Raw genomic sequence first — 72089 nt, 5'->3', positions numbered from 1 at the left:
AAGAAAGGCCTGTCTGAGATCTGTCAAATGACTTCCGGTAGCAGAGCTCCCTTTAAACTCGGGCGAGCCCTGCTGCCTCTGATCTTGGCTAGGTCCCGGCCTGTAACTCCACGCTAGACAGCGCGCTAGTGGCACCGCTGGACCAGGCGAGAGGTCTGGAGGGGGGCCTGCTTTGGGGTGTGATGGTAAAGTCAAGTCGAGGGTTTTCCACCGATTTTTCCGGGAGAAAAGCCCCAGATGTGGACCAAACAACTTGCAGTTGACTGTTAGATTGGGGGAAACGTCACCTGAAGGCCACCCCTCCCTAAGTGAAAGCCATCGCAGTGGAGGCCAGGGAGCCGACCTGCCCAGGAAGGCCAGGAAGGTCTTCATCATAAAGGCCCACATTCCCAGCAGCAAACTAAACAAATTTCCACAACAAAGCCAAGCAACATTTTGTCAAAAGTCTAAGAGGCAGTGATCCTTGCAGTCCCGGTGGTCGCTTAGTGGGCTGCAGCTCGTAGGCATTCTCGGCTTTCCGGGATTCCTCGGAGGCGGGCGTTAACGCGGGATTTCTTTCCTTTGAGAATGACATCTTGTGCTTCTGCATGTCCCAGAGCTGCGCGTCAGATCGCGCTCGGGACGCGACTGTCGGAGAACCCACCCACGCGGCTCTGGTTTACGTAGAGTTTACAGCTTGGGCTCACCCGGCTAAAATAAAGAACTAAAGGAGACTGGGGACCAAGGGGGTGAAAAAAAAATAAAGAAAGAGAGAGAGAGAGAGAAAGGAAGGAAGGAAGAAAAAGGAAGGAAGGAAGAAAGAAAATACGAAAGGGCATCTGTTGTTGGACGTCAGTAAGGTCTCTCCTCTACACCGGAAGAGGCGTTTTGTTTTGTTTTTTGAATGTTGTTAATGTCTCTGAATATTTGATGCAAATAAGTATCCGAAAACAAAAAATCAAGCCTAGTAGAAATCGTTCCTCTAGATGAACAATTACTTAGATTTATACATGCAAATATTCTTTTTTCCATGGAAGGGAGATTAACACGGTCGGTCTATAATAAGACACACACACACCAAAAATATATTTCCGTTTAAAAAATGTAGTAATTCTAAATGTAATAATTCTAAAGTTGATCGGTGATGGACCGTGTTTGACTGTTCCAATGGTTCGTGATCCAGGAGTAAACGCAGGATTAAGTTCCAGGAAAAGACGGATTGGAGATTTGATCATTTTCCCCACTTCTGAGGGGAAAATCATCCTTTTCCAAAATAAAGCTACACTACTGATAAAAATAGAAGGCATAGATGACCTCAAGAGACAAATAAGTCAGACAAAAAAGATTACGTGATCTATTGAGGCATACTTAAAGATCAGGCGCCAAAATAATGAAATTCAAGGGCAAATCAAAAGAAAGCAATGAGCATTTATTTGAGGGACAGCCACCATTATAGGCGGAGCTGCCACATCTGTTCCAGACGGCAGACTCCCCTGCAACTTGGTCCTTGCGTTTTAACTTCGGTTTCCGAACCCAACAATGAGTGCTGGGAAGGGCGCGCCTGCAGCCCCCCAGGGCAAAGCGGCTTTCACCTTCACCTGCAGTACTAACTCTGCCCAAAGACTGTGGAAGGAGAGCCCAGGACTCAATGACCCTGCGTCCCAGCCCACAGGGAGAGGATGACAAGAACAGAGTTTTCTCTCTTAGTAATTCCAACCCCGTGCGGCCAAGTGAAAGCAAATATTCTCGACAGCTTCGGAATTAAAATGATTTGCTAATAACCACTGCTCTCACTTTCCGGGGCCCCGACCTGTCTAAACTCGTGGTATTTACATTCCTAGAGGCCCCGAAGAGGAACTAGCCCAGGCGCTGGTGCCTTCAGAACCTACAACCCAGCCTCCCAGCACAGGGCAAAATATTTTCAAGACCTGCCCCCCACCTCTGTGAAAGACTTGGGGGCATTCATCAAGTCTGCAGTGCGTTTATTCATTGCTGTAGTTCAGAGCTTTCTAAACGAATATGAACCTATTATTTACATCCGTTCCTTGCACAGATATTTATTATCTGTAGGAATATTTAAGGGTCTGTATTTGGCCAGCCACCTTTGACAGGCGCCGTCACCTCACACTCCCGGGTAATGGACCACACTGTGGCTGCATTTAATTTATTGGGGTGAGAAGTTACTGCGGGAGGTTTCCAAAGGGGGCCTTTGCCACGAAGAGAGAGGCCGCGGCCCAACCCCGTAGGTGCTTAGAAGATTATATATAAAACACTCAAACACAACCCAGAATATGAGAAACATTTCCTTAAGGTGTGGGTTGTTAACTAAGGTCCAGGATGCTTAGGGGTCTGTGAACTGGAGTTAGAACTCCCTGAAATGAAAAGCTAAATTTGGGTGGCGGTTATGGGGCTCTTTAACGTTTTAAAAATTAAAAAAGCTTGCGACTCCCACCCACAGATAAAGAAAAAAATCATTAAGAGGCCTAAATTGAAATTTACACAAAGAGCTTGATGCTTGCATCGGCCCTGAATAGAGGAAATCTGAGAAGCTGGTGTAATTAGCGGCGAACTAGGCAGGATTTTTCGCTTGCTTGAAGGCAATAGATCAAAACAAGCAACACTGAAATCCTTTAATAGCCATGCCCTTGTGATAAACTCAAGAGAGCTCAGGGAACTGGCAACCGACTACCTGGTGTTAATATTAATGCGTTTTTAAGCCAGAATATTTCAATGACTCCATTTTCCCTCTAAACTTCAAGGCAACCAAGATCTCTTAATATTGTCATTACCACAGCCGACAGAGGGAACCCGATCCGATGTGGTTCTAAAACAAAATGGGATATTAACCGTGTTTGTTTTCACTTTGATCCATAGGAAATAGGTCCTGCGCCCTGTGACCCATTAAACTAATAAGATTATACACATCAGCAGAGCGGAGGTTCTAATTGTTTCCATCTGTCTCAGATCTTTGCATTTTAAAAACTGATGAAAATGGGACTTGAGTTACAAAAAAGAAAATATATTGACAGCGAAAGAGTGACAAAGCTGAGCCGGTCGGACCACACATGAAATCAATTACTGAGAGAGGAAAAAAAATAGGTGTATATGGTGTTGCGCTTTTGAGGAAGAAAAAAATGCGGGAAACAATCCTTTAAGGTGAGGCGTTCACAGGTTTCCTAAAGCTAACACGTACTTGAGAAAGCCAGCCAATCAGAAGCGTTTCCGGAAGACACCGTACACCTCCCCGCCTCTTCATGAATATTTAAACAGCTAGATTTCTAGATTTCTCATTTAAATGTTCAAAGAAATAAGACGCACAGGCTCATTTTTCATTGGGTTGCTCACACCGAGGTGGGGCAAGAAGGAGGAGCTTGATAAGGAGAAGGGTTCGCCGGGAGCTCTCATTTGCTCAGATGTCCCTCTTTACGTCATCGTACAGCTAAGCCAATCCGTGAAGCTCACTTTGACAAACTCCTCCGCCCCTCCTTCCTGCGCGCCTGGCCAGTCTTAGCCAATAGAATGGCAGCATGTAAATGAGAGCCCGCGAGAGTTTCTCGCTCCTCCTACTTCCCCCTCCTCTTCCTGGGGCGTGGAGAACCAGAGTAGGAGGGGCCGATTGAGGGCGGGGTGGAGAGAGGGAGGTGGGGGGGCGGGGAGCGAATAAGGAAGAGGCGGAGAGAGCCGTGACACGTGGGATTGGGTTTACCTCTGAGCTTCCTCCTCCTGGCTCCACCTCCTATCCCGCGAGATGCCGTTTGGTCATTGGCTGGATTAAGAAAGAGGGGCGATTTTTTTCTTTTTGCATAATGAACGGGCGGGAGTCCAGAGCTCGCAACCGGAGAACCGAGCGTCCAGCCCCTCTTCCCGGGGGGTGTGGGAGGGTCGGGGGTGGGTCCTTACCAGCCTCGCCCGGCTTTCGCCGTGGATTTAGTTAAGGAAATAAATGGTTTTCTGAAAACCGTTTTAATTTCGTTTTAATTCACCCCTTAAAAGGAATTATATATTTCCAAGTGTATCTTTTCGTTTATTTTTACAAGTCATCCGGTGTTGTGCCATGAAATAAGAAGAGATTACCAATATGTAAAAAAAAAAAATTAATTTCCTTTGGATCTGCGTAAGGTCAGCCTCTCTCGCTGGCCCTTCGTGGAGCGAAAAAACCCACAAATTTTGTAATAAATTACTTTCATTAGAATTCATTTTTGTTTTTATTATGAATTCCCTGTCTCCCTAATTTTCTGTTAGCGGATATAGGGAAAGCCGAGTTGAAGTGTGTAAAAAGCTGAGAAAGGATGGAAATTTCTTGCAGACTAAGCTTTTGTGAATTGCTTGTGAATGATGCAAGTGTTACAATTGTTTCCAACAGTAATATGCCCCAGGGATACTAGGTTGACATTTTTTTAAATAAGAGAATTATTTTTGTGATTCATTTGGTTTCTTTCTTACGAAAATTTCCCTTCTGTTTTATGTCCAACTGAACATAAAGTTACCTTTCAGGACTTGTGAAATAAGCTGTCAGGTGACAAATAATTGGAAAATGAAAGAACAAACAAGGATTCCAGGAAACTGAGTTTTAAAACACCAGCTGTGCCTTTACATTGGATAATATTTCTTACAGCTTTCACGGTAGTTTATTGGTCCCAAACTAAAATTTGGGAGAGTTTGTTCCTTAATTTAGATTACTCAGTAAAATCTGAATAGTCAACAACGCTCTTTGATGAAATAAAGATGGAGAACGGGTGGGTTCTGAGGGGAGGGCGGGCTTGCAGGGCTTATTTAAACAGAAATTAATCAAAATTCATAGCAAAAACGAATATACAGAATCCTGCCCCCCAGATCCTGTCTTTATCTCCCTCCTGGAAGGCAAATGACACCTTTCCAATTCCTAGTCCCCCCGCGCAGATAAAAAGAGATTTCCAAATAATTTCTACAGTAATAAAAACCTGAACGTTCTCGCAACAGAGAATAATGGTTCCAGGAAAGTTAAGATCAAGGGGAAAGGAAAAGTTTGATAGGTCAATGTGGTCTAACTTCTTTCTTTGAAACACTTTCTCACCTGTAATAGAGGTAGAAATTTTGCTTAATTACTGCCTTCCTGGAGTTATATCAATGTGTTCATTACATTTAACTCAACTCATATTTAATTTTGTAGTCTTAAAAATAAATAGCTTGAAACATTATTTTATGCTTCCTCGATGAAATTATATTCAAAATATTATTCCATTGCTAACAAGTAATTTAACATTAAAAATACATGTCAACGTTTATGATATTCCAAGCAGTTAAAATAATACAACTCTACTTTTAAGTCAAGAAGCATGTCAGTTGATAATTTGTCAAAATTGGTTTTTGAAACTGAACCCTAAGATAGATTAATAAAACATTAGCACTTTTATACACTTGATTCTCAGTAATTATAAGTGGTTAATTTTACAGCCTAATGGCAAAAAAAATTATATGTTCAGATTAATCAGTTTTAGGAGTTAGCTCTAAATGAGTATGTTGGCTCTGTTTTAATAAGCTGTGTGTGATGAATAAAATACCAATTTAAGATACCTAAATGAAAATTTATTTAATCCAAGCTATCACGTGAATTGGGTTTGGGGAGGATATTATTCTTTTCTTAATGAATAAGGCTTTTCTAATTCTGAAGTAATACATAATCCTTAAAAAAATCCCGATAAACATTTAAAAGCATAAAGGGAAAAAACGAAATGTATACATAGTCTCACAATCAAGAATTAACGCTTTCATGTTTCCTTCCTACCTTTTTCTACGTATAAGTGCTAGGATTGTTCTTTTCTTTTGTTAAAAAATTCAAGTTGGACTCTATATTAAGAACTCAATGTTCAAAGTTCAGATATATATTGCTTTTATTTTCTGCTTTAACTGTAATTTAAACTTGTAAGAATTCATAGTTGTATAACATTCATACTTTTTAAAAACTTCATTTTATTATAAAAAGTACACATTCACAAAATAACCATTTGTAACTACCAAAAAGTAAAACTAATATATATATATGGATCTGTTCATAAATAATTCCCATACCACTTGTTTGCATTTTTTAAAAAATACAGTATTATCACTTTTAAACATAATAGGACCTTTGGGTTTAAAACAAAACAATACACCCCAAATTAATTTGCCTTTGTGCATACTCTAAAAAAATTATTTGCTAAAGTTTCATTTTCATATTCTAATCTAGCAAAAGCTGATTTGAGAGTTTTCTCTTCTGCAGCATATGCCAGTAATTCCAATATTGTTCATACAAATAGTTTCTCTGAGTTTTACAAAAATTTTCCTTCCCTATATTTTCTATTTCTCTTAAGGTGTATTTGTTGATTATTCCTGTTTCAAATCCTGCATGAATGCATAATCACAGCAAACCAACACTTTAAAGACATTGGTCTGTTTCCAAATTGCAAAATTTTTCCTTAGCCCAATTATGTTTTACTAACAGCATCTGCTTCCAATCTACTTGCACTTTTAGGAATACTGATTTTTATTAATAGCACCTGAAAATACCAGCAAGCCACAAAGGACATGTGATTAAGAATATCATCAAGCAAGTATTTAACCAAATGCATGATTAGCTATGTTTGTGGTGTCTAAATTAAGCAAAAATACATATCTCACTATTTCGTTTTAGTCATGACACTATTTACATCTTCCCCATCTTGATATTATGGTTCCAGTAACAAAACAAATAGAACTGTTAATCATTAATTCATAAATTCAGAGCAATACAGCCTTTATAATGTATCACATATCCTGTAAATTTCTAAGCCAAATTATTTCTTTGTGATGGCAGATGGTTATGGAAAGAAATCTGTTTTTACATTTTGGTTCCCTTTAGTTTCCTGTAATATCCAACTCTTAACATATTCAAACAAAGATTCAAGTGATAGAAATTAACCTTGTTCCAAATATATAGACCAAACTGCCAAATGTGAGAAAGTCAAGTCTGTGTTCTGTGCTACTTTATTTTATTTAAAATTATGGATTATGTGACATGGTTAATTTCATCAGTCTTTCCAGGGTAGTTTTATAAGAAAAAGGCATGGAAATTGATATGCTCCATAGAAGAGCAATAGTTAGGCCACTCTTTATGGATGCAAGAATCCAAGAATTGAATAAGAATATACAATGGCATTTTAAAATCACTCTGAATAAGAACTGATTGACCAATTACATATTCTCAGCTGGAAGGCGCTTGTTTATATACATTTTAAAAGACTGCATTTGCCTTTGTGGATAAACACCATCCACAAGAAAGGAAATTAAGAACCTGGGTGGGGGGAGTGTTTGTTTTGTTTGTTGCAGGTTTCTTTCATCATGAATATACATTTTAAAAATTTTAACAGCATGAATTCACCATTGGAGATGGATAAATATATTTTCTCAAGTAGACAAGAAGTGTTTTGTGCTAGACTGCCATAATTAAGTAATGAAAACAGACTCTTGAAAACATGAGTTGCTTTACTAATAATTACTGTATTTAAGGATCCCATATTCTATGACTGTTTCCAAATGGTGTGAAGCAATTATGAAATACTTTAACTCTTATTTGCTATAAGCATGCAATATGTAGAGTAAAAACAAAATGGTGTCAGAATTCCAACTTCCCATGCAAAGATAAAATGTACCTGAAAAGATAAAGAAACAGTCTATTTTCAAAATGTAAAATAAACTTTTTTCTTTTAAATTTGGATTCTGTTGAAAATTACCCCAATTTTCTCCCTTCACGTCATAGGTAGAGTTCAAGTGAAATTTCAAAGTAATATTCAGCCCTCCAAAACTAAACAATCTAATTGCTTTAAACCTGACTGTAAAATGAATTTTGTATAGGAAAAAAAAATCCAGATTCCCTCATGGAACAGCTTCTCAGTTACAGTGTTATTTGCACATTCTCATGGTGGTGAACAACAGTATGCCAGGCAACATTATATTTCTTTTTAAAATTGTGAAATAGTACTTTAACTTCTAGAGGTGGTAATGGTACATATTTTGGGGTGGGGGTGGGCGAGGAATTACTCCTGGGAAAATAAATGTATTTCATCACTATATATAGTCTTTTCCCTCTCCATTTAGTTTGTTTTTTTCAGTACAAGCCAGTATTACTCATAAAAATATTTGAAGGAGTATTTGAAGCAAATGGATGATATCTTGATGACCAAATTAAAGTATGAAATAGACAGATAACTTAGTACATCAGGTTGTCCTGATTTTAAAGAGTCCTGATTTTAAAGAGTCATCCATGGTTGAAAATTATCACGTATGGGCTAATGCATATTCAAAACTGTGTATGTATATATATAAATATATATACATATATATTTGTGTGTGTACATATATATTTCAACCAAAATAACATATGTGCATTGTAGAAAGTTTTAAAGGCACAAAGAAAAAAGTTAATTCACCCATACCGCTCAGATTTGACATGTATCCTTGAAATCTTTTTCTGTGTATATACTTGCATTTCAAAAAAGTGAACATTGCACGTGCTGCTTTGGAAACTGTGGAGGTTTTTTAGCTACACTTAATAAATAATGGGAATCTTCCCATGGGCCAGGATTCTTCTACAAATTATTTGGACTGACTGACAGATCTACTTTCAATGATCATAACCGGTTTTATTCGACGCATTTTGCAACACGAGCCATGTAAGTTGTGTTGAATTTTCCGACATTACAAACACTGCCGCAGTACATGCTGTTGTATGTTTGTCAGCGGCTGGGACAATCTCTGTAGGGTACATTCCTATACGAGGCACTGCATATTTTCAAAGTTTTTTTGTTCATTACTTTTTCCTTTTTTCTTTTCTTTTTCTTCCTTCTTTTCCTTCCGCATGTGTGCAAGTTTGTGTGTGTGTGTGTGTTGGAGGGGTTTTTTTGTCTTCAGAAGGATTGCTTGTTTTTTAATCAATAAAGCGACCCATAAACACTCTCTTCTTGTTTTTCAAAATCAAGACATTAAAACATTCAAAAAGCTAAAGTTCCCACAGACCAGCTTCCTCCTTCTCGTTTGGCGTGTAGCTTTTTAATCGTTTCTCTATGTAGTTACAGATAACATATGTGTCCATAGAGAAAACATGCCATTCTGCTACATAGCCTTAAACACTATGATAATAATTCAAACTGCCTTCATTCTCAGTGATGATCGCTTACGAGGAATAGGAGAGAGAGGGAAGGAGAAAGAAATTAAAGGCATGGTAATCAGGCGAAATGAAGTTGTAAGTTGAGCTAAAGAAGCTATTGACTTCCTTACTTTCTTTCCACAACTCGAGGAAGGCTACTTAGATTTAAATTTAAAAAAATAATAATAATCGTGACCCATTCTTGAGCTCAGTCAGCCCGCGCCGTGTTCAATCCACAGAGGTGCGGAGCGAGGCCCCTGGACTGCCAAGAGAATCAAATCCCTAACAGTCCTCCCGTGCCCCTGTGTGCACTGAGGAGCGCCATCAAAAACTACCTTAGAAAGTGTCCAAAAGATTTGTAGAAAATGCACACCGAGCCTGGACCTTTTTTTCCTTTATGAGCCACCTTAGAACTAAGCAGAATAGGATGCCCTCAGTCGCCCCCACAGGCCCCGAAAGTGCGCGTGCCAGCACTGACTGTTGAGTTCTGCCCCCTGTCTTCCCTAGATGCGGGGGTGGCAGAGCGGACGCAGGGGTGGCGATGTCATCCTCGCAGCGGAGCAGAGGTGCTGCGGCCGAGGGACCCGGGGAGGAGGGCTGCCGGAGCGCGGGGAGCGCCCCTGGCAAGTACCTGCCGAGCCGCGGAGCCCCGGCTCTCCCCGCTCTTGCTCCCCCGCCTGCCCGCCCGCACCGCCCCGGCGCGACGCGGGGCTCGCGCTGGACCCCGCAGGATACAGCTGTGACATCGCCGGCCGTCTCATCCTCCCTGCTCCCGACCTTTACACGGAGATGAGCCTCCGGCTTCCTTCCTTCTATTGTGAGATGCACAGTTACCCGTCTCCCCAGCGGGGTCACTCTTTACTAATATGGGGAGGGGGGCACGAGGCGGCCTCGGGAGGGGAACAGATGAAAAGCAACATAAATAAGAATAATCTGTAACACCATTCATTTTTGTTTCTTCTCGAATTTTCTCGCAGGGTAGCGGTCAACAAAACCGAACTCACTTACACACAGAGAAACTTAGAAATTGACCAATTACCCCCTTCTTATTTCTGAGTGTCAAACACGCTAAAGCGCCATGAAAACAAACTTCCTGTCAGTAAAAGCACAGGCTTACAGCTTATGGAAAATACTTTAGAGGCATACTAGACATCGAATAACTGCAACAAAACATTCTGATACTTCAAGCCTGGAAGTATCAGAAACAGATGGGCTCACTTCCTCTCAGTATTTCACACAAACTCCAAAAAATAAAGGAAGAGACTGGAAAAAAAAAAGAAAAAGAAAAAAGAAACCTTTTCCATTTGCTCATCCCATGTTTGAAAATTTTTAGAACACCCAACCTGTTCTAATTATATGGTTTTATCGCTCTGAGAAATTAATTATTATTGCTCCATTAGAGGTGCTGACAAACATTTGATCTTCCAAAAAACGTCTGGCTCTTCTTTATGTACGTCTCTTTTACAAAGGCATGAAGTCTTTTGGGGGAAAAAAAATCCCATAGAACTTCTGGGTTCTGGCATCAGAGTTGATTCCATATTGTCTACATAAGCAAACTAAATCTTTGCACATGCATCCCTCTTGCAGTCTACCTCCACGGCCCAGAAGAGAGGAGATATTTGTAATCTCCCCAATTAATATAAGCAAGAGTATTCCTCCTAATCAGAGGAATCCTTCCTCCCCCCAACAAAGTCACCTGGGTTTTTCTAATTTTTGTCCTAATTTTATGCATGAACTAAATATTATCTAAAGCCCACTTCTTTCTGAGCTGTAGAAAAATCAAGGAGCTATGACAATATCTCCACCTATGTGTAGCTATTTAAATGTTTGTAAATGTGTCAGAGTGTCTGGGTCGCTAATATGGAAGTGCTTGGGTGGTCAAATACCTCCCCCCCCCCACCTTCCATATGCAAATCTGGTGAAATTCCAGACCTGGTAGATTTGTGAGAAATATTTATTCTTACAGATCTTGCTCTATCAGTGCCTGCTGTCCTCTTTAATTGGTCATTCTGCTCCTTTTTCTGGCAAAATCCACCAAGAGTTAGGATCAAAGATGGAGACCCAAAACTTAAACCAGCTCCTTTCCTCCATCTTCTGTTTATTACATCAAGAGTTAAGACCGGGTGAATTCAATTACTCCTTTGAAGAACACATCTTTGTTTTGAAAGGCAGATCCCTAAAAGCAGCATAACTCGAGCATCTGTTCATCTGAACAGCTCAGAAATGTGCCCAGATTGTGCCAACTTCCAATTTTAAACACAATCTGGAGTGAAAGCCCCGGAGCCAGGGTGCCTGATTTGCTGGCTCAGCCATTGGCCACCTTGTGAACCCAGGCCAGTTTTGCAACCTTCCTATGGTTCTTTTTCCCTCATCTGTACAATGAGAATAACTCTAATATCCACGACCTACATAAGATCAGGGTGAAAATTTCGTTAATACGCATAAAGCTCTTAGTGGCAATCAGATTTTTTTCTTAGCTAAGTGTACAAGTGACAAGTAGCCTATTTGACTAAATAACTAGAAATTCCCTTTGCCCAGAAAACAGGATATTTAGGACTTTTTAGGAGTTCTCACAAAGGTGATTTGGTCCATATATTAAGTCGATGTCTCAGGTATCTCTGTGGGGCAATGAGGGCCTGGGGTTTCCTACCCCACCATCTTGCTGATGTCTCTTGCCATAAGCCTCTTAAGTGTTTCCCCCCCTTACCTCTTCTTCTTTTTCATTTTCTTGTTTTTCTTTTTAGTATAACATTAGTGCCGTGCCCATGATAGGTACCCAGTAAACAATTCTGTAATGAATGAATGAGGAAAGAGTGGACTATGACTTCATTTTTTAATAATGGAGGGGTGTGGAGCAGGGAGTGTGAGGTCGTAATGAGGCATAAGTACCTCCCTTACCACCTGCTGGAGGTTTGGATTATCACCAAGGACAGGAACTGAGAATTCTGAATCCAAGGAATGAGGTCCTCATGACAGAGCCGGGGGCAGCAGATAGAAGCAGAGACAGCTGTCCCATAAGAGAAACAGCCCTTGGGAGTCAAGTTGTTCCTAAGTGTTGGCTCCTCCAAAAATTGTGGAATGTCTGCCATGCCTAGTACCCGTGTTTGGCAACAATGGGGATAATAGAGCAGAACTTTCCTTTCAGGGTCCTGGCCCCACCATCTACAATTCTGGGCAAGTCTGGTACCACTTGAACCTCAGTTACTTCCTTCTAAAAGGAGACTAAAACAACATGTTCTGAGTATGCGGCAGGCAAGTGAGTATGTCTTGAAAGTGCTTTGTGATCTGCATAAAACAGGACAAAAAAATAAGTCAAGGGCACTGTCATATCTGAATTAGGAGAGAAATTAAATTAGAGTTAGGCTGGAGGGAGACGTTCCTAAGAATGTTGATGACATAAGACCAGACCACGTTTTAAAAGGAGATTGTGGAATCTCCATTTGGGGAGGGAACTTGCAGGAAAGGAGAGGAAGGAGTATCTTTTGAGAGGGGGAGTGTGTAAAGGGCCCCTGAAGGTAATTTTTAGATCTTGGATTTCATAATTATGTGGCCTCTAAGAGTAGGCACTGTTGTACCTGAGAGCTACTCATGACTGAGTAGGTGTCCCCTTTCCTGTTCTGTGGAGAGGCACAAACAAACATGGCCTACAGGTGTGCTGGGATGTGAGAGCAGAGCGCATCTGGAAGAAATAGAATAGCTGTAGACTGGGCTACGGTCTGGTTCCACAAGATCTTTCTTGTTTGATAGGTAATATCTTTAGAGAGAGTAGTCTATCAGGGTGCCATCTTGTTTTTAATTATTGCCACCAAGTTTTTGCGGGTCCGAAGCGTATATAATTTGGAGGCCCCTCTTTGAGGAAAAGATCGTGAAATTAAAAAAAAAAAAAAAGCCAAATGAAGCACAGGGTCGCGAAAGGGACCAATGCAAATGAGGGGCCCTGAACCCTGAGCTTCACTAGCTTCCTGGTAAACCAGCCTTGCCTACCACACCACAGGGTGAAGAGCTGAGGTTCAGAGAAGTGGAAGAACTTGCCCCCAGTGTGCAGTTGACGAGTGGCAGAGCAGGAAGCAGCTCCCGGTCATCTGGTCTCCATGACACTGCGGCTGTACTTACAAGTAGAGTGGAGCCTCCGTTCTCACCTGTGTACATACGGGATGACTGGGGCCTCCACTTCCTGAGAAGTGTTTGCTCCTGGCTCTGAGACAGTAACTAAATGCTGAACATCCTTGCATGTGAGGGTTCCAGAAAACCTACAGGTTTGCCAGGTCTCAAATGCTTGGAGGTTTGATGATGGAAGCCTTCGGTGAGGGCAACATTTGTGAATGTCAAAAGAAACAGTGTTCAGAGCTATGATAAAATAGGTAGGACTAGTGTCCACAGCGGGAGTCGGCAGCATGGTCGCAAAAGTGACCCGAGAACGGTGAAGATGCCCAAGACCCAGCCAAGCACCATCTTTCTCCAACTGAAGATAAAAACTGAGGCCCCGAGAAGCTCAGTCTTGTCATAGGCAATGACTTTTTACAAATTAATAAAAAGGACATGAAAAGATGTCCTTCACTGTCGCCAGAGCAAAAGAGGGCGTGGGAACTTTCTGATGCAAGCAAGCAAGCGACTGCCCCCTTGTTGAAAGTCACACAGCTTCCAGCAGCAGAGCTGGCACTAAGAAAGTGCTCCTGGGGTTCCAGTTCTTCATCGCCCACATCGTCATTGGGGTTTCCGTCCCACCAAGCATCCCTTATTTACTTCCTCAACAAGGATGGTAATGCTACTTTTGGGAGTTGAACACTTAGCCATGCGTTTTGATTTTTGCCTAATCTCAGTGATAAGCAAAGCAGTCTCCATGTATTTTTCATCCTACAAGATGCTTGGGAAAACCTTCAATTGTGAGTCTTGCAAAGAGAGCGAATTTCCCACAACTTTTCACATTTAGCCATTTAATTTTATTCCCTGATGCTTTCTATAGTTGACCAAAAAGTTAACCCCCGTCAGGGATACGGGTGGAAAAAAAGTTATCATGGCCTTTTTCTTTGGCTTCAGTGAAGCACATATTTTCATGTCCTTTTACTAACTTTTAAAAGACCATCGCCTATGCCAAGACTTAAGATGGTCCATCTCCAGTAAGCTGGCTGCATCATTCCCATGACTCCACCAATACATAAAGGAGATTATCTCTCCCATTCCCTACCTTCCTCCTCATTTTTTTTTTTTTTACCCTGGCTACCTCTCAGGCTAGTGAGAAAATGGTCAAAATGGCTCTCTAAAGCTGTGCTGTCCAATAGAAGTTTTTGGTATGATGGGAATATCCTGGATAGGCACTGCTCAATATGGTAGCCATTAGCCACATGTGGCTGCTTGAGGACTTGAAATGTGGTTATTTGGATGCAGGAGCTAAATTTTAAAATTCATTTTATTTCAATTAAGTTTAAATTCACATAGTCACGTGGGACTGGTGGCTATAATGCTGAATAGTAGATAAAGAACACACCCACCATCAGAGAAAATTTTGTGAAACAGCACTGAACTAAATGGTTTACCCTCAAGCAAGAACCTTGAGACTCTGCCCCATGTCTGACCTTGAACTAGGCTCCATCTTTTGCACTGCGTTCAAAGAGAGGCCTCCAAGAAGGCTTCATCCTGTGGCATCAAAATGAAAAGAGTCAGGGCAAGGTGGAATGACCTCATTGGTCCCTATACAATAAAACCCTAGAATATATAACAGAGAAGGGACCGTAGAGACCTCTACTCCCTGCCCCTCTTTGTAGACGAGAAAATTGAGGAGCAATCAATGAATGACTTGGCAAAAGTTAACACAGCCACTTAGTAACTGAGTCAGTCTCCTGATTCTCAAGCTGGTCCGCTTGCCCGGTCAGGTACAAACGAGTTCTGAGAAGCCAGGGCAAGTCAGTCTTTCTTCGTTCTTTCAAAATATGCATATTGCGTCTTTTCTCTGGGGAAGGATTCTTGTGTGTAGGACCAAAAGGGTGGGAGACATGAGTTGGTGCCCTTGGTGGAGGAGGAGGGGCTGGCTGTTCATCAGCTGATCTCAAAGGGCTGCACAGCGGACCAGACAGAGTGACAGCATCTCAGTTTGCCTGGACAGACCCAGTGTTAGCACTGAATGTCCCACACCCAAGGAGCACCTTAGTCCGGGGCAAATCAGGATAGTTGTTCACCCTAAGCCCAATACAAACATTGCTGGTATTCCAGAATCCAGAGGAAGCAGAGAATCAAGGCAAGTATTACCCTTGGGTGCTTGGCTCATACCTTCGTTTTATGGATTTGGAGAAAAAGAAACTTCCTGGGATAATATCCTGGTATTTTTCCTTTCGTCTACCTTCAATTATTCTCAACCAACAACCCGTAAGCAGCCCTGCTTTTAAATGGACCATGGCTCCTGGCAGAACTTTATGTCTTGAAACATACCTTTAAGAGACCATAACGCAGTTTTAAAACAGAGATATGGACTGATTCATCCACAATGTAGAACTCTGCTCTGATGACTGAGATTGGCTGTTGAATGTGCAAGCGCTGATCCAGGCTCCAGTCGTCTGCACCAAACCCTGCTTTCGTGCAGGTCTGGGGATTCCTAGTGGCATCTCTAAGAACATCCTGCCTCCGCTTCAGTTCATCTCAGACAGAAGCATCATTCAGGCGCTTATTAACCACCTGGACAAGACAGCAATCGTCCAAAGCCCTAGGATGAAGGTGAGAGCAGAGAGTACCAGAAAGAGTCCAAGGCTAAGAGACTAGAATCTGGGTTCTAGTTTTAAATCTGCCCTGAGCTAAGTTGTGTGCCCTTGGGAAAGTCACCTAAAGTCCGTGAGCCTCGGTTTCCTCATCTACAAAAGGGAGATTCCCATGCCCACCCCAACTGCTTTCACAGAGAGAGAGCAGTAAGTGTGAATGGGCTTTGGAAAGTACAAAATACAAGGACAAGACATATAGCTCAGGCCTCTGACTGGTGGAGCTGACTTTGAAAAATATCACTGTTAAGTGGAGACCAAGCACAATTACTGGGCCCCAAGATGAACCTTCACTTACAGCACCTGCCTCCCCGAAGGATATGGAAGGAGACACCTGACGGGAGGAAAGGAAGAACACAAGTAAGCCCTAGGCCAGGGAGTTTATCAAAAGCCTCAGGAAGTAAAAACAAAAAGCCACATTATCTCATTCTGGCAAGGTCTTCCGTAACAAAGACACAACTGCAAAGTGGGTCCTTTAAAAAAAACACCGGAACAAAGGCAAGACCTCAAAAGGCAAAAATATGCGTAAGACTCATCCTCTATTAATATGTATTTATGTACGGTGTCTCTAGCCTTGGAATGTATGTCAAGATATTTCTTTCTTGCTCTTTCTGCTTGCATACGGACCATCACCATCGCAACAAATAGATTGCCCTCATCTGAAGCCCAAATCAAATTCCTTTTCCTAGAATGTTTTTTACTGGATAGTGCCTAAGTTAGCTAGCTTCTACCACAATAATATCACATCAGAAACACCCGCCAAACCTCACTGTCATGCACCGGTAAATATTTATTTTTGCTCATGAGTCTCAGGGCAGTCCTGCTGACCGCGTTTGGGCTCACTTATGCACCTGTGGTCAGCCGTGCGTGGGGCAGACAGATCTGCTAATCTTGGCCGGTCTCTCATACAGGTTTAGGAGTTGGCTAACTGATGCAGATTAGTACCTTCTCTCACCCGTGCAGATAACATTCAGGACACCAAGTTCAATTAGAATTTCAGTTAAATAAAAAAGGAATTTTTTAATATAAGTATGTCCCCAAATTTTTGCTGCAGACCCAGCCATATCTCTCATTCCTCTAGCAGGTGAGCCCTGGCTTGTCCTTGTCAGGTAGGGAAAGAGCAGTGGAAACATGCATAGCTCCATGGGGTCTGGGCTCAGAACAGGCTCATACATCACTGGGTTCTGTTGGCCAAAGAGAGTCACAAGCCCAGCCCAGATTCAAGGACTGTAAAGTCACGTTGAGAAAGACAGATACAAGGAAGGTGAAGAATTGGGGCCATTTTGACAATCAATCCACCACAACCCCCAATGGCAAAATCACTACCAAAGTATGTCGGTACAAAACCCTACAAGAAAAACCCTAGTCATGTGTCATTTTCCATTCCATTAAAATCTAGAAGAAGAGTGGCTTGAAGACGTGTTTAGGGCATTAATTACAAGGGAGAAGGACTGGGTTCTAGTTTGGCTTTGTAAAGCATTTATTCCCTTTGTTTTCTTGGGCTGATCACTTTTTCTCTGGCACTCAGTTTCTTCACCTATAAAATGGTAAGTTTGCTCTCTAAAGGCCATGCAGCTCTAAGATTCGCTATTGTTGAATATTTTAACTCAAGCAACTTGCCTTTTTCCATCATTTCCCTACAGCAAACTCTTTTAGCCTAATCGACTTTATGACTGTATTAGCAATACTATAACTTAAAACCACCCATTATGGTCCTCATTGACTGCTCCTGCATTCAAAGTAAATTCAATCACCAAAACATATCCAATAAAAAAATGGAAATCTCCAGGCCAAGGGGACATCAGCTCCTGGCAAGGAATAAGCCTCTTGAATAAATAAATCTGCTTTGCTCAATATTTCCCCCTCTTGATTTGAAGAGAGACAGTAACCCTTTTTCTGTCATTGAATTAATTTGCTAGAAGTGGCTGTAATTTCTATATAAATCCTGAGATTGTTTCTAATTTACATGTTATATATGAATGTTTATGCATGTGGTGCCGGTCTAATGTTCTCCAGGGATCCTCTTAGAAACTGTATGAATCATGTAAACAAAATTAGACGGAAATAAAAAGAATGTATGATATTTTCTTCACTAGCACTAATTTTTTTCTAAGTTTGGTTTTCTCCGTAATGGTCTTCCTGCTGACTTTAATTATATTTATGGCACAATTATCCTGTGCTGGGCACATCCTCCTTATTCGGCGGCTCATTCGGCGTCTGTCTGGTTTGGGAAATGCCCTGCAGACAGAGGGGTGGTGTGGCTTGTTCAGCATTTGTCCTCTTTGGGGCTGGTGAGGAGGGAGGGGGGATAGAAGGGGTTACCGTGGCATCTCCGTGGCTTTTGCTCCATGCCTCATACCACCTCCTTTCTTTTTTAGGAGGATGAATTCAGGTCATGGACAAAACTGAAACCAGGTCCGGGAAACTTCCTCTCTCTGTGGTTTCCCCTGAGTGCTATTTGAAGACCATTACTGCTGTTAATTAATGATTTGCCAGCTGTCTACACTAATTTTATGGCATTTATGTATGCACATGCATTGTATTTTAGTCCATTTTCACAGACTAAACCAAACACAACGAGCGTGAAATATGAATTCAAGTCTCTGGTCTCTGTTTTCAGCAAGAGCCCCACTTAGCAGAGATGGTCCTACCTCGTGGAATCACAGGGAAGCTATGCTCGCCTGCAGCTCTGCTTTGCTGGGAGGTCCCTTCAGGAGGGAAGGAGCAGGTTGCCTATTTGGGGATAATCACCAGTTCGATTGTCAGGATGCAAATGTCACAGCTCTTTTTGGAAAATTAAGCTGTTCCAGGTTTCCTGCATTTTTGTCTAAAGGAGGGGTCAACACGTCCTGAGACTCCTTCCTTGTCATAATCTCATTTCTCTAAGTAGTGAATACTGTATTTGTGATTATTTTGGTCTACTACTGGGGCCGATCCCTGCCACGGTGGGTCCTAGAGACTGCAGTGTTCAGGAATACGAGACGTTTGCATTGGCTCATCTTCAAAGTCCCTCAAACCCAGAGATTCAGAATTCTGGACTGTTTGCCACGAGTGGTCTGCCTTCTCTCACTTCTCTAGGCTAACCCACATCAGACCAGGTCATCCCCATCCAAGCATTTGACCATCCGCTTTCCCAAAAAATCAAGAAGAAGTAGAATTCTGCCTAGAATTAAGTAGGATACAGCACAGTGGTTCCATTTTTGCTGAACAGTTCAACCACAACCACAACACACAAAAACACTTTAATTCACGCTGTGAGGTTTAGGGGAAGGTACAGCAGAAACGTGACATGATCCTTAGGCAAGAGGGAAGGCCACACAGGCACTGAGCACCTTCTTGGAGCCAAAGCTCGTGCTCTGTCCAGCCTCATCCTTGCAACAGCTCTGCCTATATTAGCATTTTGCAGATGGTGAATCGGAGACTCAAGGAAGTTATCTCCAGGGGAGAAGAAACACAACTGAAGAGAGAATCTCATTGTGAAGTGCTAGGCCAGGCTGACCTGCCAGAAATGCAGCAGAGGCTGGGAAGAAAGAAGGATGAGCGAAAGCTGGAGGAGACGGTTAGAGGAAGCGCACGGAAGGTTTGCTGAGAGCTGGATGGCTGTACAGGCAGGAGAAAACATTGCACCGAGAGTCCGAGTGAGGAATGAACACATGTTCTCAAGGAGCAGGGAGGGTGTTGGCCTGCTTAAAGGCCCAGGTTGGGGTGGGAGGAAACTGGTAAGCTCGAGGGCCCACACTCCAGTCTGGAGTTGGAAGTTGTTATGGTTTTCTCCCTCTCTGGTTTCATCTTGTTTCATTTTGTCCTCCCTTCCCCTATGATCTCTGCCTTGTTCTTAAATTCCGCATATCAGTGAGATCATGTGATAATTGTCTTTCTCAGATTGACTTATTTCGCTTAGCATAATAACCTCTAGCTCTAAACATGTTGTTGCAAATGGAAAGTTTTCATTTTTTTCGATGGCTGCGTAAAAGCCTCTTAATCTCAGAAAACAAACCGAGGGTTACTGGAGGTGAGGGGGGGTGGAGGCATGGGGTGGCTGGGTGATGGACATTGGGGAGGGTATGTGTTTTGGTGAGCGCTGGGTGTTGTGTAAGACTGATGAATCAAAGATCTGTACCCCTGAAACAAATAATACATTATATGTTAATTAATTGAAGTTTAAATTTAAAAAAAATTGGAAGTTGGCCCAATCGAGGAGCATGTCTGTGGTCAGAAAAGGAAGGATAGTGACCCACAGGGATGTACAGTCAAGAGGGTCCTTTGACCTCTTGTGTGGGGCTCTGAATGTAGCCAGAGAAGCCTTCTAGACTCAATGGGGCAGATGCATTCAGTACATAAGAGCACATGTAAACACCACTACTCCCGAAAACAAGTAGTAAAGTGAGTGCCCACTATGTGAATATAAAAGCTGGACATCTACTCTAGATGTCCGAGAGAAAGGGCATCAGGGATGGCACCAAACATATCCAACATAACATCTTCACCTTTCTGCAGTTTTCCTTATTTCTAGGTTTCCTTGGGACATTGCATTTAATTCTGATATGTTTATGTTCGTATGAACATGAAGATTTTGGTAAAGGTGGGAAAGAAGCAAAGTAAATTTGGGGAGATTATAAGGCAGAAACACATTTTTCTTAAAATTTTCCTTCCCAATATTGAATCAATTTGAGAATTCAATCAACAAGGTCAAAACTAGGTCACACATCCTGATTTCCTTACACCCACAGCTTAATAATCTAAAAATAAAAATCAATTCTTGTCTGAGAGTTGTGAAGAGATCATAATTGCTTTAGAGTGAAGTTCGGAATGACGGCACCTTCGCCCGTCTTCCATTTCTCAGAGATGAGAATATCATTTTTCAAGTCCAAGGCACTGTCAGTATTAGATTGCATGGTAACCAAGTAGAAAAATCTGTTCGAGATGAAATAATTCTCATCATTATACTCTTTAGGCAGAAAGGAGGGCCCTTCTCTAATGCTACCTATAAAGATGGCAGAGAAGTAATATGAACCAATTGTTGGTTAGAAATGTTTTCCCTTAAAAAAAAGAAAAGGTCTACAATCGTTTTTCTTCCACTATCACGGCAGTATTTTGAATGGACACCTCGCTTTGATTTTTATAGAAAACCGGTTGTCTCTTTTCCAGCTACTGCAGGTTTCTCTCTCTTTAATCTCAAGACCCAGATGTGTTCCTTTGCTCGGTTACAGCACCCACTTTAGCTGTGAGCCTGGCTGGGTCGAATTTCTGATTTGTTTGTTTTATTAGATTTTGTGCCATTAAATAAACCCTCGGAATTCTAGAACGCTAATGAATTTCTCATCATAGCTACACATCCATTTGCATCTATGGGCATTTGTAATGGGGATGGCTTTCCATTTTTATTAGCACCTTCTTATAGAAGTATTTAGCCTCCCAACCATCCACAGTTTTTCAAAACCAATGACCGGAGTTTTCATGAAATTTTAAAGTACCTATCAAGAGTCTTTTAACTGTAAAGATCAGCCATAAGATGGAAATGAAAGAGTCCATTAAATTCTCATTATAGGAAGAGAAATTCTCTGCCACTTTTTCTGAATTCTACCCCACAGGAGTGTAACCGCCCTCCCTCCCCTAGCTATCTCTAGCAATGGCTCCCTATTAAAATCCGAAGGCTGGCGTGGGAGGTGTCACTGGAGACACGGGCACGCCGTCCTCGTCCTCAGTCTCGGCCACGGGTACCTATGCGTGCCCTGGTCTGCTGTCCCCGATCCCTGCACGCCACCCCAGCCCTGCTTCACCCGCTCTTCATCCACCACCATGGCAACACAATGGTCTCCCCAGCCTTGGAGAAGCAGAGCATTCCTCCTGAGTCTCTCAAACACGATTTTTAATCAAAATTTAGGCATTTCCACAACCTGATTTCTTTTAGACCAAGCCAACTTTCGTTCAAGCCCCGTCTGTTCTGTGAGGCCAGCTAATTAGGCTGCCTGTACCAGAAGTACTCACTTTTTATTACCTTTGGAAAACGAAGCCAGGTTTGAGGAAGTGTTGGGTGTAAGCTGTCTCCAAAACCTCAGGAAGGGAACCCCCACCTTCCAAACCCCCTCCTCCTCCCCAGCAAGATTTGTGGTCTGGTTAGAAGGACCATTTAGATGATGAAAGGAAGCAGTGGACAGCCCCTGATTTATAACCAGTGTGATTTTTTTTAATATCTACCAAATTAATATTTTTATGTCTGTTCCCCCATCAAGTTGCTTCGGTTTGAATTTCAACGAGGGGAGCCTGCCAAGATCATGTAGTAAAATGGGAACTGGATCATAAACCCCAGCAGGGGTGGGAGAACGTAGGACAGATTGCTAACACCTTTAAAAAAATTTAAACAACAACAACAACAACAAAAAAGGGCAGGAATTTGCTTTCAAGCATACCAGGCCCAGGAGAGACTGGGAGAGACTCGGCAGCCGAATGTGGGAGCTGGTTTGCCCTCCCAGGGCTGCTTCCCTGAGGACCCAACCCATAGAAAGTCATTCTGGCAGGTAAATCAGGCCCTGGGGGCTCTTCCTACAAAGCCGGTGATGTTTCTCTGGGATATGTGGTAGAGATAAGGCAGAAATGCTCTCAGAGGAGCACCTTCCAGAAAGCGGAGTCTCTCTGCATCCCTCCCTCCAGAGCGGCCACCCACCCCGCTCATCAAAGTCTCCTTTCATTAGTGCCAGGCCGAGGGAAAGAAATGCAGCAGGCATGACAGAGTTTGAAGCTGTAAGAGGAAAGCCATGTGTTTCCTTCCTAAGACCAAAATCATTTCCCTCGGAGGAATAAAGAGCTTTTACAAACTTTCTGGATGGACCAGTCTCGGGGTGGCGGGGGTGGGGTGGGGGGGACACGTTGACTACTCTCGCACCTTCCCTGTGTACCAGTGGGGGAAACAGAAGCCCTCCTTGGCTTGGTTTTAGAACAGGTTTACTATATTCGAGCATATATAGGGAAAAGTAAAGGCCCTTAGAGCCCTGCTTATTATTACACCGATTTGGATAAACCACAGGTCAAATCACGTCGGCTGAAACGTAAATGCTACCCACAGGCGAGGCCTGATAGAACTCAGTTGATAGCCTATAAAACAGATGCTAGTCCTGTCTGTCAACACCGGCATTATAAAGGCGTTTCACTAATCCTCCTCTGTGGACAGCACTAAATCCTTGAGCAATGTTGTTTTTTCATCCCGTCACTTGCCTATCTCTGGGTCTTAGGACACACAATGTGATCACGGGAGCCAGGTGACCTCCTTGTCACAGCTCCGATGAGGGACACCCCTTCAGCGTCGCAACCTTGCCGGGAGCTGAGGCTCACAGAAAGCCTTTTACAGACCACAGTGCCCTTTCTCATAACACTTTGCCAAAAAACCCTCCGGACCTTTGTTTTGCCCACTCTGGGTTCAAAGCCAGAGTCATTGCTGAGACTTCCAGAAAGCTTCTAGAAGGCAGAGGTGTAGGTCCCCAGGGGCACCAGATGGATATACAGACTTAACACTGAATAGGAATGCACAGAGGAACCCAGAATCTGGCTCTAGTTTTTGGTGCAAGGATATAAACATTTTTAATTTGTCAGTTATGGACATTTAATTACAATAATAAGGGAGAATTGTGTGTGTGTGTATATATATATATATATATATATATATATATATATATATATATATATGTATGTATATATGTATTTATATATGTATTACCTTATATATATTACCTTACCTAAATATATACTTAGGTAATGTTCAGTTTTTAGTTTAATAGCCTAAAACTTTAGCAAACTCACATAAGCCCTCACAAGCGTGACCCAAGTTTCACACAAACTCAGAGTAAAACTAATTTTTCTGGAAAAACACAAGTAGGACAATTCCTGAAAATGGAATAAGGTCTGCAAGTTAGATAATAATACTGTAGTAATGTTGATTCCTGGATTTCATAACTGCACTCTGGTTACATAAATGAATTTGGGACATACACACTAAAGTATTCAGGAATAAAGGGGAGGCATGTCCACAACTGAGTCCCAAACCATTTAGAAAAGTATTAATATACACACACTGATAGGCACATGTAACTCACACACACACAAAATGATACGGCAAACATGGTATAATATTAACACTGGAGGAATCTGAATGAAGAGTATACAGGAATTCTTGGTACTATTTTTGCAACTTTCACGTGGATCTAAAATTATTTCAAAACTAAAAGTTAAAAAAAAAGTCTTCCTAGTTAGGCCTCCAGAGTTACTGTCTCTTTCTTTCCTAATTTTATTTTTTAAATTGAAATTTTAAAAATAGAGATATAGTTGACATATAACATTATGTTAGTTTCAGATGTACAGCATAATGATTCTATATTTGTCTAGCTTGCAAAGTGATCGCCACTCTGCGTCTAGTCAACATTCATCACCATACATAGTCGTAGAATTTTTTTCTTGTCGTGAGAACTTTTAAGATCTACTCTCAGCAACTTTCAAATATGCAATACGGTATTATTAACTATAGTCTCTACGTTGTACCTGACATTCCCAGGACTTATTTATTTTATAGCCGGAAGTCTGTACCTTTGACCCCCTTCACCCAGCTGGCCATCCCTCCACCGCAGCCCTGTCTCTTATTTAAACTAAAAGCCCCATAGAGTGTACTTGTAAGTTCCTTTATTTGTTTCCCCACATCAATCTAAACACGGATTTGATGCCGGTTCTTATTATTTTGGATATCATTTAGAACCCTTAATCTTGAAGAAAACTAGAGGATAAGAGAGCTGGAGACAAGACTGGCAAAACACAGGTTGCTACCAGTTAAGCAAATGTCCAGAGAAGAGGAATTCTGGAAGTAGAGGCCCTGGATTCTCCGGGCTTATAGAGTTCCAAACTATGGGATACTTACCTCTGGAAGTATCCTCATCTAAAATGTGCATAAGGCAGGGCCGGTTTGAGGATCAACACAGATGGTTTGTCTTGGTCAGGCCTGTCACCTACAAAGTGTTCAACCAACAGTGGTTGAACTAGCTCTGCCCCCCCTTCCAACCTCGAGCCTCCTCGTCTGGAGCTATGGGATGGCACCCCATGGCATGTGGTGGGGTCTCGGCTGGCCCCATGTTTACTGAGTGTAAGTGCACGCCCATTGAGAAAGGAGGTGATCACCAAAGCTCTGCACCCCCTTAACACAAGCCCTTCCCTGTATTTCTTTCTTTGGTCATGGAAACACCCCAAGCATCCTCCATCCTGCTAGTCAAACCCCATTTGGGCTGAAGGCTTGCTGACATTTATTAGCCCAAGCCTGCTTTTCAAGAGAGTTCCACTCGCTTTGAGCTAAACATGTGGGCCCCAGTCGCGAGCTGAAAGGAAAATTCTTTTCTTCTTTTTTTTGACCAGAAACACCATTCTGCTGCCATTGGAGATTGATGCATCTGAGTACAGAGCGCCTGCTCCCTGCACGCTCCAAACGAACACGGTTCCAGCTCCACACACGCACACACATGCACGCACACACACGCGCGTGCGCAAGCACATGTTCCTCCCAGCCCATAAAAGTCAACCGCACCAGTGCATGTCTAAAACCCACCACTCAGGAAACACGGTCTCCCTTCTGGAATTCTGGAGAGGTAGACAACGTCCTGTCATGGAGCCTGTGTGCAGCTCGAGCTGGCGATAAATTGAGGCGCTAATCCTTATGCACAACAGCACCTGCAGGGACAGGGAAGAGCGTCTCAGCAGACGACACACATATAAATCACATTTATTTTCATAGCACATTTAAATAACGTTTTGGCCCTGGGGATTTTCCGCCAAGTAATGAAGCATCACCCAATGAGAGTCCACAACGTCGCCCGGATCCATAATGCCCCTCCCGGCAGAGGAATAAAACCCGTGATTTATACGGGTGCCATCGGGGCGGTGGACGGGCTTCCTCTCCTGTGCACGAGACATCGCTCTGCATCCGGATTAGAGACGAGATTTATCTGCAAAATAAACAAAGAACGGGCACCCCCCACCCCGGCCCCTTTTCTCCCTTAATCACATCAGATGAGCTAGAGAACACACGGGCACACACGTGCACTCACTCATCAGCACGCAACGACTGCTACACGGGCACGCACACACACACCCCCGCATACACCACAGACACACAGCACACACACACACACACACACACACACACACACACACACACACACCACAGACAGGTTTATAATAGATAGGAGAGTGAACAATCTTGATAAAAGATAATTCGTACACTGATGAAGATGTGGTCTGCTCATTACAGAAGGGGTCTCGTGGGCTTTCGCTGTCCCTCCGCACTGATGCCCAGCCCTGTGAGCATGGGCGCCTGAGACCGTCACACGGTGGAGAGAAACCAGGTCTCTCCCACACACTGCAAGGTGACAGTCCAATTCCAGTTCCCCTGCCACCTTCTATCTTCTTGTTTGGAGGGAAACTATGACCTCGTTCTAACGAGATTTTCCTTTGGCTGGTCATACGGGTGGTTGCCCCTGGCCGTTTAGGATACACTGCCAACTGCTCTGTTGAAACCAGCACAAGTTCTCTCTCTCTCTCTCTTTCTTTTTCTTCCTTTTCATTCTTTTTCCCTTGGCAGTCATTTGTTCTCTAGAGCTCAGTGGGATTCCATCTACGTCTTCACTTGAGGCTCCTACGTACCTTGCTAAGTGTAGGCTGCTCGTGACAGAGAAATATGTACACTACGTTTCAGGGGTGCGCAAGCCTGTGAAAACATGATTTATCATACATGGGTCTGGATATGCTACAGTTAGCTCTACAACTGCCAAAATATCTCAACTCCATCCAGAAAACACTGAAATGAGAATAATAACTCATGTTGTTAAGGTGCTTTCCAGTTAGCAAAGGACATCATGTACTCTGTATTATTACCGCAGCTGGACTTCACACAAGCCTGGGTGACAGGTAGGACAGTAGACAGGGCGTAATCTTAGATGTTGTCCTTGTGCTTGGAGAAATCACAGCTGCTTCAAGGATCCAAAGGTGCTTTATTTATTTATTTATTTATTTATTTTGCCCCAGGCTCATGGGTTTCAGGATCACTGGAGAAACCAAAAGCAGAAAGTCTCATGCTCTAATACGGAAAACCCTACCTTGGCTAGCCAAGGGTGAATAACGGATGGCTGGTGGCAGCCTTGAAGGCAGGGATACTAAATAGTCAGTTTCACTTGACTCAACCTGCAGTTGAGGTCAGAATTTCTGGATGCCACCTGGCTATTTCTAAATGAAGGCCGTTTCCCAGGAAAACACATTCTCATATTTACTGATGTATATTCCATTTTTTAGCCAAAGGGTGAACGTTTCATTTGCTCAAATCTGACTTTTGTGAAATGGAGAGGGACTATAATACTGCTTCGTGCAAAGTTACCCACGCCTCAAGGGAAGGTAAGTACACTTCCAAATGTGGGTCCAGGTCACAAGCTTGGAGTAAAGGAACGCCAGCCCAGATTTCCCCTTCCCCTTGGCAGTGGTCACGTTAAGGAAAGTCCAGAGCGATCTCGTATACCTGCTTGTAACTATTCTCATTGCTTCTTGTCATTTTGATTTCTCGAATTTGTTCTGAAATTGTACAGTAGCCATCCATATAGCAAGGGATTTTTAATGTATAAGGGTGATTGCCCCAAATTAACATAAAAAAAACAATTAGGAAAATATCATTGCCTGGCAAGACTAGGTCACGGCTGTTGGAGAGGGTGGCTTGCCCCCATAAAAGTAGGGTAACCACCCATGGCAGCTTGCCTGGGGCCGTTCTGGCTTGTGTTATCATCCTGGCCTAATTACTAATGGCCTCTCCTTCAGCTTCACGACTGTCCCAGTTTGGATGCTGAATTATATAGTCACCCTGCCTAAGAACAGTAGGAAAATCCAGTTGAAATAGGTCTTATTTTTTTAAGGGCTTGGAAACAACATGAACAGGAAGCTGGGGGAGTGAAAAAAAAACAAGAGAGAGAGAGAGACAGAGAGAGAGGAATTCGTGCAGTCAGTTCAATTGTTCCGACGTAGAAGTCTTGGTGAGATTGTATCTGTTTTGCTCATGTAATTCTAATTATGAACCAATAATGTGGACTAGAACTAATTTCATTATAACCACCAGTCTGCAATAAAGCAAATGCACAAACTGATTTGTTGAGTCATGAGGCTCAGATAGAGGTTCAGTCCAGTGCTCGTGTGGGGGCCGAGAGGGCAATCCTCCCACACCACCTCATCTCAGGGCGGCCTGGGCGGCGGGCGGGTGCCGGGAGCTTGTCTGTGCTGGCTTTGGTCAGTGAATTGCAAGGAGATGGAAATGCCGTCCTGATTAGATTCTGGACGGTGTGAAAGCCAGGCCCATGGGGCTGAGCAAGCAGTGGCCACAGCACGCTTCCTGCCTGGGCCACATAGCCCCCAGCGATGGATAAACCCTGGCACTCGCAGAAGAAACAGTGGTGTGTTTAAACTCTAGGAGTTTGGTCTCCCTTGAGCAAAATGAAGCTGTGTTTTTTCACTCCTGGGGGCATTTGCGGCCCTGTTGAAGGCATAGGTTTGCATCTGTCCCTGTTGTAAGCACGTGTGGAACCAGTGCTGACCTCCCCCAGGACTGAAGTCAGAGATTCCAGAAGCATCCTCTCTGCCTGGCCAGCTCCCTCTTGTTCTCCGAGACTAAGTCCCCCAACCTTCCAGCCGCCTTCGCTGACCCTCCCTGCCCTTTATTTGCATCCTCACCCCAGGGTCCCCCCACAATAGGCACTCAGAGAGTGCAGAGCTGTTCCTCAGAGTGTCCATATCCTCCCAGTCTCATTCGGGCCAGAGTACTTTACACCTTCAGTGACAGCCGTTCACTCCTCTGTCTCCCCTTCTGGAGCCTTAGTTTCTTTCTTTTTTTTTTTTTTAACATTAATTTCTTTTTTTAAAAAAAGTAATCTCTACACCCAAGGTGGGGCTTGAACTTACAACCCTGAGATCAAGAGTCCCACACTCTACCTACCAAGCCAGCCAGGTGCCCTGAGCCTTAGCTTCTGGAAGTGAGTGGCATTGCTCCTTGCTGCCCGGCTCCAGCCTAGCCTGGTGTTGTACGTACAGGCGCTCGGTGCTTGTGTGCGGACCGAGTGTGCGAGCAGCCTGTGCCCCACGTGAAAACAAAAGGAAGTAGTATAGTAATAGGTCCAGGATGTGTGTCAAGCACTTAGAATGTGGCGTGAGATAGATGTCATATATCTACCATGTATCTCTCCAATTTTTAAAAATTGTAGTCAGAAACGTAAAATTTAGCATCTTCAACGTTTTTAAGCGTACAGTTCAGTGGTGTTAAGTACATTCACGTTGTTGCACAACAGATCGCTAGAGCTTTTTCATCCTGCAAAACTGAGTGGCATGGTAAGTGCTTTATAAGTATCATCTCATTTAAACCTCACAATACTAGAAGTACTTATTAGGGATGATTATTATTAATATAGGCACTAGGGATAATTAGTATTCCCCTTTAGGGAGGAGAAGTCAGGCAACCAGGGTAAGGTCACCCAACTGACGATGGGTAGAGCTAGATTCGGAACTCACGCTTTCATTAAATTCTGCTTCATGGTTTTACACTAAGTGAAATTTCCATAAAACTGTGGTATGTAGAAACTGAAGATTTTTATTTCCCCTTCTGCCAGATCTTTATCTTTAAAAGTGTCTTTGAGATGTTACTGGAAAACAATATGAAAAATTGGTGCCTTCCTGTACAACTTTTCAGCATGCGCGCTGGGTAACGTATACAATTGTTGCATCACTATATTGTACCGGAAACTAATGCAACACTGTGTGTGAACTATACTGGAATTACAATTAAAAACTTCAAAAAACTCATGCCTTTTTATGAAGTTCACTCTCAGGAGCTAAGAAAAATGAGACCAGTTCACTGTAAGAATGGCTGCTGTCGATGGTTCATAGAATTTTAGCAAAGAAAGGCACCTGAGAAGTTGAAGCTACTATTTTATAGGCGTGGGAACCAAGGTTGAAAGTCACAGCGGAAGTTAAGGAAACGTCAGGAGCTCTCACTCCTCTCTGATGCTCATTAGAAGACGTCTTGGCTTGAATGTTTATGATGCTTTCTTTCTGGTTAACACACACGTCAGTCCCAGCAGCATTTTCATGTGAATATGCTCTAGTCTAGGGGCGCCTGGGTGACTCGGTTGACCGTCTGCCTTCGGCTCGGGTCATGATCTCTGGGTCCTGGGATCGAGCCCCACATCCAGCTCTCTGCTCAGCGGCCAGTCTGCTTTTCCCTCTCCTTTCTATATTCTCTCTCGCTTTCACTGTCTCTCAAATAAATAAGAATCTTTTAAATAATAAATAAATAAATACATACATACATACATGTGCTTTTGGTGTATTTTCCTCCAGGGTCTCTGCTCCTGTCTGAGTCAGGGGCCCTGCTCCAACCTGTCCCTCCAGCGTGATGCTGACCTCTTTTTACCCTCTCTACCCCATCCATGGTCCTTACCCTTTACCCCCGACCCTACAGCCCCTTTTTGTAACAGATCTTCTGTAATACCTTCCTTTTCGCTCCAGAGATGAAATTCAAGCATAACCTATCTAAACACATGAGTTTAACATCAACAGCAAAGGAAACGATATAAAGCCCCATCTGTAATATCAAGGGGAAATGAAAGTGATTTGTGATAAAATACATACAGTCCACAAGGGAATTTTCCAGCACGAGCGCACAAAGACATGATGCTGCAGCCGGCACTTGCTCCTCACCCAGAGCCCCCGCAGACCCTGCGCCTGGAACCCCCATGCACACTAAGTGACTCAGATACTCGGGCTGTTGGTCCCATGCAGCAGAAAAACTCCCAGTAAGCCTCTGAACAAATGAAGTTCAAAGATCTCTTCATCTCCGCGGTGGAAAATTTAGAATGCCAAGAATAAAAGTTGAACACGTCAAACCTTCCCATGTAAACATAAAGCTAGACTCAGATCATTATACACAGGATTTTCACCTGCCAATCACCGCCTTTCAGAAGGTCGCTGTGTGTGTGTGTGTGTGTGTGTGTGTGTGTGTGTGTGTGTGTGTTGCCTGAGGCATGTGGAGTCTCCAGCAGCCCTGCTTCTGTCAGTTGAATATTTTCATTGCCTCTCCATTTTTGTGACCACCCAAACATCGGTTCAAGTTTCCAAAACACACCATGGACTTGATCCCCACAATTCCGTCCCTCCTTCTTGTCATGTATGCATAAAAATAAATATATTTATGCAGAAAGAAACACATTAATTTCTTTATTTCATGGAAATACATATACATATATACATATATCCATATTCAAAGAATGCCATGTGAGACCTGGAAACAGCACATGGTGAGAAGTAACTAATTACAACGAACTATAACTTCCATCTAAACTCTGACAAGTTATGACGTGAATTTGGTGATGCAAAAGAAGTTATTGCTTTTAAGATTTTCTTTTTACCACTTAAACCTGAACACAAGACAGCTTGTCTTCACTGCAGAGAGTAAATGTGGGTACTACGGAGCAATAAACCACAATCTGAAAGATATTTGTATCAGTAAATTCGATAATCGATAATAACAGGTATGAGTGTGTTATGGATTTTTTAATGGATTCTCTGGTTTAATCCTCAGAAGGATTCTGCTAATAGAGCATCTTATCCTTATTCTGCTAACGAGCAAAAGGCGGGGGGGGCGGAGAAGTGTGTGGCGACATTGGATCTCCAATCCAGGTCTTCCTGCCCAGGAAGCCAGCTCTCTCAGCTCCTGCTGTGTCCTCCCTCCTGAGCACAGTGAGGCTGCTGATGCCCCTTATTCGACTGCAGTTTCCAAAGCAAGTTATCAGCCCCAGGATCAAAGGGTTCTGGGAAATATTGCCCCAGATGGAGGATTCCTTTACCATCCTTTAGTTTTGTCATTGCCCTGCAAGATGGCTCTCCAAACGTTCTTTTTTGTCCTTCATTTGATGGCCATTTTTTTAGACTTTAAAAAGTAGTTTTAGGTTCACAGCAACATGGAGAGGAAGGCGCAGAGATGTCCCATAGTGCCCCTCCTCCAGACAGCCTCCCCCACTATCAATGTCCCACACCAGACAGGGACATTCGATACCATCAGTGAACCTACAATGGAACATTATTATCACCCCAAGTCCACAGTTTCCATTATGGTCCACTCTTGGTGTACATTTTATGAATTTGGACAAATATCTAATCACATGTATACATCATGATGATAAAAGAGTATTTTCACTGCCCCCCAAATCCTCTGTGCTCATCCTATTCATCTCTGTGCCCCCCAAATCCCTGGCAAGCACTCATCTTTTTATTGCCTCCACAGTTTTGCCTTTGCCAGAACGTCATCTAGTTGGACTCATACAGTGTGTCTTCTTTTCAGATTGGCTTTTTCTCGTAGTAACATGCATTTAAGTTTCTCCATGTCTTTTCATGGTTTGATAGTTCATGTTTTTTTAGCACTGAATCAGAGTCCATTGTTTGGGTTGTCCTCTTGGTTGCTTCCAAATTGTGGCAATTATAAATAAAGCTGCTATAAAACTCTGTGTGTAGGTTTTTGTGTAGACCCCATTTTCAGTTTCTTTGGGTGAGCACCAAGGAGGGTAATGGCTGGATTGTGTGGTAAGAGTATGTTTAGTTTTGTAAGAAAGGGCCAACCTGTTTTCCAATGGGCTGCGCCATTTTGCATCCCCACCAGCAATGAATGAGAGTCCCTGTTGCTCCCCATCGTCACAGCATTTGGGGCTGTGTGCTGACAGATTCGGGTGGACAGTTATTTTTAGCACCTGTAATGCATCTGAACCATGGTGACCTAGTTAGCCCCTGCCCTCAGAGGGCTTACAGGCCAGAAAAAGGAACAGACACCAATTGCATGATTATATAGACCTACGTAAGCACACTATATGGGATGGTTACGGGAAGTTGTGAGAATGCCCATAGGGTCCTCCTTGGTCTGGAGCCTTTACGGTGTGAATCGCTTTCACTTTAACCAAACTTAAGTACCATTTACAGGGCACCTGCAGTGTGCCAACCCCTAGACCAATCACATTCCATACACCAGGATTCGCCGATCCTGTCAAGTGGGTATTATGCCTAATTTACTGGTGAAAGAAACTGAGGCTGAGAGACATCAGGAAACCTGCCCAAGGTTGGCAGGGACCAAGCCAGGGTTTGAATGAGGACAGTCAAACTTCAAAGCTCCTGCGTTTTCTTCACCCTGAACTCCCTCTTCAGATTACAAGGATCCCCATAAGCACTGATGACTGTTCGCACAGGGGAGAGAACTAGAGATGCTGCACTCATTCCAACGAACATGTCTTCGGCCTCAGCTGGTTCCCCTCCAACCCACGCTCAATGGGCTACCAAGCTGCTCATGTCTGTCTCCTGCCTAAACCCTTCAGAGCCCCTCAGGACTCTTGGTATAAAACTCCTTAGCTTAGTATAGCACACCGGGGATCCTCTATAGGCTTATCCCTCCTCCCCCCGCCCCGCACATCTTCCCTAGACAGAAGTGCCACTCTGACTCCTTTGCCCGTGCCCATGTCTGTCCCTATCATGCCCTTGACCCTTATTCCCATCTAGCCAATTCCTGTCTTCCAGGGTCATGTCCTCCAGGGAAGTGTCTCCGATTCCTCCATCTGTAGAGGCCTGTCCTGTGTGCTCCCTCTCTAGCCCAGCATCCACCCCATAGATTGGGAATGGTTGGTGTCGCCAGCGTTTCTCCCTCCTGGGTCTAAAGCCTTGAGGTCAGGGACTCCACTATGCCGGGTCAAGCAATGCGGGCACCTGGGGCTACACATTACACACGGACAAGCTGAATTCAGCTGACTTTCATCATCACAGAGAGGGCTGGAAGACTCAAACTCCTTTGTTCATTACATTTCACAATTTTGGCTGTAGCATTTAGAGTTAAGCCAGATTCATCAATAGATCATTAACAACCTCAAATTCACCATTTTTCACTTACCAAATATGTGTAATTTAACTGGTTTCCCTTTCCAAGGACTAGAAATATCTTTATTTTTTAAAGATACACACACACACACACACACACACATATATATATATATTTTTAATTTTAAGCTGTATGCCCAACATGGGGCTCGAACTCACTACCCTGAGATTAAGAGTTGCATGCTCTACCAACTGAGCCAGCCAGGTGTTCCTGGAATAAATTTCAACATTTTTTATGACAAAATACTTTTACAGTATTTTAATTTGGTCTACAATCTTCATTCTCATTTCATAGACTAGCTTTTATTTAAACGAATAGGCCTTGAGAAAAAAATAAAGGATGGCTCAATTATTAAGTGTGATAATTAATCTCTGAAATTAAAAACTGTCCTCTGTCCAACTGATTTACAAAGAACCTTTTAACGGGCAAAAGGAACTGCTTAATAATCTGCCTTCTGAAAAATAAAAAAAAAAAAAAGCCAATAATTTTTTTTGCAGGTGAAAGATCTTCTCTTCAAGATAACACATGGTTCCAGTTTTTAAATCTTAGATGAGGGTTAATGTACTAATTATTTTTGACATTGTAGTGGTAACCCATTTGAAAAAGGGCTGAAATACTTTTTCCCAGCCTCCTGCATCCCCCTCTTCTCCTCCAAGTAGGCCTGGCCCCCTAAGTCCCAGACTCATAAATAAATCAAGAATCATGCTAACGGCTCTAGCGAGGCACAATTACAGGCTTTGACAATTCCACCAAAGAGACACCAGGGGGCACTCTAGGACCACGTTTCGCGATTTTAGGCGCCATTTTACCCTTGGACTTCGGAAAATAATTTCTTGAAAAAACTGTTAACCTTCTGAGCCCCGGACGTCATTTTATTTATTACTCTCAATAGGCTATTGCCACTCATCTTAACTAGCTGGGCTTGGAAGGTTATTTTAAAGGACAGTGTCCTAAAAAAAGATACAATCAACCTTCCTTTTTGTTTTACCTCTCTGTGAAATGTCTCTCTGGGGGTGTGTGTGTGTGTGTGTGTGTGTGTGTGTGTGTGTGTGTACGTTTTATTGTTAGCTTTACAATTGAAGAAGAAACCATTCAGAGAATCCATAACTAAGATGCAGGGGATTTCCCCCCACAAAATCTTGATGTTTCAGGCAAAGGATTTTTTTATTGTTATTACCTCTGTAACTATCTTTACTCACTTACTGATTCAGTATCAGCAAATGTTTATTGAGGCCCTTAATGCGCCCCTCCCTGGGCACGCCAGGAGCCGGGAGCCGCGTCCCATCCCTCAGGGTCTTAATCACGATGAGAAGGCCATTCTTTTCACTCCTGTGAGCCAGATTTAGTCTTAGAGGAACAAAACTCCTAAGTGAAAGGGGACATTTTCATTTAGATCATTTTTCTTGTCACTGCTTTCCAGAAACACACTTTTTTCACAAGAAAATAATAAAATCACTGCTTTCTCTGTGTGACGGTCTCAGATGGAGCATGAGGGATTAAAACTCTCTTTCTGGAACTGCATGCAAAGTGACTGAATTTTTATTAATCAAATGAAATGGATGCTTGTGGTTTTCTGGATTTTTTTCCTTTCAAAGTCCCATGTGGATTAGAATGAATTACAGTATTTTTGAAATTCAGTAAGAGACCAAGGAAAGTGCCCCCGCTCTTGGCGTCTAGTGGAGCATGTTTTCTGGAGTCAGCTGGGCCCTGCTTGGCAGCTCTGACCATCCCGGGCTTGGTCAAAATGGGAAACAAGAAGTCTGCCTGTTTCCTCCTCTTCCCTGCTCCGTCGAGTCCCAATGGCTTGTAAAAACAAGGTGAGAATTCTGGGACACAGACATGTTACACTCCTTATCTCATTTAATGCTCACAGTGACCCCACAGAATACCCCCGTTGTCCCAGCTGAGCAAACTGAGACTTGCGCCCAAGGCCACAAAACCAGTATCCAAACCCAAGTCTGTTCACCTCCCAAGGTCATGTGTCCTCTGCTACCTAATATAAACCTCCCAAAGACTGAAAATGACACTGCCGTGCGCTTACACAAATCCATTTATTTCTTTGCTTTGCACACAGCTGGCCTACATATCCCAGCCTCCCTTGCAGTAAGATACGGCCTTGTGAGTGGCTTCCAGACAGGGGAATATGGGTAGAAGTGAGGGACCCCACTTCCAGGCCTGCCGATTTCCTTCACCATCTTTCACTCTCCCTCTCTGCCTGTCTCAGTTCAACAACTAACTTCTAAGCTGCCAGGAATGGAAGAACCACAGAACAAAAGATGCTTGGATCCCTGAATCACCACATGGAAGGTGCCCACCTGACACTGACATTGAATTGGATCCACAAGCAAGATATAACTTCTATTGTGTTGAGTCACTGTGATTTGGGTAGCTTGTGACATAGTTAGCCTTCAACACAGGGTGTGCAAGGAAAGATGATGGCATCAGTGAAGACTTCCATTCAACCACCCGGGGGCCCTGGGGCCTTGCTCTAGTTTTGTGATAATGAATTTGTCACCATCTTCCTGCTCATTCATAAAAGAAGGGCATAGAACCAAGTGATCTCTAAGACCTTATCCTGATCTGAGAAAGTCATAATTCCTCACCCACTGCAGCCTCTGACCCTCACTACTCATCCTTCTATGTAGGAGCAGGAAAGACTGGCCCCAAACTCTCACCCACCCAGGAGTTCTCCTTTTCATATAACACCTTTCCTCCACCTGCTGGGCACCTATAGACGAATACACCCCTCCCAACCATGGCAGCAGTGTGAGACGTAAACTGTACTGGGGGGGGGGGGTTTCTTTCAATGCCTCTAGCCTGGCATGTCCTAACCTCCCCTGAGCCCTCTGCAGTCTGCAAGGGAATAATAAGCACCTTCCACCCAGAGCAGGGCTGACTGCAGACCAAGACCTTGAAAACTGTTGGGCATGAGGAGAATAAATAGAAGGCATTCTGTTCTTTGAAAGCAGTGACTCTTCAAATGATGTCTCTCTGACATCTATAAAATAGTCTAAGATATTAAGAGTATCTTCAGTGGTTCATGGGCTATCATTTTCTGTCACTGAACATTCGGTGCTCAAAATGAAGGTAATGTTAATACAGAGAAAGATGGAACTGTGAATTTTCATCACACGGACCCTTAGCCACATCAGGAAAGGGGTGTGCTGTTTGCCGCGGTGTCATCACAGCTGGGTCCCCTCTGCTGGAACTCATTCCCCTCCCTCCTGGCCTGGCAGGGCACTTCCAGAGAAACGATGTGCAGGCCCAGGAATTACTCTGCTGACTGCAGCACCTGTCCTTCCCTGAACTCCCTGAGGGCAGAGAACATGGCCTTAGCCTCCCTGTGGCCTCACAGGGCCCATGGCAGGCATTTGTTGAATTGAATACTACTGAGGTTTCTAGAAAGCCAGTGGGGGTTAAAACCTGGGTTTTTGAGAGTTGTGACTATTTGGGGGTACAAATGTGAAAATCCCAAACTCGGTTACATACAGTGGCAGTAACTGACTGTCCGGATGTGTCAGAAAAGAAAGGGGCAGAGTACATGCTCTTACTATTAAAATATAAACATTTAAAATAAATCAGATTAACTGTTACGGTGGGCTCTGTTTGGGGGTGTCCCCTCCCACCCCCTTCATCTGTGACGGGTTCCTCCCTCTCTCATTGTAGGAGGAGGACTTGGAGTGGGTGGGGTGGGTGCCCAACTCAGGCGTGGCCATTCAGAAGAATCCCTCCTTCTCCATCACGCTCGCTGGCTGCATAAAATCCATCCCTGGGAGTTTTCTGCTGGACCATGCCCCCTCCACTTCTACCCTTCCAAGTTCTTCTTCGGCCCCTTGTAAACGGAAGAATCTGACTACTCGAGCTAGTGACAGGACCCACAATATGTATGGCTCTCAGGCGCTGGCACCTGGCTCAACCCAACTTACAAATTATCGTAATTACCAAGGGCAAAATCCAAGGTTAATGACGATACAAATTAATGCATACTTAAAATATATAAAAGTGTTCTGTAACTACTACAAGATGAAATAAGGTTAATTAAAGTAATTTTCAAAATATTAACAGCACCATAGTTTCAGCAAGTGCAGGAACATTATCAGCACATTTGAGTCATTAAAGGGTTCAAACAATTTATAGAGCCGTAGATAGAGCATTTATATTTGCGAAGGTCAAAAAAGGATAAACTGTTTAGCTTTCTTTTGTGTGTGAGAGCCTCTTTCGTTTTCCATGCGGTAGCATTCCCAGATATAAGATTCAAACTGCTCTAATATTGTTTGTAGATTTCTATTTATGAAAAGGGGTATCCTGCTTATAGGAAAAATAATTGATTAAGTTTAACCATTCACAAATGGACGGTTATTAGTAGGTACTTAAACAGAAGATCTATCTGAGCATGGTAACTTGTCATTTTTAGTACTTATGTGACTGTAAGAGCACAACTGAGTACAAGATGGCGGTGTTGCTGGGGTGCTGATGCTACTTTGATTGATAATGAGAAGATATGGCTACCATTTTTAATTTTTAAAATGCAAGATTATTCTGGAGTAAATTAACCTAATCACACAGCTCAAGTAAATTAATGTCAGTTCATTACCTAATAGCAAAAATAATATTAACCTAAAGAATCTAAATCCATTTCTGACACATATTCAATTTTTATAATGTTACGTTGACAGTTTTTTCTGGATTATATGTGGCGGTTTCCAGCATTAGCTTCTCTGCTAATTGGAACTGTGCAAAATGAGAACACAAATATTCCCATGGTGTTGAAGAAGGTTGCTTCCAGAACTGATCTCGCTATATTACAATTGGGACACCACTTTACTAAAACACCATTGGGTATTTTGCATGGCAAGCCGGCTATAAATTCCCCCAGAGAGAAGGTCTCGGAGCTTTTGCTCCTGTGGCCTAAGTGGATTTTTTCCAAGGCAGCCGGGCAGCTCTCATTTGCAGAATTCAGGTTTTCCGGCCCTCGTTCCGCCCCCCTCCCGCCCCCACTGTCTGCTCTGGGAGAGTCCACAGTGCCGTCACTGTCTTCCCCCGGCACCCAGAGGGCTGCTACCTAGATTTCCGCCAAACGGGGCCACACGTGGGTCACACAGACTGGAGGAAAGGCCCTGAGCTCCCAAAATGTCTCCTCGGCTTTAACAGCTTGCAAAGTTGGGAAATTTATGTTGCAACCTTGAGAAAGGCAGAGTAAATACAGAGCATGCCAGCCATTTGTTTTCCTGTTGATGAACTCTGCGAGTTCAGACTGGAAGCCCTCCAAGGACTGAAGGCTCCTCAAAGAGCAAAGTGTTAACCCTGAATGCTGGGGCTGCTTTTCCCGCCTGTTCTCCCACCTAGAAAGTTCCAGAATCTCTCTGCTCTTTCTGCTTGCGATTTCTCTTGCTCCCTGATGAGTGTGTTCCTCTTTATCGCCAGGGCCAAAGACAGTGAAGTTCTGAAGAAGTCAGATGGCCACTTGGTGGAAGAACCGTGAAGAATGGCTTGCACAAAGGCTGCCTAGAGCCCGGCTCCGACGTGCTGAGTACAACTTGCCTAGACGGGGGAAGTGAGTCAACTATTTAGAGCCCAACTTTTCTAGCTTTAAATATTTGCCACACGCTCCATTGCAATTGTGGTTTTCATCTTACGAATCCTGACTTTTCTCCTTGGAAATGTAACAAGTTAGCACTGCTTTTATTTGTTTTTGTTTTTGTTTTTGTTTTTTTTTCCCCTGAACATGAGACATGCAGTTTATAGACCAGTCTAGGTAAAATGATGATCTTAAAACCCTTAATGACTCCTTATTTTTAGGGTATAATCCACTGTTTCTACCATTTTACAAATTTTAAATATAATCTTTTTCTAAGTATAAAATTACTACATCCTCTCTATGGGAAACATGGGAAATGGGTATAAAATTTAAAAATATGTGTCATCTGATCACCCACACTTAAGCATTGCTAACATTTTGATGTATTTCTTTTTTTTTCTCTCTCTCTCTCTGCCAGTTACACTGTCTGCATGCTGATATTTTTCATTTGATCTTATAAGTATCTTCTCAATATTTTTTAGCAATAATCTTCAAAAATGAGATTCTTAATGACTTTGATAATATTGCATCATTAGAATGTACTTAACTAATTTCCTATTGTTGGATATTATAAGTAGCATTCTGGTAAACTCATTTCTATGTAAGTCCTTGGCCACAACTCTCAGTAATCACTTACAGTAGATTCTAGAAGTAAAACTACTGGGCCAAAGTATAGGAATAGTGTTAAGTTTCTTTTTTCTTTTTCTTTTTTTTTTTTTTTTTAAGATTTTATATGTTTATTTGACAGAGAGAGAGAGACAGCCAGCGAGAGAGGGAACACAAGCAGGGGGAGTGGGAGAGGAAGAAGCAGGCTCCCAGCAGAGCAGGGAGCCTAATGTGGGGCTTGATCCCAGGACCCTGGGATCATGCCCTAAGCCGAAGGCAGACACTTAATGACAGAGCCACCCAGTCGCCCCAGGAATAGTGTTAAGTTTCTTAATACATTTTGCCAAACTGCTTTTTCTTTTCTTTTTTTTTTTTTTAAGATTTTATTTATTTATGTGACAGAGAGACAGCCAGCGAGAGAGGGAACACAAGCAGGGGGAGTGGGAGAGGAAGAAGCAGGCTCCTAGCGGAGGACCCCGATGTGGGACTCGATCCCGGAACGCCGGGATCACGCCCTGAGCCGAAGGCAGACGCTTAACGACTGCGCTACCCAGGCGTCCCTAAACTGCTTTTTCTAAAAGATGCCTATCAATTAATGCTCCCACCAGTAGCGACTGAGAATCCTTGGCTTGCTAGGTTCTCATCCACATGGAGAACTGCTGGTTTTCATCTTAGCCAGTATAATAGATACTTCTGCTGTTGGCACAGGTGGTGTGGCCCAGTGGTGGGGAGGGTGATAGACTGGTAGTCAGAGACCTGGGCTTGAATTTTGGGTCTTCCATTAGTCAGCTCTGTGACTTTGTGGAAAACCCTTTGCAGGAAGGATAAACATTTGGAATGGTAATGAGACAAATGAGACAATAGATATGAAAATGCCCTGTAAATGTAAAATGTAAGGTTTTCTTATTACTCTAATTTATTATTACTACCCATTGCTACTAGTCCCTAAGAAAAATTAGGAATTGCATATGCAAATTATAAACAAAAAAATGAAACGTATGGAAATGTTGGTTTAAAGTTTTCTTTTAAAAAATAAGAGAAGTGGGAGCGCCTGGGTGGCTCAGTCAGTTAAGCGTCTGCCTTCCGTTCAGATCATGACCCGAAGGTCCTGGGTTTGAGCCCTAGGGGTTTGGCTCTCTGCTCAGCGGGGAGTCTCCTTTTCCCTTTCCCTCTGCCCCTCCCCCTGCTCGTGCTCTCTCTCTCTCTCTCACTCAAATAAATTTAAAAAATCTTTTAAAAGAGAGAGAGAGAAGGTGACTTTCTTATTAGGATATTTTGTCACATTTCTTTCTGGGCTCACACACAAAAAATTATGCAGTTTCTGAAATCTCTGATGAGCCTAACTGTAATGTACAAAATAAAGCTGGCTATTGTCTTGGATCACGCAGACTAAATTAATAGTTCACACTTTTATGGAAGGTGGATTCAGGTGTCCGTGGTCCTTAGGTGGAGATGGCAGAAACTCAAGAAAATTTTCAGTCTTAACGGACAGAACTCAGTACGAAGCCTTCCCCCTAATCAGGTCACTCTGCTCCCATCATTCCAACATGTGTTCTGCCATCTACATTCTTTCCCTCTTCTCCCCATTGATCTCTAGCTGCTTATCCCTTGAGATTTGCCCAGAATCCCCTTTCTCCAGAAGTCTTTCCCAGCTCCCCTGGGGTGAAAGCTTTCTTTTTTCTAGATACTTCCCTGTGAATCCCCCAGGCCAGCTCTGGATTGTCCATTGCTTTGTAAACTCCTTTCATCATTTCTAGTGTGTCAGTATTTCCTCCCTGTCTACACTGTCAACAATTCGAGGAGAGAGATTCTTCCCTTGCATTTGCAGCTCTATGAACGCTCTTGGCCCTAAATCAAGTTGCCCCTGAGGTTGACAAAGACAGAAAGTTTTATCCGGGCCAAGAAGTCACTTTCCCAGTAACTCCCACTGGGGAAACTTGCTCTAGACCTTGTCTCTCTTGGCGTGAGGGGCAGGGAGGGCAGATCAGTGCCTCCAGCCACATTGCTGCTGGGGACTATTTTTCCCTCATTAATTGTGCTGACAGGATAAGAATAGCTCACAACCCAGCAGCAAAAGCTAATGTGGACAGTTTTATTCTTTCCTCATTTTTCCCTCACCCAACTCCTCCGAGTCACCTTCTTCCCTCGTTTCTAAATATATAGTTCCTTTCTGATTAAATGCCACTTAAAAAAAAAAAAACAAAGCTAAAAAAGAGGTTGGGTTTTGGTATAATCATTATGATTTCAAAAGAAATACGAATGTTCTGAAGGCAACAACATCATAGTCACATTTTGGAGAGGTGAGATGTGATTACATTTCAGTGTCAACTCTAGATACGTTCCAATTTCCAAAGGCTCAGTTAGGACATGTGTGATCGTAAGAAACAGAAAGCCACCCCAAGTATTCCAGTCAGAGGACAGAATAGTGGGGAAGGGAGCTATACCAGCCTTTCCAGCACATCAAGCTTGAAATCTGTGATCTATGAAAGAGAACCCTGGTTTTAAAGCCAGTGAGAAGGGCCGTGCTGGACAAAGGAATTGCTACCATATAGTGAGGTAAACATTCTTTGCTTCCCGTCAGGCAACTGCTGGAGTTCAGAGAGCCTTTCTAGCTTTGAAGAGCTGTGAGGGAAGGCTGCTGATGTCTGGCTTCAGCCCTCATGGAACATAAAGACTGCAACCATGTATGTCTACAATTGGGGCATTAGGTCCTGGGCAATGACCCAAGACAACTTTCCTCAGACTTTACAACACAGTTACAAAAAGAGCATTTGGCAAGTGTCCTGAGAAGAGGTTCTGAGAAAGAGCTGAGCAACCCAGCCAAATATAATCGCCTCCCAAAATTAGGTCAAAGTTGCCAGCATTAGTTGAAGACCTGGAGGCTAAAGTCAGAGCACTGACCAGTCAATCTGTAAACAAATTCATTTTTGGCCTTCTTCAGAAACCGGTCCAGGGGATCGATCTGCTTTACTGGCAATAACATTTTAAGAAAATATATGAGAAGGACAAGTTGAAATCCAAGTTGGCCCTCGCCACCACCAAAGGGAATTGTTCCATAATCCAGAACTTTCAACTACTTCTTTCTTTCCATGCCATTTCACATTTTGTTTTCATTTTAGTGCCCTTTTATTTTTAGAATCCTCTCCTAACTCTCTTCTTAATCCCTGAAAGGAAGACTCTAGATAAGGGTGTGAACAGAGCCCAGCACGTGGTTCTGGAGTTTGGGGAGCAGTAGGGCTTTACCTTGGCTCCCAGACTCAGCTGTGCCGGTCCCATGCCACCCACCACCTTCCAGCCTCCAATCTTCTCAGCTTCCACAAACACAGGTAAGATGGCGCCGAGCGTATACTGACGTCGCTAACCATGAGCAAGAGATGAGGTGGCAGTCCACCAAGACCTAGTTCCAGGTGTAAAATTAATACTTCCTCAGACTCTAATCCTGTGTGGTAGACCAGTTCCACGGGCTGAGCGAACAGGACATACTCTCCTTAAACCGTAGACCTTGCTTCACAGGTCCCACAGGTGTGGGACTGGAGGAAATGAAAAGGAAGTATGGCAGTCCCTCTGACCACCAGAAATTCTCTTTCTGTTGCAATCAGATGAGATGAAGTCTGTGAAGGGACTTTGAAAATAACACAGCCTCAGGAGATGTGAGGCCATAAAAGAGAGATGGCAAGGGTAGTATGGCACCTATTTCAGGCAAAAGTTGACTAAATGTTATCATTAACATTTTGAATTCAAAGTTCAAATGAGAGAATTTAAGTCAAACCAAAATCAGCCAGGAGAAGAGGCAATAGGGCTGTCCAAATGGCCCATGCATTTGCTGATGTTTCCAGCCTCTGACAGTTTGGTCCCTGGGGCCATGTGACTACCTGTGGCCAAAAGCCTTATAAGCAGAAGGGCTGACAGTGTGTCCATCACTGTGACCCAGGATGCTTCAGCACAGAAACGAGTCCCACCTCACCTTCACCTACTTCCTGCTTCACTGCGGCCTGGACACACACTGACATGGAAGGTGCTTGGATCCCTGAGTCTCTGGATGGAGGAGAGCCCTGCCCCCTGGAATGCAAACCATAGTCTGAGGGCTAAGCCACAGATGCCAATGGTTATTTATTATTTAGTACAATAAAGCCAATCTTTTAAAATACATTGATTTTTTTCCTTTTTAATTACATTTCGTCAGGAACTCGGTGCTCTTCAGAGATGCTCGTGAGGAGTGTAAGTGACTGTAAATAAGTAGCTTTTGTACCCGGTCTACACCACCAGTGACCTAGGTGTCCAAGAAAAATGAGTCAATCCCAAATCGGATAACGCTTTACACAGTGAATAAACTTCTAACCTAATGGTTCAGTGGATCAAATAAAACAGCTGACTTTGGCACTCAAAGGTCTTATTTTGATACAGTCATTTATTTTCTCCAAGACCCTAAGTAATTTAATCTCTTCTCTGCGTTGGTTTTAAGATGGAGAGAAGGACTTGCCTCAGAGGGTTTTGGTGGGCAATAAAAATAACCGTAAAGCACTTTTCCGGCACAAAGTGCTGCATAAATGCTTAATGATTTCCTTTAATGATATCATGGACAGGGGCACTGTACTTTTAGGTGAAATATTTTCATTTGAGTTATAGCATGTAATACTCTAGATGTCGAGGCCTGATGGATGGCTGAAATAAGGATCTTTTGTTTTTCTGGAGTCTGGATAATTTAATCATTCTTCTTTATCTCCAGAAATCACATCTAATTAAACATATGCAGGGCTCAAATTTCACAGAGGAGGCTAATGCTCGTGTATATAGAGACGGGGGACTTTGTCAGACACCATGAATGAGACCGTCCTTCGGCCATCGGTTTTGTTCATGAATTTTGCTTTTGAGGAAAAATATGCACTTGGGCACTTTTTTTGGATAGCTTACTCTGATTTAGAAAATCATAGGCTTATATTATACTGAGTCCAGGTTAGACTCTCAGAGGACAGGCGTTTACTCTCTCACACAGGTAGGCCTTTTATTCTCTAGAGCTGGGAAGAGAGCGTTTGGTCAAACATACCCATCTACCATGGAGGGGCCACATTCTTTTCTATTAGCCAAAGCAAAAAGTAAGAAGGAAAAGGCAGTGACAATTTCTTTTCTTTTCTTTCTTTTTTTTTTTTTTTTTTTACAAAAATGTAGTTGCCCGAGTGCCTGGCTGGCTCAGTCAGTGAAGCAAGCGAATGACTCTTGATCTTGGAGTTGTGAGTTCCAGCCCCATGGTGGGTACAGAGATTACTTAAAAATGAAATCTTTAAAAAAAACAAAACAAAAATGTAGTTATAAAATCCTTTTGTTATTTTCTATGCGCGTCTTAATCTAAACGAGTTTGAGAACCTCAACCCCGCAGGTCAGTTTGCAAACTTTTATGACTTCATTCCCATCCATGCTTCCCAACTCTGAGTTACTCCAATTTTCAAACACCAGCTGTGCCTTCTCCCCTTCCCACGCATCCTCTCGCGACAGCTCCTGTCTACCCATGGGAACTTTGGGCCAGATTTTGTACAACGCAATACATGCGATCTCATGTAATCCGTTCAGTAGGCCTGTAGGTTGGGAGTTCTTTATCCCTTTTTTCAGATAAGATAATTACGCTCAGCAAAGTTAAATAATTAACCCCAACGCGTGCAGCTGGTAAGAAGCAGATCCTGGATTCAAACATGGTCGAGGTGCACCCATGGTTGGGTGGCTAAGTCCCCCGTTCAAGTGACTTTTCGCACAGCTTCGTCCTTAGATGGTGAGGAAGGGAAGGCGGAGGATGGAGAAAGGAAGGGAAGGAAAGTGGGCAAAATTACTGCTTCTTTTTCTTAGAAAGAAAGAAGGTTTAGAGCTGGAAACAACCTTTCAGATTTTTCGACTACTTTCCATGATTTTTAGAAAAGGAAACAGATACTCAGACACTCTGACAAGTGAAATGGTTTTTACAAGGTCACCCCCTTACCTTGAATAAATAAAAATTAAACATGGTATGTGGGGGCCAGAATCAGTATCCAGGATTTTCAACTCCCAGGTCTATTCTTTCCACCATAGTAGCCCCTGCCCCACTCCACCCCTCATTAAATAATAATAATAATAATAATAATAATAATAATAATTTAAATGAGTCAATTTACCTCTTAGTAAAACAATCATATGTAAATAGTTTCAGTTGTTTTGATGACCTAGACTAGCCATCTGTCATATACACTCGTATGGAGGGAAAGGCCAACCCCTGGATTCATTCATTGTTCATTCAACTCAGGTTTTAGAGCATTTCCCACCTGCAGAGCTCTGTATCAGGCTCAGAAGACAGGACCAAACCGGGCCGATTGCTCCCTGCAGACAGGAGCAGTTTTCAGCCTAATGAATGTAAAATTTGAAAGATTTGACTCTTCTATCATACACCATGGGTCAAGAGGAGAAAATAATGACGTTGATCCAAAACGTGATTCTTATGGTTTCCTCTCAATTCTTGAATCCTTTGCCTATTTCTATAGTAACTGATGCATTTTTAAATATGGTGAAGGAAAGTGTTTCATTTATTCAACAAATATTTGTTGCACACCCACTGTGTGCAAGGAAATTTCTAGGCAGTTGGGATAATTGCTAAACAAAATACACGAAAATATCTACCCTCAGGAGATGACATCCTAATTGGGAGAGACAGGAAAGAAAGAATGACCACAATGAATAAGTAAATTATATAGTATTTTAGAAGGTGATGTGGGTTAGAGAAAAACAAAATGCCAACGGATAAGCAGAGTTTGGAATTTAGAGGGGAAGTGGGGCAGATTGCAATTCTGAATAGACGGCCAGAGCAGGCCTCGCTGACAATATTTGAGCTTACTGGAAGGTGAGACCGTGAGGCTTGTGGATTTCTGGCAGGGGCAGAACATGACAGCAGAGTGAACAGTCAGTGCCAGGCCCTAAGGTAGGAGCAGCCAGCAGCCAGTGCTGCTGGAGCACAGTGAGCAAGAGGGGGGTAGAAGGAAGGAGGTCAGGGAGCAAAGCAGGCTGGGGGTCGTGGCTCATGCAGGGCCTTGCAGCCCACTGTGAGGCCCTGGCTTTGCTCTATACCAAATGGGGATTCCCTGGGGGGCTGTGGACAGAGCAGTGACAGGAAGAGACTTGGGGTTCCAAGGACCATTCGCTCTGGCTTCTGTGTTGGGAACAGACTTCAGAGGCAAGGGTAGAGATGAGGAGACCAATGAGAAGATACTAGAGCCTCACATGGAAGTCATCCAGCTGGGAGACAAAGGTGCCCAGCCACGGGGCTAGCAGAGGAGAGGGCAGAAATGGTTGGATTCTGGATATATTTTGAAGAAAGAGCCACAGATTTTCCTGGCAACCTGGCCAGTGTGGGGAGGGGACGAGGAAAAGAGAAGAGTGTAGGCCGATGCCAAGGCTATTAGCCTGAGCCGCTGGAAGACCATTTCCTGCATGGGGGAGCCCGCGGGGAGAGCCAGTTTGCAGCAGTGAATTCAGGCACTGGGGTGTGGCCATGGGAGAGGTGTGAGCCTGTCTTAGGAGGAAGGTGTCAGTTTGGGAGTTAGCCCCCTGGGAAAGCCGGGAGACTGGACAAGACCACTAAGGGGCTTATGTTATCTGGTAAAAGCTGATGAGAATGACCCGCTCATCTAAACAGAGAATTTCATTTTCCCAACGATGTAAGAACAGGGAGAGATGATTAAGAGCAAAAGGATTGTTTGACGACGATTTATTTTTTAAACAGCCCCTGAAAGAAAACCAAAACCAGGGAAGCACATTTAATTTTTAAATTTATCTTTCTCTATATGGTCACAGCCTTTGGCCAGGGGTCCTGAGGCGTCTGTACAGAAAATTCACAGAGGTTTGGGCGAGAAGCAAGCATGGAATTTCTTGTGTGCAGGAAAACACTGGCATCAGACAACACCAGAAAATGCAGTAAAGTCCCAGAGCCCACTTTCTTTAATTACTGTCACTGGAGGACTAAGTTTCATGTCTGCAGAGCTGGCCCAGTCGCCAAAAGAGGGAGGGCACACATGGGTCCTGAGTGAGAGGGACCCCGAAGTAAGCGCCATGGGCCCTCTACTGCACTGGCAGGAGCTTACATAGAAGTTTCTGCCCTTTTGAAACCTACCACCATTACCATCATGAATGAGAGACCGAGGCTTTCCCCCTACCCTACAATGTCCTCAAACTGGTTAAAAAAAAAAAAGTTTGGATTGTGAGGTTGCCAGTGCCACGTCATTTATCACAGCGTTCATTCCCCAAGTAGCTATGGAAAGTCATTTTGGCTCCTCCGACGGCCAGTGGGAAGCGAGCGCGCCCCGCGGGGGGCAGCCGGCACCTGTCCCAGGGAGGCCGCTGCGGTCCTTGCTCGCTCAGCAAAGGAACCACCTTCTCGGGTGGCTTCCTACGGGCCTCACCTCTGCATCCTGCCATCCCACGCTGCCGACGCAACCGACAGAAACTTTCTGGCAAGGAATCCGGCAATATGAGGTTTGCCCTCCTACAGTGAATGTGCCCTCGGGAAGTCACTCTATTGCCACAGTTAGTTAAGAGCCACGGTGTATGTGTCTGCCATGTCCCAGAGTTGCACGCACGGCAGTCTGCGGGATTCTGCGCCGCTCGGCCGTGCAATTAAATCCCAGCATTCTTCAGCTTTCCACGCTTCCCCAAAGAGCACTTTGCTGTTTCCTTCCCTCTACAGCGCTCCAATTGCTACATATCAAAACAATCTCTCTCTCTCTTTTTTTGGTCAAATTACACAAGCCCAAGTCGACGAGTGCCCAATAACCCAGATGTTGTGTGACAGTGCACCCATCTCTTCTCACTTTGTGACTTTACATTCCCCTGTTAGCTATAGATGGGAACCCCGTGTGTCTCTATTTCCACAAGTCAGTCCTCTCATTCCAAGCCACCCTCCAAGGAAATTCTGATGCTGCTGGCTTCAATGCGGCTGCTGTAATTGCTCAGAAAGCCATCCATGGGACTTTGCGGCAGGCGCCTTTCCTAAGCTCTGTAATTAATTCTTGGAAAGCCATAGAAGGAGCTTGTTCAGAGCACTGTTAAATCAAAAGCAGGCTTCCTGTTGGCCTGCTCAGATGGAGCCCTCGCAGTTTAAAACAGATAATGAACCAGGCTGGAGAAATCTCCGAACAACCATTCATTCTCCAGCTGTGGAGTCTATGTGTCACCCAAGACAGAAAGAGCGTGCACGGGCCATATGCTGATGCTGAGATCCCTGTTCTCCCAATGCACAAAGACCTTGCGGTGTGAGCTTTAACTATTGGCTGGATACTTGTTTGCTTATGTTATTATTTTTTTTAACTCATTAGTTTACTTGTTCATTTGCTCATGGACACTGAGGTTGTTTTGATAACATTTCAGAAAGCCGTGTAGGTGTGGCGTGTATCTTGAGATGAAGGGACAACTAGCCAAGCTGGTGGATGGCCCGGGTCTCTATGCATGAGCTCAGACTGGATGATAATAGTAAAGCCGCAGTTTATTGAGTGACAGCTACGTCCAAACAGTCTTTGACCCTTGTGCATATATTCTCCCAAGAGCTGTAAGAAGACGAAGTGATTGCCTCTATTATACAGATGGAAGCCTGGTGTTACAATGTTGTTGTGTCCCACTGGTGATTTCGTGAGAATCAGGCTGATGATAGCTTTCTTTCTCCACGTCTAAATAAAACTGCTTAGGTAAAAGCACAGTGCCTTATACACACCAAATACTCAGTAAATGTGCTTACGGACTCAGTGAAACTCATGTTTAGTCACTACTTTTAAAAGGGAACTTGCCACTTTTCTGTAGTAGTGGTTTCCCCACTGGGGGTGATCTTGCTACCTAGAGAACATTTGGCAATGTCTGGAGACATTTTAAATGGTCATGGTTGGGGAGAGGGGCTTTGCTGTTGGCATCTAGTGGGTAGAGACCAAGGATGCCTCCAAGCAGTCTACACTGCACAGGACAGCCCCTCCCCACACCCAATAAAAACTATCCAGCTCAAAATATCAATGTTAAAGCTGAGAAATCCTGATCTATAGCTAAAGTCAACCAATAGATCATCCTCTGTTGATTAATATTTAAATTATAAAATGTCAACCCCTGCCCCCCCCAAATGGTTAATCTCATAGGCTCTGATGTAGGATTGTAAACTAGACCTGGCCAAAGGCGTATCCTTTACATTCCAAAATCTAGATAAGTATCTAGCACAAACATTAACACCATACACCTTGGTTTGGGAAATACCTGAGAAAGACCAGAAGCTCAATCTTGTATATGGAAGTTAATTTTGAACTATCATGTGAAATGAAAGCCTGGCCACTATAGCAGTATAAAAATTGGCTGCGCCTAAGACCCGTACCAACTCAGAAGAAAATTCCGAAAATTCCAAAGAATCAATAACATAGAGACCAGGTATCTATCCACAATAATAAAAATTATAAACCAATGATAAACATGAAAGCAAAAATTTTAAAACAATATTTTTAGAAAAGAAAAAATATACATCTAAATAATTCTGGAAGTAAGGAATAACTCATACTACTTTTATCATTTGTTTTTGTCACTTAATAATCTATCATAAACATTTCTCCCATACATTTTTTTAAAAGACTTTATTTATTTATTTATTTGAGAGAGGGTGAGAGAGAGCACGAGCAGGCGGAGAGGGGCAGAGGGAGAAGGAGAAGCAGACTTTCCGCTGAGCAGGGATCCTGATGCGGGACTCAATCCCAAGACTCGATCCCAGGACCCTGAGATCATGACCTGAGCTGAAGGCACACACCTAACCGACTGGGCCACCCAGCCGCCCTCTCCCATACCTTTAAAATATGTTCTAAAATATGACTTTTCTGGGGCACCTGGGTGGCTCAGTCGGTTAAGTGTTGACTCTTGATTTTGGCTCAGGTTATGATCTTAGGGTCGTGAGATCCGGCCCCATATTGGGCTTCATGCTCAATGCAGAGTCTGCATGAGATTCTCTCTCCTTCTCCCTCTGCCTCTCTCCCTGCACGCGCTCTCTCTTTTACTCTCTCAAATAAATAAAATCTTTTTAAAAAATAAAATAAAATATGACTTTTCAGGGCAGCATGATATTCCAACACATGGATGGCATATAATTTATTTAACCAATCCCTTATTTAGGCATATTTACATTATTCTCTATTTTTAGCTATGATAAATTCTGCTATCATGAACATGAAACATTGACTTTTTTGCTTCATTGCTCACAAATATAGTATGCACCATTCAGTTCTTCTTACATGGCTTAATTAGAATATTCCCTGTTGGAGACCAGTTGTACAACAACTTTATCTGAAGGAAGAGTAACCACAAAAGAAAGAAAGAAATCGAGAGAAAGAGAGAGAGAGAAAAGAAACGCTGCATTCTAGATCTTTCCACAACTATGATTGCTTGAGGAAAACATCCAGCCGGTGCTAGCGGTCTATGTCACCATTTGAAGAAGAACAAGGCAAAGGGCAGCAGAGATACCGCATTATCAGACGCTGTCGTGGTAGTTTGTAGCTCTCACACGTTCATATGTCAATACCAGATGCCAATGATCTCCTCCACAGGCTGCCTCCAAATGGAGCTAAAAAACGCTATCACCGAAGCCAGGCAAGCTAGAACAGCCAGGACGGTACATCAAACAATATAAGTTTCATTTAACACCGAGAAACAAGTTATCTCTAGATAACTACAGATCCTGTAAGACAAATAATTCCGGAAAAGGGGAAACAAATGGGTGAGACAAAACTAAAAGGAAGAAAATGGGATGAAATTCATCAGGACTGAAAATGTTGGCAGTCCCAGCACGGGGACATTCGCCGAGGAATCAGGTAAGACGCATGTGAATATTGACACGATCCACCCCGCCTGAGCGCTGAAGGAAGGAGCAGGCAGCGCCTTTCCAGAGCCCACTCTGGCTTCAAACTGCCTGGGCTCACTTTCGGTGGAAGAGCTGGGTGGCCTTGGCCAAGTTCACCAAGCCTCGGTTTCTCTATTTCTGAAGTGGCTGTAATAACATCCTCTATCTCATAGGGATGTTATGAGAATTAAATGCAAAATTCCGTGTCAATAAAGGGTTTAACATACTGCCATGCACATTCATATGTGCTCAGTAAGCAGTAGCCATTATGACGTGAACTCCAGAAGATCAGGAAAAGCCAGATGGCCAGTTGAAAAACAGGAACAGGAACTAGACGTTGTTACTAGGCTCTGTAGTAAAGTCTGTAGTTCTTTTTAACACAAGGACGTATATTTAGTTCTACGAACTGTTTTGAAAACATTCTAAATTCTAAATTTAAAGTGCTGTGAAATCCAGTGCGAGTTTCTAATACACTCTAGTCATTAAGATAGATATTTAATTTATCTTGGCAAGCCTGACTGTGGAACTGAGACCATTAGGACTTGAGGGCTGGTAGACCAGTGACTTTAAGGGACACGAGTGAGATCAGGTCGCCTGGGGTCACCTCCCATCGGCTGCCTCTGATTGCAGGTTGATTGCATTCTTTCAAGTGGTGAGGACCACGCTCCATAATTTGGCAAAAAATAATAAAATTTATTTATATTTGCCAAATGCATTCCCTTGATAATGGCTGGATGCCAAAACATTGTTTTCTGTTTTGCTTTGGTTTTGTTTTGTTTTGTTTTAAGAATTTGGCTTTGAAATACGGAAATTCCCTTGATGAGAGGCCACTCAGTGAGAACTGATCATCCCAAAGAATTATCGGCTACTGAGCGTTCCTCTCCACTGAGTCCCTAAAACCCTTCCAGCTGGAGATGACTTTAGCTTCCTTTCGGGCGGAACGCAGTCTATCTATACTGGACCTTTTTTTGACTTCGTAATTTCCCCCAGGTCGTATTTCAAAGCATCTTATTCACTTACAAAATTACCAACAGGTAAACATCTTTCCCATTTTATTTATTTATTTATTTTTTAAAGATTTTATTTATTTATTCGACAGAGACAGCCAGCGAGAGAGCGAACACAAGCAGGAGGAGTGGGAGAGGAAGAAGCAGGCTCATAGCAGAGGAGCCTGATGTGGGGCTCGATCCCATAACGCCGGGATCATGCCCTGAGCCGAAGGCAGACGCTTAACCGCTGTGCCACCCAGGCGCCCCAACATCTTTCCCATTTTAAAAGCAAGTCTGACTTCTTTGTTCTAATAATCCTAGAAATAACATATGGGCAAGATTTCTATTCCCAGAGATGTTTACCTTCAAAAAAGGTGAAATGTCTGACCCCAAATGTTGTTTCTGGAGTGACCATCTCCTTGTAACACGGAAGTGAAGGGGCGAGTGATTGGTCCAGGGCTTTCTCCTGTCCCCTTGGTCCAGTTGGGTCCGTGTTGTGCCTTTGCGTGGTGGCTAGATGCTTTGTCTTGGCAGAGAAATGTATTGTCTATTTTAATGCTGACCTGTGATGTTTTATTCACATTTTAAATCTTTTATGGCCTGCGGTTCCCGTGAGATTTTCCCTTTTGTTAGCATTTTTTCCTGATTGGTATTGATTCTCTATTTTGCCAAAGGGTTAGGAAACCTACTGCCCTGTTGGCATGATTGCAAAGAATCCGGCTGCTGTTTTCCTCCCCACAAAAGCAGTATCTATAGCCATTTAATTATATAGTTTATTTTTAAAGCAAGAATGAAAAAACCAGGGATCGTCTTTCACTTAAAGTCAGCTTAGCGTGTTCACAGAACGTCAAACATTCTCAGTTCCTTCAGTTATTGAGATGGGTGTCCTCATCGAGAAGAAAATCAGTACATCTGGTTTTACCCGGCCTAATGCCGCAGGATTTTATTGTATACCGCTTTCTTTCCTCGGGTAGAAATAGAGTCCACACCCCAAATACTGTCAAAGAGAAATAAACACGCTCTGTGGGGAAAATAATAACTCTAGACATTCCATTTGCAAAATAATTCTCCCACCTTCCATCAGACACAGCCTGCCTATAACGGTGGCCTCAAACTTCCTTAAACGCCCAAACCGAAGCTGCTCTTGTATTTTAGAGGATACTAAGGTGATCTCTGGCAACTGAATTTGTATAAACTAAAAAGTGTTATTCATAGGTGTGAGCGCTAGAGGATAGGCAAGTTATGTCTAACGATTTGTTTTTTCAAAGGCCCAAATGCACATATCCAGAGACAGTTGATTGTGCAGATTAGAATGGCCAAAAAGGAATGGCCCTTTCTGGGCCACCCGGAATTCCCAATTTCTCACACTTCCTTATTTCAAAACCTACTACAACGATACAGTAATCAAAACAGTGTGGTACTGGCCGAAGGACAGACGTAGAGAGCAACAGAATAAAGTAGCCCAGAAATAAATCCTCACATTTATGGTCAAAGGATTTGCAAGAATACTAACACTGTTCAATGGGGAAAGGACAGCCTTTTCAACAGATGGTGTTGGGAAAACTGGATATTCACATGAGAGACAATGAGGTTGTACCCTTACCTTGCACCATATATAAAAATTAATTCAAAATGGATTTCTTAGAGGAAAACATACTGAAAATCTTTATAACATTAAATTTGGCAATGAGGAGAATCTTTATGACATTGGATTTGGCAATGATGTCTGGCACCAAGAGCACAGGCAACAACAGCAAAAGCAGATAAACTGGACTGCATCAAAATTGAAAACTTCAGTGCACCAAGGGCATAAAAAAGTGAAAAGGCAACATGAAGAATGGGAGGAAATATTTGCAAGTGACACATATGATAAGGAGTTCATAGCCAGACTATATAAAGAACTCTGAGAATTCAGCAACAAAACTCAAACAACCCGATTAAAAGATGGGCAAAGGGGGCGCCTGGGTGGCACAGCGGTTAAGCGTCTGCCTTCGGCTCAGGGCGTGATCCCGGCGATCTGGGATCGAGCCCCACATCAGGCTCTTCCGCTGGGAGCCTGCTTCTTCCTCTCCCACTCCCCCTGCTTGTGTTCCCTCTCTCGCTGGCTGTCTCTATCTCTGTCGAATAAATAAATAAAATCTTTAAAAAAAAAAAAAAAAAAAAGATGGGCAAAGGATTTGAATGGGCATTTCTTCAAATAAGATATACAAACAGCCAAGAAGCACATGAAGAGCTGATCAATAGCGCTAATAACAAGGAAAATGCAAATCTAAGCCGTAACGAGATACCACCTCACAACCATTAGGATGCCTATTGTCCAAGAAAACCCAGAAAGTAACAAGTGTTGGCAAGGAGGTGGACAGATGGGACCCCGTTGAGCACCATTAGCGGGGCAGTGAAATGCGGCAGATGCTGGGAAAAGCAGTATGGCGGTTCCTCAAAAAATTAAACATAAAATTACCGTGTGATCCGGGTGTACACTCAAGAGAATTGAAAGCAGGGACTTGAAAGGATTATCTGTACACTCATGGTCACAACAGCATTCATCACAAGAGCCAAGGGGGTGGAGGCAACTCCAGTGTCCGTGGACAGAGGAATGATCAATACAACGTGGAATTCCCATAGAACGGAATGCTGTTCAGCTTCACAGGGAAGGAAATGTTGGCACCTGCTACACTATGGATGAGCCCTGAGGACACTACAGTAAGCTAAATAAGCCAATCTCCAAAAGACAAGTACGTGTGATTCCACTTATCTGAGTTATCTAGAATAATCGAATTCACAGAGACAGAAAGCAGACGGTGGTTGCCAGGGGCTGAGGGGAGGGAGGATAAGGAAACACTGTTTAATCAGTACAGAGTTGCAGTTTTGCAAGATGAAAAGATTTCTGGAGATGGGTAGTGGTAATGGTTGTGCAACAGTGTGAACGTGCTTAATGCCACTGAACTACACACGTAACAACAGATATGATGGTAAATTTCACGTTAGCTGTACTTTATCACAATTTTTTTAAAGTTCAAATCTTGCTAGTCTTATATCCTGTAAGACTCAATCACCATCATTCAGTAAGCCCATTTCAAATATTAACTTTGAGGGGCGCCTGGGTGGCTCAGTCTGTTAAACATCTGTCTTCAGCTCAGGTCATGATCCAGGAGTCCTGGGATCGAGTCCCGTGTGGGGCTCCCTGCTCCATGGGGAGCCTGCTTCTCCCTCTGCCGGCTGCTCTCCCTGCTTGTGCTCACTCTCTCTCTCTGACAAATACATTTTTAAAAATCTTAAAAAACCCTGAAAATACTAACTTTGCTTTCTATCTTAACCCTGAATCAGAGTTAGCACCCCTTCAAAATACAAAGGCACCCAAACAAGATGCTTTAACAAACGCCACGGGGAAGCAATATGGCACTCAAACCTGGATTATTTTCTCAGGAAAATTCCTGATTTCCAACTCATCCACATCTCCCTCTTTATACCAATGTGCCTTGTTCAAACAACATTTATTTATTGAGAGCCTATTCTGAGCTGGGCAGCAGGGACATAAGGAAAATCAGAAGCCACCAGGCCTCCCTCCTGTAAGAATCTCCACTTGGGCTTGATCTTGAAGGGTAAGTGGAATTTGCCAAGTGGCAAAACATGGGGAACGGTATTCTCAGCAGTAGAAAGAGCACACGCCAAGGCGTGTAGTTATGAAAGGGCAGGACTGTCCTCGGAAATGGGAGACATTTCCATGTGGCTAAAGGACTAGGGGCACGGCATAGAGTTTTGGAGACATGGGAGACAGGGAGAACAGTTTTCCTTCTCTCTGCCCTTCCATAGTCTCACTTAAACAAGCCGCCTTTCTTACCTATAGTGAAGAATTACTTCTGGGCATCTTGCATGCATTTCAGCAATAGGAGAACTAGAGAAATTTCTGCCTTGGGGTAAAGGCATGAGGAAGAGCATCTTAGGCTAGGCAAGGAAAATGCCTGGACACATGCCACCATTTCCTCCTCCCAACTCCACATCAGACATGACTAATCCATGATCGCACTCTTTCCTTTGAAGCCGCACACAGTCTTGGTCTCCTTGACGCAGCTCTCAGGCAGGAGCAATCAACCAACAGATCAGGATGATACATTAGATGAAACCTATTTAACATCCCAATCTTAGGGAACAGCATTTTGCATGGTTTGGCTGAACCATGTTGAATATACAGCAAGTAAAATCTTTCTTATTGTTAGCTCTCGGGAATTTATGGTGGAAATCTAGACTACATGGGTAAATCAAGGCTGAATCTTCTCAAGCTGAATCTCACTTTCACCTTTGCAAACTTACATTTTCGAGTACCTTCTATGTGTCAAGTACACACTAACGCCATACATATTTGCTGCGTGTACTACTCACAATAACCTAGCAAATCAGGCATCTGCATTCCTGTTTAAGAAAAGGAAAATTTGACACAAATATCTAAGTAATTTATCCTAGATCACAAGGTTAGAAGAAGCAAGGTGAGGATGTGAACACCTATAACCTTTCTCCCACATCATATTGCCACCACATTATGCTAATTAATTATAGAATAGGTATTACTTTCATTGCCTCATTTTGCATTTAGAGTGGGTTTGGCCAAGAAGTCAAGAAATTGCTCAAAAACTCAAGGATGTCTACAAAGTCAAAACACAGAGCTGTTTCGTCCATTACTCTGGGGAGAATTCCCCTCTGAGTGAAGGATGTGAAGGTGGCTCTCCCCTGAGGTCTCACTCCAGGCAAAGCTGACCTTCTCGAAGTGCCTATCCTAATGTGCGTATTCATTGGACAATAATTGTATCTGACTTTTTAAAAGTCTTTCTTTTTTTTTTTTTAAGATTTATTTTATTTGAGAGACAGAGCACGAGTGGAAGGGGCAGAGAGAGAGAGGGAGAGAGAATCTCAAGCAGACTCAGTGCTGAGCATGGAGCCCCACGCAGGGCTCGATCTCACAATCCTGAGGTCATGACCGGAGCTGAAACCAGGAGTCGGTGCTCAAGCGACCGAGCCACACAGGCGCCCCTAAAAGTCTTTCTTTTAAAGATGTGTTTTATTACAGCAGAATTATTTTCTAATGCTTGCATTGAATTTTCCATTCCTAAGACAGTATTTGCCATGTATTACTAAAGAGGACACCGTTAATATAATTTCTGTAAAACTGGATTATTTCAAATTCGCATTCTATATAAACATTCATCACCACAAATAAATAAATGCGTCTCTCCGCATTTCTTCTTACTATGAAGAATCCAATGAATATTTGGCAGGAAAGCCACACTTACTTGCCCATAGGGCTTCGGGAGTAAATATTTTCCTCTATCAATATCTACAGTCACAAAGGACAACCAGGAATCACTAAATGCACAGTTCAGAGCTGATTACGGCCCACCAGTGAAGTAGTAAGGAGGACTGGTTTTCTTGCAGAGATGATAAAATGATATAAAATTCAGGGAGTCAAAATGATAAATCGGGGGTTGCCGGCTCACTCAAACCAAGGGCAGGGGGAGAGGGTGCTCCTGGGTCATAGGACATGCCCTAGACTGGTAGGAGAGTGCTTGTGTTCGAGTCCCAGGCCCACCTCTTGTGACCCATGTGACTGTGGACCATGATCAGGGAAACGGAGATGAAAACATCACCTTGCCTTCTCCTCCATGGGATTGTTACGAAGACAGAGGAGATCGTGCCTATAACGTGCCCAGAAAGCTATACACTGCTCTAGTGAGGACGAGGTTATTTAGACCCCTGCAAAGACTGCTGGCGTTCCCATTACGTTAGGAATGCTAGAACTCTATATCTTCAATTAACCTTTTAATACTTGGCCATCAAGCCTGCGTCTCTGCAGACCACAGTATGTTCTGAAGAACGTCTCAACTTAGAAGCTGGCGAGACATGGACATCAAGTCACAAAGGACCTAAAAACAAACTGCCACGTTCCGGGTCTGCACATCCCCCCTCCCCCCCCACTTTCCTTCGCACCACAGATTCTGTCTCCCAACGTTGCCTACAGGAGGGGATGCTTTACAAATCAAGTCACGCTTTATATCAGGTTCATCCATCTGAAAAGAGCATTCAGTGGTAAAGCCTCTGGAAAGTGCATAATTATTCTTAATCTACCTGTTGTGTAAATACAGATGTTTATATCCTGGGTTGGCTTCGACTATATATACACTGGAACTGAAGCGCCCTAGGTGCGACCGAGTCCTCAGCTTCTGCTAACAAACCGCGGAGCTCGACGCATGATGGTTTCGGCCTCGGCAACTTGGAACGAGAAGAAAGGCAATGGCTCAGCTGGCTCCCGGGGAAAGGATTTCTTTCCTTTTAGTGGGGGGATGGGGTAGCCCGGTGATGGGTAGTAAGGAGGGCACGTGTTGTAATGAGCACTGGGTGTTACACGCAAATAATGAATCATGCAACACTACATCGAAAACTAATGATGTCCTGTACGGTAACTAACATACCATAATAAAATAAATAATTAATTAAATAAAATTAAATATAAATATAAATAAATGAAAGGCAACTTTAGTCACAACCACCTAGTATATAAATTAATTCTAAATAGCATAGTTTTCTTAACTACAAGCTCCCAGGAGCAGGTATTTTATTACTTATTAAGCATACAATTTACCTGCGTAAATGTACCAAACGCAGTTGATAAGTGCACTGGGAACATAAATTAATAGAACAAATATTCAGTGAAGAGAAACAGTAAGCACCTAGAGGGGTATGTACGTACTTATTTTAAGGATTAATAACAATATTTTAGTAATAACTAATGACGCATCGAATCTAAAACGCCCAGCAACACTGAACCTTGGTAAAGCAAATGCCATGCGTGTGAATGAATCAATGAACATTTTATCGGGTCCTCCCACTTTGCCTCTTTCTCTTTCCAAAACATCTTATCTACCGGTCCTGCTGAAGAATTGTCCGTCTGCCAGGGAAATCGAGGCACACCCTGCTTTAAGGATACCTGGGATTGGTTTGAATTAAGTAGGCTGAGGCAAGCAGACACAGAAAAGACTGTCATGAAAAGGAAGCTTTTTATACCATCAGAACCCTAGAAACAGAAGGCTCAGCATGCCATGCAGGGCCCTGTGGGGGCATCAAGGTCAGTAGGAGGCAGAGGGAGAGAGGGGAAAACGGGGGGAAGAGGCTTTATTGTGGTTTCCGCAGGAAGGAATGGCCAAAGCAAGGTCAGCAGGTTTAGTCCTGGTGAGCTGGGATAATTTCAGTGGTCTCTGGTGTGTAGGAGCGATCTCTAGTCGTCTAGTATTCTGGCTCTGGGGTGATTTGGGTAGGGAGATAGTGGCTCAATGAGTGAGAACCCAACAGAGGAGAAGGTTGGAGGTGTGGGCCCTGGGTTGTTGATTTGCATACGAAAGGTGTGCTCCCAGGTGAGTTGTCTGCTATCTCTAGGCATTAGCTCACTCTGGAAAGGAAAGTCTCTCCAGAGTCAGCAAGGCTCCCATATGTCAGAGCGCCAAAAAACGGAACAAGAGGACGTGATTAACAGAACACCAACTGGAATTCTCTGGGATTATATAGGAGGTGAGAAGTAAGATCCAAACATGCATTTCACCATATCCTGGAATTCCCCGGGACCCGGGAAGATTTGTTCTGAGAATTTGGTAGAAATGAAAACCAGAGTTACAGAAATGAAATCTTACGTGTCTAAGATTTTTATTGAATAACCATAAAACGATTTATTTGAGCTGATAATACTCACAAGTCCTCGAATTAAAGTATCAGTCCCACAAATGATGTGAATTAATTAGAGTGAGGTTCACTTATGTGTAACTGAAAGTCAAATTAACAGCAGCCTAAACAATATAAAAGCTTTGCCTTTTTCACGTGAGTGAAACCTGAAAGCAGGCAGGTCAAGGTCGCTGTGGCCTTCTGCCCCACTAAATTGTCAGAGATCCAGGCTCCTTTGAGCTCAGGAACCAAAAATGAGAGAATAAGAGGTGTGCATCGGCTTCTTTCCAGGATGATTCCCAGACTTATCTCCTGGTACTTTAGTTTTATCACGCTGGCCAGAACTGAGTCCCACGGCCGTACCTACGGTTTGCAAACCATTCAGATTTCCAAAGAAACCTGAACAATGTTGTTGTTATTCAGCTTAACTAGAAATCAAAGGCTCCACGGATGCAAAAGAAGAAAAGATTGAGTTTGAGAGGCAATGAATGTTCCCCATCCCTGCATTCTGCACAGAACTGAATTTCTGTCACCCATCCTTCCGAATTCCCTTCTCTTTTGTGCCACCACCACCTCCCAGTGTGGTAAGCCAGAAACTTTGCAAGCCAGAAATCTATCAGCCTAAGTTTTGTTTTTCTCTTGTATTGTCCACATTCAGACCAAATCTAAGTTGGGCTTATTTCACCTCCTAAGGGTCTCGAGCAATTTCACAGAAGGATTACTACCATGACCTCCCATCTGCTCCACCATCCTCCAGACTTACTGCCCATCTCCCCTGCCCCCCACCCCACATGCCCATTCCAGATCACACTGCTCTCTGCAGCAGGAGCTATTTTTCAAAATGCTCGTCTGACCACATCTCTGCCTGCCTACCGTCCTTCAGAGGCTCCTCATGGCATTCAACATAGAGTCCAAATCCACCGCCATTGCATATAGAGCCCATCATGTTCTGTGGTCCATGCCTGCCTCCCTCACCTGGTCCCCGGCCTCCAACATGTACAATCCCATGCTACAACAGCCATATGAGATCCCCATCCCGCGCGCAACTCCGTGATGCCATGTGTTTCCGCATGCCACTATCTGGAGTGCTCGTCTCCTTTCTTTTTTTTTTTTTTTAAGATTTTATTTATTTATTTGACAGAGAGAGAGACAGCCAGCAAGAGAGGGAACACAGGCAGGGGGAGTGGGAGAGGGAGAAGCAGGCTCCCAGCGGAGGAGCCTGATGTGGGGCTCGATCCCGGAACGCCGGGATCACACCCTGAGCCGAAGGCAGATGCTTAACTGAGCCACCCAGGCGCCCCGCTCTTCTCCTTTCTCTCCATCTTTGGGTTCCTGTTTATCCTTCAAGACCTTCAAGATTACCGCAGACAAGGTGGCTTACGCACAACAGAATGTTGTTTCCCAGAATTCTGGCGGCTGGGAACTCCAAGATCAAGGTGCTGACAGATCTGGTGCCTGGAGAGAGCCAGATTCATGGCTTATAGACCGTTGTCTTTCTGATGTTTCTTCACATGGTGAAAGGAGGTAAGGGAGCTCTCTGGGGGCTCTTTTATAAGGGCACTCATCCCATTCATGAGGGCTCCACCCTCAAGACCCAATCACTTCCCAAAGGCCCATCTTCTAACACCATCACCCAGTGTGGAGCCGGACGCAGGGGTCGATCTCACCACCCTGAGACCATGACCTGCTGAAATCAAGAGTTGGACGCTCAGCCGACTGAGCCACCCTGGCGCCCTGCGTTGTAGCAGCTTCTGACGGCGGGTAAGCAATGGGATGAAAGGTGGCCAGGGAGGCCCTAACGAAGGAAGCCCTGAATTAAGGCCCTCAGCTGAGGAAGCGCCTCTGGAAACGAGCTGCTATGGAACTCCAGAGAACGGGCTTCTGGGGATCTGGATGGGAATCCTCGCCCCACGTCCTCGCTTTGCCATCTGCCAGCATTGCGATCTTGCTCAAGTTACTTAACTGCCTTATGCCTCCGTTTCCTTGTAAATTGGAGATAATACGCCCGAGTTAGTTTACTGTGAAAATTAAATTAGATAATTTATGTGAAGTGGCTAGCGCAAGGCCTGATCCAGATTAAGTGCTCCATAAATATTAACTCTTAATTCTATTAGGATTAAGAGAGAAGAGTCAGTATCGTGGAGCTGGACTGCCTGGGACCGAATCCGGGCTCCACTCCTTAGTAGCTGTGTGCACTTGAGCAAGTAATTTAACTTCCCTGTGCCTCAGCTGCCTCATCTGTGAAAGGGACACAAGAGTGTCCCGTTGCAAGGAAAAAATGAGGCGAGATCCGTAAAGTATTTAAAACAGTGCCCGGCACACTGAAAAACAAACAAACAAAAAACAACGTCCAGGTTGGTGCTCTTTCCAACAGTGCCTCTGGAAATAAAATGTACAGGACCTAGGTAGTAATCTTGGTGGCAGTGACTAGGGCTAGAACGAATGCTGGTAGTACTAGTAAGCAGTAGCAGCAGCTTTACTTTTTACTAATTCAGAACAGCTGACCTCGATGGCGTGCTAGTGCTAGGCATGGCGCCTTGAGCTTCTCCTTGCTTATCTTCCCCCAGCAAAGCTCATCTGATGCTCCCCAGGACGTGGACACTGAGCCCAGCCAAGAACAGGTCAGGTCCTTTTGCTCACCAGTACATAAACCACCTCTTAGCACAACGCCTGGCACATAGTAGGTGCTCACTAAATCTTAGCTGCAGGCGTCAAGTACAACAGGGCTTCCATGCTGGACAGCACGGGGGGCTTTACTCAATGAGCACGCTGTTCCAGGGCAAGGGTTCGTGCTATTTCCCTGTGAAGGGGGTTCTGTCTACATCCACTCATGCGAGCGCCTGAGCGTAATCCTTTCCGGGTTATAGCGGCAGAGGGGTTCCTCAACTTTGACTAGTGTCTTAATTACGTTATCATATTTCTCTGGCCTCTAGAGATGACAATCCAAAATGCCTACAAAATGTAATTATTCGTATTTATGTTGGCCATTTAAAACCAGCAATTATTAAGTCAACATTTTATAAGCGATCAGCACACTTTTTCTTCCCTGTCCCTTCAGGGAAAGCTTCCATGCGATTCTGCCAAATGTCAGTTACAATCAGGCCGTGCTGTCCCATGTTTATCGTGCACTCAGCTCGCAGCTCCCTTTCCAAAGCACAGAAGCTCTACTTCGGTCTTCACGAGGTTGTTTACGTGGCTCCCCTGCCCCACTCCATCTCAGGAACTTTGAAAAATTATGTGCCCTCAGCACAAATTTAAGTCCTTCACATGTTTCCTAAGTGTAAATAATTTCGTTGGATGCATTTTCTGGTAATTGTAAATATCGAGATTTTAAAATAAAATTGTGACATTATTCTTTTATACATATCCAATGAAACTTAAATGTCATAGCAATTTGATACCAATAAATTATGCATTTTAAAAATATATGAACAAGTTCTTTATTTAATAAGTAGAATATTTATAGTGTTCTCTCTCTTTTGTTTTTAAAAGGGGCCCAGGCTGGGCCCAGCATGGAGCCCAGCGTGGGGCTTGAACTTATGACACTGAGATCAAGACCTGAGCTGAGATCAAGAGTCAGACACTTAACCTACTGAGCCACCCAGGTGCCCCAAATGTTCTCTCTCTCACTCTCTCTCTCTTTTTTTAAAAAGATTTATCTATTTATTTGAGATAGAGCAAGCAGTGGGTTGGGGGGAGGGGACAGAGGGAGAGGCAGACAGAAACCCAAGTGGACACCATGCTGAGAGAGCAGCCCCACACTGGGCTCCATCTCATGGCCCTGAGATCATGACCAGAGCGGAAACCAAGAGTCAGATGCTTAACCGACTGAGCCACCCAGGCTCCTCCATGGTAGGTATTTAATAAATATATGTAGTCAAATGAAATTGCCTCTTTGTTTGATATCTCAAAGGTTTTTATACCCCGGGCAACACACTTCAGAAAGATTTGAGATGGGCGAGGGTAAGAGAAAGAAAGAGTGTTTCTTCTGCAGCGTGGGAGAAGAACGCTAGGAAAAGGAGAGGTAGGAGAGGAGAAACAGCCAGAGCCCACAGGATTCTGAGGCAGGTCAGTTTTAGAAAATCGCCAATGGGGATGTTGAGGATACAGAATCAATTCTCACATTTCCATGCCCGAGTAGCCTCTCTAAAGTCTTCATCTACCCCCTGGGATGTGCAGGCTCCAGTCTGAAGATCCCTGGGCTTCATTACATTAATCCAAGATGTAATGCTCTCATTTTAAAAGAGAGAAGTGGGTGTGTCGGCATCAGGAAGAATAAGGAGAAAAGTTTCTTTCAATTGTAATCATTCCAGGCTGGAAACTTCTCCATCCAGGATCAACCTAGAAAGAAATGTTGGAAGAGAAATGTATGCTTTAACTAATTCCACGGGAGAAAAACTTGGCAAGCACGTATGTGAAAGGATGTGGTGGTCTCACCTATCACCATATCAAATGTCTAAGAAGCCAACATCAGTGCAAACAAATTGAAATTATATTAACTCCCAAAGTAAAGACACTTAAACACAGACACACACACACACACAAAGCTTAGGAGCCACAAGCCCATACACACATTCAAATATTTATGGAACAGCTACAATGTGCCAGGAGCAGTGATAGGTGTTGGAGCGTAGAAACAATTCAAGCACAGATGACCCCCGCCATCACGGAACCTGGAACTGAAGCCAGCGCGGCTCACGTCCTAGGCATGGTGCTACAATTTCTTTGCTTTTTTGTATACTTTTGAAAAAGATTGTATTTATTTATTTATTTATTTATTTATTTATTTATTTATTTATTTATGAGAGAGAGAGAAAGAAAGAAAGAGCCGAGAGGGAGAGTGAGAGGGTGAAGCAGACTCCCCACTGTGCAGGGACCCGATGTGGGACTCGATCCCAGGACCCTGAGATCACGACCTGAGCCAAAGGCAGATGCTTAACCAACTGAGCCACCCAGGCACCCAATTTTCAATCAATCATATTTCAGAAACAGAAGCCTCATGATTTGCCTTGGAGAAACAGTATAAGAGAGAAAAAGTTTCCTGCTAGTTTCTGCTTTTTTCCTATTCAAATTGTATTCAAGTTTTTCGAGGTAAGTTATTCACAATTCATTCTATGGTAAAGCGCCTCAAATGATTTCAAATTCACTACTTGGAAGCTAGAAAGATGAACTAAATTCCATTTTCGGTTGTCACAGGGTACAGATAAATCCTGGTCAACGGTTAACATCACATGGTTTAACAGCCCAAGACGGTCTTGCTTAACTATCCTCTTCGTTTTCTGTTTTCTCTGATCCCCAGGCACAACACCGGGACACCCTAACGAGCCAGTTCTCAGTGGCCTTTCAAAAGCTGCATTAGTTGTCTTTCCTCTCCCCTAGGGCGCGCGCGCACACACACACACACACACTCACACACACACACTTACACTCACACACACTTTCCCTCCCTCTCTCTCAGCTTAGAAAGAGTGAAAAAAACTGAAGGCGTATTTTCCATAGCACTTCAGCTCATGGTAATAACTTCAATATAAATGTTGACTCACAGGGAAACAGTAGCCAACTGGAATCGTAGCGCAAGAAATGAAATACAAAGCAAGACCGTATCTGCAGATACCAGTTCTCTTCTGTGCTGCTGCAGGGCTGTATTCTCCCCGCTGAAATGGAACACATCTTTTTGACAGCATGCAGCACAATCAGGAAAACAATTCTAAAGGTTCTCCAGGGAAGGGGGCCATTGCCACCAATGAAAACAAAGCCAGGTCCAGCCCAAGAAGACGTGTGGGACGCAAGTCCCCTCCCAAATGCATGAGTAAAAACGGCGCCACCTCCAGCCTCCCCTGGTGAGCTCCTGTCTCCAGGGACACATGCTTTCCTAAAGACCTCCCCTACCCCAAGCAAGGGGTTGGTGTAACTGAAACTTTAAGCGGAGACATATGATGATTTTAAACTTTGATTAGGAGCTCTTGAAGATAATTGTCTCTTCCTGCTTCATCTTCACGCAAGATCTCCCCTTCTTTAACTTGGTCACAAGTGGTTTCCTTTTAAAAGGACTATTTGACTTTAGGAAAACCCACAAGAAGAAACTGAGAATATTCACACCCCACAGAGAATGGGTACTAGTTCATTGTCCTCTCATCTCCAATCTTTCCTTCCACCATCGAAAAAAAAGAAAAAAGAAAAAGAAAGTTAATTAGAAACCTAAAATCTTATCGTCCTTCTGAATCAGTCAGCTCTTGTTCAGAAAGGGAGGAGAACGGCGGGAGGAGAAAGGCAGGAGGGGGGCAGTGAGGACGCCAGAGGGAGGTTAACTCCTCAGTCCTCCCAACCCTCTAAGAAAAGGTCACTCACAGATTAAACACCGAGGAGCATAAGCCTTGGAATGGAACCAGGCTCAGACTGCCCCGCCTGTTCGAGGGAGACGGGGTAGCTTCACTTCGCTGGTCAAACCTCAGTTTTACCCATAAGATAAAGGTGCGAGGACAATGCCCAACACTTGGTTAAGTGTTCAGTCACTGTTGGTAGCAGTGTTCCTTACCACAGTTATCACAACAACAGGAAACTTTGTTGACGATTTACCATGCACCAGGCACCAAGAATTTTAATCTGCTCCACAGCTCTGTGAGGTAAGTACCATCATTTTCCCTGTTTCAAAGCCTAGAAAGGAAGGAAGATGTTAACTAACTTGCCCAAAGCCACATGGCTGCTAAGAAACAAAGCCTACCCTTGAGCTCAAGCAGCCGGGCTTGCAGCCACACGGTCCCCGGGACCCTGCTGCAGGGACCGACACACTCTGTAATCGAACTGCCCAGCACGGCAGCTACGGGCCCGGCGTAGCTGCTGAGGTTTGAAACGTGGCTCGTGTGACTGAGCAATTGAACTTCTTGTTTTATTTCATTGTCATCAATCTAAACGTAAATAGCCACATGTGGTTAGCTGCCACGGGATTGCACAGCCCCGCTCAAAAGGCCACACTGTTCGCCAGCAGAGATAGACGCCTCCAGGGTGGGCATGAGATTTCAAAAAAAGAAGTAATAAAATTGGGATTAATTTATTTATACATGGGACTGTAATGTAGGAGAGGAGTATTAACTCATGACTAAACAATGTACTATTGCCATGGTCACATTCTATTTGACTGCTTCCCGTGTGGCAAACTTACCTTTTTTTTTTTAATCTCGAAAGTATGGTATTGAGTTAACAAAATGTCAAACAATCGAAAGCATAGGTACAACCTATTAAGTGGAAGTTCCCCTCTCCCAGCACCACCCCATCTGAATCCCCATCAGATCAGAACTCACCAACTATTTTGAGTGTCTGTCTCCATGTGTGCACGTAGAAGGATCAGAATGGGATCAAAACCCCTTTATTGTTCTATGTTTTCTTTACTGAAAACTATACCTCACATCCTTCCCTGTTGATTGCGTATGTGTCTCCCTCACTCTTTCCTAGTAACAATTTTATTCTACGGCTATACCATAACTTACTATCTGATCATCTACTCATGGGCAGTTTGGTTAATTCTAAATTTTTGCCTTTAGAAAGAATACTGCAATGTGTGTGTAATTGCCATGGAGTTGCAGAGAGTTTGTGAGACTGCTCCCTAAAAGTGGGCCGGCAGGGACTTCCCTTGGCCTATCCAAAGACACCCCGCCCCCATTGCTTCTTTGCTAACAGAATCGATTTGGCTCCGGGTCCCCCTCAACGCCTCCTGACTCAAATTCAGTTCTGGTTGGTCTAGCCAGTCGTGTGGTCCCGTTCCCACTGGCAGTCATCCGTGAATACCGTGGAAAAGAGCAGAAAGTGGCTGGGGCCTTGAGAATCCAAGGGGTTCAGGGACGTTCTTCTGTCACATCTGGAGCTGCTGCAAGCTGCACAGACGGGAGGGGACCTAGCCTGGAAATGAGGCAAAGAAACCAAGGATGGCAGAGGGGAAAGATCCGGGTGGTTACCTGGATCCTTGATGCGCCGCGGAGCTGCTGAATTAACCAGCCCCGAAGCCTCCTTCCCTCAGAACTTCTCAAGTGCAAGAAGTTGTTCTTCCTTTCAGCCAGTTGAGTTTGGGTTTATATTACTTAGGGCCAAAACGGTCCTAACCAATATAAATGCGATTGCTAGTTGAAAGGGTATGCATGGGTTTGCTTCTGATCAGCACCCTGAAGTCAGCTCTGTTTGACCTTTTCATAGCATGAAGGCAGAAAGGATCTCAATGGCTTGAATGTATCTTCCATCCTCTGGAACAGGGTGTAGCTTTACCGCTACATTTGTCCAAGCGTATTGGAACAGCTTTTCCATCAGTATCCCCTGCCTCCTGATGCATGCAGATGATCCTGTAGTGAATGTAAAATCGGAAATGTGGCCAGACTAAAGAAGGGACTCTTCCGAAGCTGTACTTCCTAGCCTTTTTGTATCACGTTACATAGTAAGTGGTAATAGTTGCACACTGGGGTAAACGAATAATGATTCTCGAAGCCAAGGGTTTCCAGCCTGAGGGTTCCAGCTGCCCTAGGGCTTGCCTGCCTCACTGAGAGCAGAGGAGAACAATATTTTGGCTCACCTGAAACCCATTCCTGGAACACTAGTTGTAAGGGCTAGTCTAGAGATTCATCATATCCCATTGATTCTAAGCAACATATTTTTCCACATTTGAAGATCTCGGACATTAGGGTGCATCTTACACTGAATCACACCTTATAAATGCTGTCAGCCAGGCAGCAGGTATCATCTTCCTGACATTTTCTACCTTTGCATGAATTCGATCTGAAAGTCTTCTGTTGGCCCCTTCTGGTAAGGTCAGGAAAGTCCCAACATCATGGAGAGTTATTGTTTAACGGGTACAGAGTTTCAGTTTGGGGTGATGAAAAACTTCTAGAGATGGAGGGTGGTGATAGGTTGCACAACAGCGTGAACGTATTTGATGCTACTGAAGCGTATGCTTAAAAATGGTTAAAATGGTAAATTTCACATTCTCTGTATTTTGCCACAATTTTTTTAAAAAGGCCCAGCAGCAACCTCGCAGGGTTGTCAGCGGCTTAGATGCAGAGACAATCGTGGGGCACCCTTCTAAGAAACACTGCATCTTGATTCTGCTCCTGTTGGCCCAGAGGATGACCCTATGGGGAAAAAGTAGGCATCGGGGACCCTGAATATGAAGTTGTAGGCATACTTCAAGCAATTATTTCTCTGATTGTTTTCCTTGGTATATATACACACAAGTGATAGGAGACAGAAACCTCTGTTCTGGCAATTTCCAACCTGACCCTCCAGATGTACTCTCCATCTTTTGCTCCCCACTGGAGGCTGACCTCTCGGGACTGCGCTGGCCAGGCCCCTCCGTCTGGCTTCCAGCTGGGGTCAGCCAATAGGAAGCGATGGCAGGAGCCTGGAGAGCAGAGGAGAGAGGTCAGGGTATTCACTCCCCTGGCTCCCTCCCTGCGGGACAGTGGATTGGCCATGGCTGCCCTCCTCTGCTAAAGGCTACAGCTCCTGCCAGCGACTATATTCCACAACTCTCCCCCCCGCCGCCCCCCACCCATTCCCTCCTAGATGTACATGCACCGTCTTCCCACTGCTACCAGCCCCTGGCGGCTCTTCACTCTTCCCTGCTCACAATGTAAATATTCTTCTCATCAAACCTTCTTTGGTGCTCCCACCTGGTAAGAGTACTCTCTGTTTCCTGCTGGGGTTCTGACTCATTTTTAAAAATCTATATCCAAATAAATCTAAAAGAGATCTTTTCAAAAAAACGAAAAACTAAGTAGATACGCAAGCACTGTGTCATAGTATCATCGGCAGCACTTTTTCTTTCTTAGTGGAACACAAATAATGATGCATCTCACAAGTGTCCACTTCTCAGATTTGACGAACTAGGGTGAAATCTCCAAAATGCCATAGAGGGTTAAAGAGATGTTTCCAATATTACACTCCCAGAATTAACTTGGGATTATAGCCAAGCAAGTTTAATATTTCGAAATATCATACACAATGCAGTTTAGCGCCAATTTTATTCCCCGGGTGCGTACCAGCAGCAAAATGTAAGGGCCTCAGGAGCAGGCTCTCTTGGAAGTTCTGTGTTGCCCCAGGTCAGCTGGTCTGCCTGCTCTCCTCCTGAGCCCCTCCTCACCTCTCCTGTGCATCCCACTGGCTCTCATGATATTCCCCTGTGTGACTCCGATAGCTTCTCAACTGGCTAGTTCATCTCCAAATAATTCACTCTTCCCTTTGCTGCCAAAATACATTTTCTAAAAAAGCAGAGCTGATCAGGCCATTTCCCTGCTCAAGATCCTTTAGTTGCTTCGTTTGGTTTTCATCAGGATGAAGTTCAAATTTTAAACATACCACACAAGGCCCCTCATGGTCTACCCCTGCCAATCTCCTTAGCCTCATTTCCTGTCGCTGACTTACACGTGATGTTTCTGCCTGCCACACATAGGGACTTGCTGATTCCCAAACACGTCTTACTGTTGCATGTTTCCATGAGTCTGTTTTTGCTGTTCCTTTGAACTAGAATGCCCTCTCTGCCCTTCATTCAGCTGCCTTTACTCATCCTTCGATATTCAGCTCAGTTATCACCTCCTCTGGGAAGCCTTCCTGGAGATTCTGAGTTGAGTTAGCAGTAGTTCCCACTGCCCCATGCATTTCACACTGCCCCAAACTGCTTACATCAGGGGCGCTCACATGGTAGGAACTCAAAGCCTGTGGAATGAATGCATTAATGCAATTTAGTTATTTTCTGCTTCTATTGAGTTTCTTATACCATATCAACCAGGACATTTATTAAAGAAACTGTTTTTTCCTCAGCATTCAATCTGCCCAGTGGCAAAAGTGACCAGTAGACTCAAAATAGTAAAATAATCCCCAAAGCAGTGCTATCTCAGGGCCCTGTAAACCAACCTCACATGCTAAAGACAGACTGAAGATCTGCATTGAGCTAAGTCCTGATCATGTCCAGTGCTTTTAACTTCGAACTTAGACTCCCAGGTTTTGTACTCTGCTGTAACCAGTTAAACAACTGAATGACACCCAGTACAGCAGAGCTGCCGGGATCGCAGACTGATCCAGACTGCCTGGGTCTGTACCTTGTTTTGGCTATTGACTAGCTGTGTGCCTTGGGCAAGTTATTTAAACTCTTTGTGCCTCAGTTTTCCAATCTGTACGATGGGAATGATACTAACAGTACTAACCTCAGAGTAAGTGATTTAATATATGCAAACGCTTGTAACAGTGCTTGGCACAAATTAAGTACTGTTTAACTACCAGCTATTTTTTGCATTTTCCTATTAAATGGCAAAAAGAGAGGCACATCTGAGGAGCAAATCAGTCATTTCAGGAGTGGCTTTTAGCTGTAACGAAGTCACTGTTAGCTCTCTTAGTGCCCATTTAATGAATTCACAGACCAGAATCATGAGACCTGGGTCTAAGATGAGGTCTGTTGAAGAGACATGATCTTTCTTCCATCTGGTTCCTCCAAGGCTACCAAAATGACACAGATTTTTATCCCTTACACGTCACATATAGCAGTGTGAACAATGAGTT

At 43.7% G+C, this 72089-nt stretch overlaps 1 long non-coding RNA gene across 1 annotated transcript; it reads left to right on the top strand.

Annotated features, from left to right (window-relative positions):
* The first annotated feature begins 39134 nt into the window (after nt 1–39134).
* Nucleotides 39135–44132, top strand: LOC123789580 (uncharacterized). The gene is made up of 3 exons (XR_006778842.2): nt 39135–39377; nt 43179–43333; nt 43939–44132. It is a non-coding gene; the product is annotated as an uncharacterized LOC123789580 (long non-coding RNA).
* Nucleotides 44133–72089: the final 27957 nt, after the last annotated feature.

The sequence above is a fragment of the Ursus americanus genome, chromosome 3 (assembly GCF_024610735.1).
Source record: "Ursus americanus isolate L20-20 chromosome 3, mUrsAme1.1.p, whole genome shotgun sequence".
Lineage (NCBI taxonomy): Eukaryota > Metazoa > Chordata > Mammalia > Carnivora > Ursidae > Ursus > Ursus americanus.
The sequence above is the reverse complement of the archived record's forward strand: the minus strand, read 5'-3'. Positions and strand labels throughout refer to the sequence as shown.